This window comes from Babylonia areolata, chromosome 26 (genome assembly GCF_041734735.1).
Source record: "Babylonia areolata isolate BAREFJ2019XMU chromosome 26, ASM4173473v1, whole genome shotgun sequence".
NCBI lineage: Eukaryota > Metazoa > Mollusca > Gastropoda > Neogastropoda > Buccinidae > Babylonia > Babylonia areolata.
The window spans coordinates 16,223,802-16,286,301 of NC_134901.1; the positions used below are offsets into that span (position 1 = coordinate 16,223,802).

The window sequence follows — 62,500 nt, forward strand, 5'->3', positions numbered from 1 at the left end:
GACTGCTACTAACCAGTAGCCTTCCCCGGCACGGCAAAACCGGTTATGGTGGAGCGGTAGCTACGTGGTAAAGATGAGCCAGACAAGAAAGGAAACGAGTGTCCGGCGGGGGTTCAAGTCCCATGTAGGGACCGGGATTTTTACCTACCGCCCCCCAACTCCCCACCCCACCCCCACACACCCACACCCACACCCTGCCCCATCATCATCAGCACGGTTTGAGTGGCATTTCTCCCACGCTGGTCATTCACACACACACACACACACACACACACACACACACACACACACACACACACACACACACACACAGGATACTTCTGCCGCAGTCTCAGCGACTGGCAGTCCACAGGAAACTGTCCATGTTAGGCCGCCAGGAGACCACCCACCAGAGAAGATCATTCACTGCAGCTCACTTAGGTGGGCTCATCAATGCCTGTTCTGAATCCATATACGCATATGTAGACAACAATATGCATGTGTGTGTGTGTGTGTGAGTGTGTGTGTGTGTGTGTGTGTGTGTGTGTGTGTGTGTGTGTGTGTGTGTGTGGACTGGTTTTGTTTGTCTTGGAACTTCCAACTGTTATCAAACATAAGGTACGCACATACGCTCAAACACAGATAATTCATAGTTATCGTCATGTGCTGGTACAGCATTCAAACACGCATGCATACTAACATACAGCATGCTACTGGCACCGAAGTATTAAATACGTAGCCCCACACCCAGAGGAGACCCGCCGTTATTGATGCTGCCGTAACTGGAATGACCGCTACTCGGCCACTGATGTGAAAAGGATCATTTTCACAGACGAGAAAGACTTTACGCTAGAGATAGCTAATAATCGTCAAAACGATCGCGTTTATGGGAAACGGAAACGAGAAATTCAGCCATCCCGCCTCTGTCATGAGAAATTCAGCCATCCCGCCTCTGTCATGAGACTTCTAGATTTTCAAAAAAGATAATGGTTTCAGCTGGAGTATTCTGGAAAGGAAAAACAAACATTCATTTCGTTGACACTGATAGAGCCAAGGTTAATAGCGAAAGCAACATTCAGTTATTGGATGACAATCTTCTTCCGGATTGTAGGCGTCATTATCCCAGAAACAATTACGTGTTTCAGCAAGATGGGGCTCCTTCCCACACAAGTAGGGTAACCCAGGCCCATCTGGAGGAGGCTACACCAGAATTCATCAAGGATGAATGGCCTCCACAAAGTCCTGACTGCCGGTAACCTAATGGATTATGCCATATGGGACTCTCTGAAGAAGACGGTTTACCGAGGAGTGAGAGACAAATTGACCGAGCAGGCGTTAAAGGACAGGATAATTATGTCATGGGAGGAGATATCGGTGGAAGAAATATGTAAAAGCATTTCTGCTTAGAAGAAACGGCTTCGTTTCGTCGTTGAGGAAGATAAAGGCCACACTGAGCATAAACTGAAATAAGTGACTTTTCCTCTGATATTGGATTTTTTTACATGCCGTTTTGAATTTGACAATAATCGCATAATCACATAATTTGATATTTTAGATATTTTGTAGACTTGTTGATGATACCCTAAGGTTACTGTCTGAAAATTTTCAGTGAATTCGGTTTCTCTATCACTGTGACAATACTTGTCAAAAAGCGGTTCACTTTTTTGCGGGGACACCCGATCTCTCTCTCTCTCTCTCTCTCTCTCTCTCTCTGTATGTATATATATATATATACGAGGGTCATTCAATAAATAAGGTGAATTTTTCGGTATAAGGACTTCTAATACAGATAGAAGCTTACTTTTTTTTCTTCTTTTTTTCTTTTACTTCTTTTTCACATGGATTTAATTTGTTTTGCAGATTAAAAAAAAACTTTGAGAGTTTTGGCGATTAACAAAGATGGCCGACCAAGAAGCATGCTCCAGGATTGAACAGCGGTCAGTTATCAAGTTTTTGGTTGCTGAAGGGTGTAAACCAGTTGAAATTCATAGGAGAATGTCAACTGTGTACGGTGCCACATGTTTCAGCCGAAAAAAATGTCTACAAGTGGGCTAAATTGTTTAAAGAAGGACGGAGCAGTGTTGAGGATGAAGACAGCCCTGGAAGGCCTACAGAAGTGAGGTCTCCTGAGGTGATCGAATCAGTCAATGACCTCATTCAGTCTGACAGAAGGGTGACAGTGGATGACATTGCAAGGACTTTGAGCTTATCTGTTGGGACAGCACACAAAATTGTCCATGATGACCTTGGCTACTCGAAGGCTACGATGAAGTCAAAAGTGTTGTGAGCGACTGGCTGAGACATCAGTCCAAAGATTTTTACGCTGAGGGAATACGGAAGCTTGTGCACAGATGGGAAAAGTGTGTGACAGTGCTGGGAGACTACGTTGAAAAATGAAAAAAAAAGTAAGCTTCTATCTGTATTAGAAGTCCTTATACCGAAAAATTCACCTTATTTATTGAATGACCCTCGTATATATATATATCTGTGTGTGTGTGTGTGTGTGTGTGTGTGTGTGTGTGTGTGTGTGTGTGTGTGTGTGTGTACATAGTCTTGCTAACTCTCTCTCTCTCTCTCTCTCTCTCTCTCTCTCTCTCTCTCTTACCCTATCCCTTCCTCCCTCTTTTTCTCCTCTCTCTCTCTCTCTCTCCCAAATCCCTCAGTTCTCCTTTGCACTATTACCGTCTTGTATGGCTAAAAGTGCTGTCTGCATCAATCTCTCCCTCCAGTCATCACAGGAGACACTGTAAACGATACATCACTACACAACTAAGTGCTTTTGGCTGTAGGTCGCTAGGTCAATTCGATTGCATTCAATTTAACCCTTTTATAACGCTGTTGTCGATGGGACCCGAGGCGCCCATAAACTGGCTTACTGCAAGCCGTGTCGAAACGGAGATCAGGTTGTCAATGTTGGACCGTAACCTTTCGGGAGGTTAGGAGGGAGAGGGAGAGGATGTGTGTGTGTGTATGTGTGTGTGTGTGTGTATGTGTGTGTGTGTGTGTGTGTGTATGTGTGTGTGTGTGTGTGTGTTTGTGTTTGTGTTTGTGTGTGTGTGTGTGTGTGTGTGTGTGTGTGTGTGTGTGTGTGTGTGTGTGTGTGTGTGTGTGTGTGTGTGTGTGTGTGTGTGTGTGTGTGTGTGTGTGTGTGTGTGTGTGTGTGTGTGTGCTCTCATAAATGTGCTCTTCAGTGACTGTGTGTTTCTTTTTTTGTATTGTTTTGTTTGTTTGTTTTCTTTCTCTATCTCTATTTCTGTAAGTCGGAAGAGACATGGGGTGGAATGTACAGTGGGTAGGTAGTAGCAGGCATTTGATGCACACAAATCTCCTCCACTCAAAATCCAGTCATGAGAGAGAGAGAGAGAGAGAGAGAGAGAGAGAGAGAGAGAGAGCTGAGACAGACGGAAGTGACATCATCACTTCATCTTCCACTTCTGGCCCTCTCTCTTACCCCTCCTCCGCCTCAGACCCCCTCCCCCCCCCCCCCCCTCACCCCACCCCCTTTTTTTTCTTTTTTCTTTTTTCTTTGATTGATTGATATGGATATTTATATAGCGCCTATCTTCGGTCGGAGAACAAGCTCTAAGCACTTTACACACACGGAGTCATTTACACAACAGGCTGCCAACCTGGGTAGAGCTGGCTGACGGCTGCCATTCCCCAGCACAAATTGCTAATGTGTCTGCCACAGTAAAAATAGTATAAGATAAATCTCTCTCTCTCTCTCTCTCTCTCTCTCTCTCGTTAGGAGGAGAAAAATATAACATTTTGAATGTCAAGAAATAATGTTATCATGCTGTTGCCTATTATGATTTTTTCGCTTCACTGTAACTATGGTTTGATGTTCCCTTGCTCATGGTGAAAGACATCGTATTGTGATAAGATTACCATAGTGTTATTTGCCATTTGACAGCTTTGAGTCCATCTTATTGTTTTACGTATTGTCCAATGTATAACTATACATGTCAACGCCTCAAAATGCAGTGTGCGTGTGACGAATGTCTGTTTTTGACCCCTTACCGATTCAGTCCTTTTGTATTGTGACCCAAGGCCGGTGTACATTCAAACATTTCTGAGTTCTGAGTTCTCTCTGTGCTACCTTGCATCTAATAACGCTTTGGACCTACTTTGGGCATCTTTCATTTTGTTTTCCCTATTCTTCTAAACTGATAAGGAAACCAAGCTCGTGGGTATATATTCCCGTGTGTTTGTGGGACACAAAGAAAGTGGCAGTGAATGTTGAATGAGGACTGAGAGACAGACAGACAGACAGACAGACAGACAGATTTCATAGAATCTTGCTGTCCGGGTTTTTAGCACGATTTCACGACTAACTGGAGACGATCAATCACCTCATTTTTCTTCTTCTTCTTTTTCTTTTTTTTTTTCCACCTTGACTCAAACTTTCAGACAATATAAGGCAGAGACAGAGAGAAGACAATGTGAGAGAGAGACAGAGAGAAGATAGAGAGACACAGAGAATTCTTTAAAAATGGATTCATTTCTCCTGAATTCCTCCTAAAAAACGTTGATGAATCTTAAAAACAGAAAAAAAGCAACAACAACAACAACAACAAAAAAGTTGATGAAATTTGAAGCCCCCTTGTCAACCTCGATTCGATTTTAAGTCGCCTATCATCTGCTCGTATGACAACGGTTCTTGTTTTTGTTGTTGTTGGTGGTGGTGGTGGTGGTGGTGTTTTTTGTTGTTGTTGTTGTTTTTTTTGGGGGGGTGTCTTTTTTTTGTTTTTGTTTTTTTGTTCTTGTTTGTTTCTTTTTTTGTTTGTTTGTTTTTGGGGGGTGGGTGTGGGGGTTGCCAGATGTCTCATCTGATATGGACACGCGTTAGACTAATTGGCTGATAATTATCAAACCACTTGAAATTGAACACAATGCTCGTTAAAAGCGTCTTAAGTGTTGCTTAATTTTTTTATTTTTTTTAAGACGACATATTGCTTCCCTGCAGCGGTTTATCTGAACTGAAGCGAAACCAAAAAGCCTGGGCAGCTTTCCGAACTCATTAATCCACAAGCAATATTCCGAGTCCATTCTTGTCCAGGTTTCTCTTCAGGCTTTGCATTGCAGACACTGTGTCCTCTCAGTGAGCGATCTGGTGTCACGGCATTAGAAGTGTTGTCAGGCTGTCCCACTCACAGTTCTGTGGATAATGATAGAGAACTGGACAGGAGTAAGAAATGAGGGAAAAGAACAGAAACTGTATTGTATTGTGTTGTTTTCTTTGGGGTTGTTGGGTTGTTGTTGCTTTTGGTTGGTTGTTTTTCTGTGGGGGTTTTTTGTTTGTTTTTTTGGTGGTTTTTGTTGTTGTTGTTGTTGTTGTTTTGTTGTTGTTGTGTTTTTTGTTGGTTTTGTTGTTGTTGTTGTTGTTTTTGATTTTTTGTGGGTTTTTTTTTTTTTTTTGGGGGGGGGGGTTGTTTGTTTTGGGGGTTTTTTGTGTGTTTTGTTTTGTTTTCTTGTTGTTGTTTTTTGCAGAAGGAATGGGACAGAGTGGTTAAGACGCTTATCTGCCAATACAGTGTCCGAAGACCTGGGTTCAACGACTAGGAAATTGTAAATGAGCATCTAATCATTCGTATGAGACGTTGAACCGACGTTCTATGTGAAGCACTTACCTGGCGCACGGCGTTTCAAGACACGATATACATGACTTCAAAGAGCACGTGAATAGAACTGAGCCTTTTCAGCGGTGCACTTACTCACTGCTTCTGAAATCGTTCGATTTTGTTGGGTTTTTTGGGTTTTTTTTCGTTCTGTGTGTGTGTGGGGGGGGGGGTCAGTTTGTGTGTGTGTGTGTGTGTGTGTGTACGTGTACGCGGTGTACGTGTGTGTGTGTCAGTGTATGTTCACGGTTGCACAGTGATACTATGTACATAATCGTGTGTGTGTGTGTGTGTGTGTGTGTGTGTGTGTGTGTGATTCTAGGATTGCTGAATGTTAAATCCAACACCGACTGACGTCAGTTTGGAACTCAGTTAACAGCGGTAAGCGACAGAAGAACAACGGCAGCAGACGATGAAGTCAACATGGCGGCGGTCGGACGGGAAACGCCACCAGTAGTCACGTGGACAGTGAACTGAACCAGATGCCCGGATACACTCAGGTGCCCGGCTTTGCTTTCCGCCGCTGCACGCGCAGACAACTTGCAAGGCGGTAAGGTGCGGGCGTACCATGCTGTGTGGCCCATCTTTTGAATGAATTCCCAAATTTGTTCGCTACATGTCCGGCTCTCTCTCATCTCCTGAGAGGTGTAGTGTGTGGATTTCTGACTGATTACTACAGGGGAGTGAACCCAGTTATCATCCTGTCCGCCCGGTCCCCCCCCCCCAACCCCCACCCCCACCCCCCATACCCCTCTCCGTCCCCAGCCACACCTGGGGGCAACGTGACGTGGCCCAAGGTCAGCATCATTATGCCTTCAGCCGTCTGTCATGGCTGTCACCCACTCCCTCTCCCACCGACTCCTTTCCGGGTGCTGCTAATTACCTCCCATGAGAGTTTGCTTTTGCGTGTCTTTTCCTCGGCACCTCTCTCTCTGCCTCTGTCTCTGTCTCTGTCTGTGTGTGTGTGCTCGCGCGCGCGCCTCTGTTTCGCTCTGTGTGTGTGTGTGTGTGTGTGTGTGTCGCGCACCCCCTCCCCTCGCCCCTCGCGCGCGTGCGCACACACACACACACACACACATATATATATAACCATCACCACCCACCTGGCACTTTGAGTCACTCCATAAATCACACGTGCACATAAACATCTTGTATGCACTGCATGTACCCTTGCACATATACAAGCACACGGACAACACACACACACACACACACACACACACACACACAGTCCAGTTGTGATTTTTGTTTGTTTGTTTGCTCTTATGAACCTGCACAACCAGCGTCTGTCAATGTAAATTTCTTTTTTTCTTTTTTTCTTATTTCCATGTCTGGCAAAATAGTTTTGCATAAGTACACAAACGAAGGGGAAAGGGCACAATAAACAAGATTTTTAGAAATGCATAAACGACGTTTGAATTAATGAGAATAAAAACACGGAAAAGGAAAAAAAAATTTTAAAAAGAGCCAAAGTAACTAACAAAATGAAAAATACGCAATGAATGAGTCATCAAATTTGAGAGGAAACACGTACCATTCACCGAAAATATGCATGCAGCTGTATATATTTTAGCGTGCTTTTTTTTTTTTTAAATATCTGTTTATTTTATTTTACTTTACTTTCTCACCTTATGTTGTACTTTACTGATTTTTCTGCGGGTATCAAACATTTAATTCCTTTAGTTTGGTACATGCCAAACATTGAATTTCTGTCCTTGTGAAGGAACAATAATTATGATATTCTTGATCCAGTTGAATTATACATGTTATTTCACACAAACTGTTACATCAGTCTTGAGATTTATGGTCAATGATTATAGTAGTTTTTATTTTCAACCTTAACTTGCACATACGTTGTGTCCACGTAGAGGTAAATATGCTAACCATTTATGTCTTAAAACTGTACAGTGTTTTACATGCAGTCATTGAATTGTATTATTCAATTTTATGTCTCCAGACGATATACTTCTCAAATGAGTGAATATTTGTAAAGCATTGTGATCTAATTTGCAGTTATTAGTACATCAAGAACTGAGTCAGAAGAAGAAGAAGAAACTTCAAACTTCAAAAAAATATGAATGAATAAAACATCAAACGAAAGACCAAAATGAAGGAAAGAACTAAAGACGGACAAAAGTATTAAAAAAAAAAATTTTTTTAAAGTGAATGAAAGAAAGATGGAAAGGAAACATGGTGTGTGTGTGTGTGTGTGTGTGTGTGTGTGTGTGTGTGTGTGTGTGTACGTATATGTGTGTGTGTGTGTGTGTGTGTGTACGTATATGTGTGTGTGTGTGTGTGTGGGTGTGTGTGTGTGTGTGTGTGTGTGTGTGTTTAAGGCGTCATACTACACGTTTCAAACATCTATGTAATTTTTAAATTGTGTGTGTGTACACAAAAATAAATGAAAATAAAACAAAACGAAAAAGAAAAACAAAAATTTACAAACAAAGAATAAATAACGAAATTCAATAAACCCGAAACATCGATCTGAAACCTCAGTGGAAAGGAAGCCCAAGAAAGCATTATGCCTTCTTACTTTGTCAGTCCAGTCCGCAGCGGTTAACAATGACGCGGTCAAAAATGAAAAAGAAAATCCGAACAGTTAATAAAACAAAATTATCTTCTTTAAAAAAAAAAAAAAAAAAAAAAAAAACAATAAATTAAAAACAAAAAAGAAAAAAATTAATTTGGAACAAGCAAAAGAAAATCTGAGGAAGAAAGAATTTCTTCTCTTTTTTTTTTCCTTTTTTTTTTCTTCTTTTTTTTTTTTTTTTTTTTTTTTTTTAATATACCTTACGTTCGCCGAATAATTATTGCCCTGACCCTCCTGTTGAAAACTTTACAACTGGTGTCCGCAGTTTACACCTCGTTAGTGGGGACACGTATGTATGTGTGTGTGTGTGTGTGTGTGTGTGTGTTGTGCCGGCGTGTGTGTGTTTGTGTGTCAGTGTGTGTGTGTGCGCGCGTGTGTTTATAGCGTGAGCGTGCCGTCAGTGTGTGCGCGCGAGTATCTGTGAATGTGAGTTTGTATGTGTAAGAGCGTGTGCCAGTGCATGTGTTTGTGCGCGCGCGCCGCGTGTGAAGGCAGTATGTTTGTGTATGTGTGTGTCAGTGCTGAAAATGACTGGCGCTGGGGCTGATATGATATACTGATAAATGTCTGAACACAGAGAGCGTGAGATGATGGACAGGCAGGCAAACCCGCGGCCACAGAGCAGAGAGAACTGTCATGGCTTTTTCATTGTTGTTCTTAGTGAGTAGCACACACTGATAAGCACGCCGTACTGACGCGCGCGCGCTCGCATGCAGTTATGCATAATTCATTGTGGTCTATCTTCTCAGTTCCAGGCTTGTGTTTTCTCAGTTGTGTTTTCATCTCTTCCATGCCCCCTTATTCCCTCTTATCATGTTTTTCTCGCAAGCTTTATTTTTCGTTTACAATTTCTTCTCTTGCTTTTACTAAGTCCATCTGTCTGTCCGGGCGAGGCCCGGCTGCATGTTAAAAGAAAGACACTGAACAGAAGAAGACAAAATAAGCAATTTGAATATATATATATATATATATATATATATATATATATATATATATATATATATATATATATATATATATATACCTTACTGTCTATTGCCCTCGTTGATAAAGAATTTGTCTTGCCAAGTTTTGTGATGAGTAATTAACATGTTGATTGTGGGCGGGTGTCATTTTGGCTGAACTAAACGAAATCATTGACATCAGGCGACTACAGTCCACGGGAGACCACTCTTGCTGACACCCATTCGTCAACGTCACCCTCGTCTCCATCTCCCAGGACGGTCGCAAAACCTTTTATTGTTGGGGGTGGGGGGATTTGCGGGTGGGGGTGGGTTGAGTGTGGGGGGGGGTGTCTTCATTGGTGCTTAGTTGTGATATTTATCTTTATTCTGTCTTTCTCTGCCCACATCGAAAACTTCACTGCACATACTACCATATTAGGTAGAGTCTGGTGCCAAATCAGTGAAATCACCTTTGTCTACAAGGAAAGTACTCAGCGTAGGAGGTATGGAAGTGGCCATTATTGCTATTGACAGCGTCTCCTTCCATCTAACAAAATTCACCTGTGACAGTCTCACTCTTTCCGAGTGCAGGAAAACCCGAGGCTGAACCTTTTTCTTCCCCCCCCCCCCCCCCCCACCCCCCCACTCCCCCCCGCCCCCGGTATCTGACGGACTGGTGACTGATTATTGTGAGGCGGGGTTTGGGTGAACAGGCCCGCTTCTGTTTACTTGTCGGTTAAAAATCCTACTGTCTGGACGGGCACTGAAGACAGGCGTTGATGAGTGATTCCGTGGTGTCTGGCGTTGGGTTTACTCATCCCTTTGCAACACGTTGATCGCTGGTGAAATTGTAAGCCGATTCCAAGATGATGATTTGTCAGCCGTGTTTTGTCAGTACTTTGTCGCCGAGTGAAATTATCATTGTGTCAGCGCCGGGACCGACTTTATTGGCACGCCTCCATCTTCGAGGTTGTGTACTGATTTCTATCGGCCTTTTTTTTTTTTTTCTTTCTTTCTTTTTTTTTTTTTGTTGTCAGCCACACACAATAGACACCATTAATCTTTTTTTTAATCATATGATTGAATATACATGAATACTGATAAGATGAGCAACATTATTCATCAAAATACCCACATTACCCAAAATAAAGTGGATATATGCTTCAGTGTGCCAAAATAAAGAGACAGCTATCTTAAAATAATAATAATAATAACTAAATACATGAACCGTAACAAAGAGCATTCAATGGGGACGAAAGAAAGAAAAGCCAAGTGTACAGAAGTGATTTTCCATCCCTCAACAATCTGGTATAATCCCCAAGCCACTCTCAGTCACCAGGTTGCGGGCGGGCGGGGTATGGGGGTAGTATAACTTTACTCTACCCGTTCTTCTTTCAGATCGTTTAAATCATCGTTCAACATACAGTTACAATATTTTATTCATTCGAGGTAACAGCAACAAAGAGAGTGCAGATATAAAACTATCTAATGATACACAAGTTTTTAATAATGCCGCGAAAGAGCCACCTGGGAGAAAGAGAGAACGAACGAACGGGATTTGTATATACAAATATATAATAATGCCGAAAAGTCTCTTGGGAGAGAGAGAGAGAGAGAGAGAGAGAGAGAATCACAGCGTGAAGAGTAGTGAGTTATTTTCATTTCCTGTGTTCACAGTGTGTGGTTCGTCCGTCGGGATCGACGAGGACCATCTAGTCATCCTGGGGGTGGGTGGGTTGGGCTCTGTGGGTGCGCAGATGACTGGTCAGGCCAATCCGCGCCCGGAAGGTTCTGACGCAGTGTGGACAGGGGGTGGTGGCGGTTGCCGGGGACTTGCTGGCACTGCTTTTCCTGGCCTGTCTGCGTTGCTCTGCTGCAGCGATTCTGTTGGCCTCACAGGATTTGGCGCCTTTATGGACAGCTGAACGCCACTTTGGTCTGTCCATTGCATTCAGCTCCCATGTGTCGTGGCTGATGCTGAAGGCCTTCTGAGAAGCTTTCAGAGTGTCTTTGAAGCGCTTCTTTTGGCCTCCATGGGAGCGCTTGCCATGTTGGAGTTCGCCGTACAGCAGTTTCTTGGGGAGCCGGTGGTCTGGCATGCGAACTACATGGCCTGCCCAGCGCAGCTGGGCCTGCATCAAGATGGTGTAGATGCTGGGCAAGTTTGCACGAGTGAGCACCTCTGTGTCAGGGATCTTCTCTTGCCACTTTATGCAGTGAGAAGTTTTCTGAGGCTGGTGGTGTGGGAGTGGTTCAGCTTTTTGGCATGGCATTTGTAGACCGTCCATGATTCACATCCTTAGAGTAGAGCAGTGTGGTGAGAACTATGGCCTTGTATACTTTGAGCTTCGTCTCCAGGATGATGCCTCTCCTGTTCCAAACGTTCTTATGGAGTCTGCCGAAGGCAGCGCTGGCTTTGGTGAGTCTGGCATTCACCTCGTCGTCGATGACAACTGTGCGAGAGAGTGTACTGCCCAGGTGTGTGAACTTGTCCACCGCATTCAGTCGTTGCCCGTCGATGAAGATGTTTGGTTCAACGTAAGGCTTTCCTGGAGCTGGCTGGTGCATCACCTCAGTCTTCTTTGTGCTGATTGTGAGGCCAAAGTTGTCACAGGCAGCAGAGAACTTGTCGACACTGTGTTGCATGTCAGCTTCGGAGGCAGCATTGAGAGTGCAGTCATCAGCAAACAGGAAGTCGTTGACGGTGTCTGTCCTCACCTTGGTTTTTGCTTGAAGCCTCCTGAGGTTGAAGAGTGAGCCATCTGTGCGGTACCTGATGCCAATGCCTACGTCAGCGTCTCTGAAGGCATCTGTCAGCATGGCTGAAAACATGAGACTGAACAGGGTGGGGGCAAGAACACACCCTTGCTTGACTCCGTTGGAGACAGGGAATGGTTCTGAAGTCTCTCCGTTGTCTTGGACTCGGACCAGCATCCCATCGTGTAGTTGCCGTATGATGGTGATGAACTTTCTGGGACATCCGTACTTCGCCATGATTCTCCAAAGGCCATCTCTGCTAACAGTACCAAAGGCCTTGGTCAGATCAACATAGGTGGAGTAAAGGTCGGCGTTCTGTTCCTAACACTTCTCCTGGAGCTGCCTGGCAGCAAACACCATGTCGATAGTCCCCGTTCTTTCCGGAAGCCACACAGGCTCTCTGGTAGGAGACCTTGCTCAAGGTGCGCTATGAGACGGTTGAGTAGCACTCTGGCTAGAGTCTTGACTGCGACGGACAGCAGGGATATTCCACGATGGTTGTCACAAGCCTGACGATTTCCTTTGCGCTTGTACAGGTGTATGATAGAAGCGTCTTTGAAGTCCTGTGGAACTGCCTCATGCTGCCAGATGAGCTGGTACAGCTGATGAAGCTTCTCAGTCAGCGCCATACCACCTTCTTTGTAGACCTCAGCTGTTCACAGTACAGCCCAGCTGATTGCCAGAGGTGCCTTTGGGCTAATTTTGTAGTCGTGCGTCTTGCCTGGACATTCAAGTCAACATTCACGTGATCTGAATGTCCATCGAATCTACTGGACACGTGCTGTGGATTTGCGTGTATTTGTATTTCTCTTTTCATCACAACAGATTTCTCTGTGTGAAATTCGGGCTGCTCTCCCAAGGGAGAGCGCGTCGTTATACTACTGACAGCGCCACCCTTTTTTTTTTCTTTTTTTCCTGCGTGCAGTTTTTTGTTTTTCCTGTCGATGTGGATTTTTCTACAGAATTTTGCAACCCTTTTGTTGCCGTGGGTTCTTTTACGTGCGCTAAGTGCATGCTGCACACGGGACCTCGGTTTATCGTTTCATCCGAATGAATAGCGTCCAGACCACCACTCAAGGTCTAGTGGAGGGGGAGAAAATACTGTATCGGCGGCTGAGCCGTGATCCGAACCAGCGCGCTCAAATTCTCTCGCTTCCTGGGCGGACGCGTTACCCTCTAGGCCATCACTCCACTGTGTATGTGGTGCATGAGTGCATTAAAGTTGTTGCCTCTTTACATTGAGATGTGACCGGTTACAGGAAAGGTGACTGGAACTGATTGGTTCTTCACGTTTGCAGTACTGTGACGTGTTCTGGCATTAGACTGTCGTTTATTTGCAGGCTTAAAGGTCATCACTCTGCCTTCAAGGTCTGTATGTTTCTCGGTGGCAGTACAGCGCCGTTTCCAAAACGCCACTTGGTTTATTCTCATCTCGAAAGCAGTTGTTTGTTGTTGTTATTTTTGTAGTCAACCATAAAATCTGTGAAGCGTGCTTGATGGCCAGCATGTCGATGACATCAAGTACCTGTAACTGTTTCAATATATTCTGTGTCTTAATTTGAAGCTTAATACTTTTGGGGGACACAAGTTTGAAGATATGTGTGTGTGTGTGTGTGTGAAGGGAGGGTCGGTGTCAGGATCGTTTCAAAACCAGCGTATATTTTCTTTCAACTGTACACACACACACACACACACACACACGCGCGCGCACGCGCGCACATCAACCAACAACAAAAGACGGGAGGCTGTTATGATTTAAAATTCACTTTAATAATACAACAAAGAATAAACAAACGTTCTGCAAACTGACTTGAGAAGAGGGAAAACAGAACCACCATGAACCACATGATACAGTGATCTCACTCAATCTATTCAGAAATAACAAACAGTATAAGCTTTCAATTTATCTTCAAGCTCTCGTTATCAACAAGGTAGGGTTTGTTTGTCTTTTAAATCAAGCTTTAATTTCAGCCCTCAAAGGTAACTGAATAAGACTGTGTCTGCTGTCCACATATTTTGAGTTCACAGTCTTTCTGTGCCCAATCTGTTTACTGTGTGAACTGATGATCCATCATTTTGATACTTTCAATTTGTTTCTTTAATCAAATAGGGCTTGCAGACCGTCATCTTTGCCTTCAATTGGAGCGGATGATATCCTCCAGAAAAGGAAAAGTAATACGGAAGAAAGCACTCTCTCTCTCTGTCTCTCTTCACACACACACACACACATAATACTGTGATCCTGACATTTGATTTCACTAACACAGTCATCCAGTTTTTTTTCTTTTTCTTCTTAATAGGGATTACAATGTTTTGGAACAGTCTGGGAACGAAAAAAAAAAACTTTTATGAATCGAAATTCAATACCAGGGCAAGAACTCTGCTAAACTGGTATCTTTCCAAATATCCCCTGCAAGAAAAAAAAACAAACCCATGGAATTTATTTTTCCTGTGTTTACTATGCATAACTATCTAAAACAAAACATTTGCAATGTTATCATTTCGACAGATAACGTCCAACGCAATACAATGAAATAAACATTCAATGTACATCTTCATTCTGGTTTCAGATGAACACATCACATCATTGTTTACAATGCATTCTCTCCCTTGTCGCCCCCAAAACTTATCCACATGCCTGAGAAAGGAATGGGAAGCATCTATAGGAAGTTGACCACAACAGTGACATTAATAACATTCAACACATTGCATAACACTCACAACACAACCAAGCTTTTTCATTTCCTTCACCCTTCATGTACAAAGTTACATGTGTTTCACATTTCAATTATCAAGATGCACATCAAACACCAATGTTACATCTTGACTTATCATGAAAACCACTCAAGATGTAAATTCTGACCACTGTGGGGTGGGGGTGGGGTGTGGGGGTGGAGCTGAGGATATGGGGGCGAGATGTGAGGGTGGAAGGGGGACTGCAAACAGTCTGAGTTACTAACATAATAACTCCAAGAACAGAAGTGGTGAGCGAGTTAGGAAAGCAAGGGCTGATGCAAGATATATCGTATATTATGACTATGATGTACAAAGCATTGCAAAAATGCAAACAGTGGCAGATGAAAGCATTCAGCTCACTGAATGCCTGTTCTCAATCCCAGTGGACTTAAATGCACTATGAATGGGTTCAGTTAACCGGCACACACTGACAGAACTAGGAAGGCCAACAACACAAGTCCCTTGTCAGTGCCTCACTTCCCCTTTCTGAGTCATTTTACTGACCAGGTCTCGATTTGCCTGAGTGAAAACTTTTTTTTTTTTTTGTACATTACATGAACACACATATCAAAGAATGCTGCTTCTTCCCTTGTTGATGCCATGCACAGATGTTTGCATTTCCAGACTTGTGACACAAATCCATTTTTACACACACACACACACAATAACTTTAACTGTGATAGCTGTGACATATTCAGTGACATAAAAATATATTGCTATCCCAAATTCTGCACAACAGTCAATACACAAGTGTGAAAAAGATATTTAAAAAAAAAGAAGAAAAAAAGCTACCACTGATTTAGGCTTCAAAGCTGTCAGGAATGGGATCCTCTAACAATTTTACAATTCTGCTTTGTGAAAATGTGAAATGTAAAAATATACTAATATTAAATAATATACATACGTGATGTATACTTTTGCAAGCAGAAGGTCTGATTTATTTATTATTTCTGTTATATTTGTCAGAATGTGGCTCCAGGCTGGGAGAAGAAAAATTTTCCGCAACCCTGTTCAGTTTAACATGTTGAAGATCCCATAGCTTTTGATGGCTCTTGGGGCAGTGAATTCATATTCACTGTGTATAGCGCTCGGCACAAGAAGGCAGAACCCAATCCTCTCCTTCTGCCGCTTTTAACCTCACCCAAACAAAGTCAGGTACCCATTCATACCTGGTTAGAGTGAGGAGAAATTTGAGTAAAGTGCCTTTCCCAAGCAGAAAACACCATACAAAAACAGGACCTTGAACTCTGATCATTGGTGAAGACTGGATCAGAATTCCAATGCCTGATTTTGCCATGGTGTCCCCCCCCCCCCCCCTCCCCCACCCCCCTCTTCTTAGTTTATAACCTGTTAATTTTTGTTTTTTTAAAGCAGGAGGAAACAAACAAGAAGACAGAGCCGAGAGGAAAGTAAGAAATTACCTGACAATGAAAAAGAATAGGACAAAAGCAAGAATGTGGAGAGAAAAAAAAAAGAAAAAAGATCATCTGACAAGTCTATCCGAATATCTAGATCTAGAAAGTAACAGTATCTCACTTTTTAGAAAGATTTGACTGTGAATGCAAGTATGAAGGAAAACAAAAAGTCTCTAATCACACTATATAGTTACAACTAAAAAATAAAAAAAATAAAAAGAAAGAAAAACAACAATTAGAGGATGGTCCTAAATTTTTGAGAGAGAAAAAATCCAAGCCTTCACTTTGATCATTCTCTGACAAATGGATAGGCCATCCCCTTCCAACCATCCCCAAAGTCATTTTTGATCTCCTCCCTCTCACCTGTTTATCAAATACATACAAAAATAAAACCATGTGCCTTACAACTTTAGACAAAATAACAATCCTGCAGTTAAAAGTGCATGTAACTACTTTACAATGTATGTTACACATGTGTATGCTGGTCATTCATATATACTGCTAACACAAAGAAGACAGCTCTGCAATTGACAGTCAGTTGTATTTGTTAGGTAAACACACATGGTCAGAGTTTTCAAACTGAGATTTCCATGCATACAGCAGATGCAACCAAATATTTTGTGTGCAACAGTCAGTTGATGCTAATGGCGCTGTTTGTGGCAGTCCTGGTGTTTGAGTCTTGTGGAGTGTGAAGTCCACCCTTTGCTTCAGTCTTGTTAAGTGGGAAGTCACCACCATCTTGTTAACCAGCAGTCTCTTGTATAGGTGCTGTTTGTTTTGTAAAGCCTCAGTATGGTATCTGCCAGCCGTGAGAGATGGTGCTGACATCAAAGCCGATGAAGACATCAACAAACTGCAATTAAAAAAAAATATCATGATATCGATGCATGTATATATGGCGCCTATCCTCAGTCAGAGACCAAGCTCAAAGAACTTTAAAATCTACAAACACAGGGTCAGTTGCACAACAGGCTGCCTACCTGGGTAGAGCTGCCTTAGGGCACTCATCATTCATGTTCTGTGGCATTCAGCCAGGTTACATTCATACACACACACTCACAGACTTGTAACATGTTTGTATGACCATTCCTTTATCATCCCTCCATGTAGGCAGCCATACTCCCTTATGGGTGTGTGCATGCTAGGTATATTCTTCTTTCCATAATCCATGGAACACTGATAATCCATGGAACACATGGATTGCAGGATCTTTTATGCTTGGGCGAAAATCCAGTGCTCTTACCATTTGACTACTGCACCCATAATGAAGATGAGCATAATGCTACTTTTGTCAACAATCTGAAATATAATAATAATATTAATAACAATAATAATAATAATAAAAACAATAATGATAATAATGGTGATGTCACTATTGTCACCAATCTGAAATATGATCATGAGCATGAGGATGAAGGCACTTTTGTCACCAATCTGAAATATACTTAATAATGATCATGAAGACGAAGATGTGGACGCCTGGGAGAAATGGATTGAAGCTGCTTGTGCTGGTTTACATGCATCATCTGCATCTCTTTCAGTTTCACACACACTCATACACACAAACGAAGACTACTGTCTACATAGAGACACTGACACAACAAAATAATGAAATGCACAAGAAACAGAGAGAGAGAGAGAAGAGAGAGAGAAATGATCTACATCTTCCAGGATAAGCTAATCCAGGAAATGGATGATAATTCAAAAAGAAGAAAAGCAGAAGGCTTGCCAGTCATCCCACAAGTTTTCTTTCATCAAATGTTTTGTCTTATCTGACATCCTCAGGGTTGTGACAAGGGAGAGACCAACCATTTACTATTCAAACAAGCTTACAAAAAAAAAAAGTCAAACATAAACTTGTTGGATGGCAAGCTTTATGTTTTTCTTCTTATATACAGCAACATTTTAAAATCAAAATGGCATATGACCAGGTGCTGCCATACACCTTTCATGGGGAGCAAATCATGTGGTCAGTAGCATTCTGCCTTGAATAATCCCCCTTGGTCCATCACTTGGAAATTCTCAAAATAACGTGTGTGCAAGTGTGTACACACATGAATTAACCAACTCGCTTGTAACATGCATTCATTTTTGTACAGAATACAAAAATGCCCCCATAACTTTATGCAAAAAGAAAAATATAAGTAACAATGAGTGTGTCTGCCAAGCTTGGATTTCTCATTGCAAAGAAACTGCACCCAAGGCCTGACTAAGTGCATTTGGTTACGCTGCTGGTCAGGCATCTGCTTGGCAGATGTGGTGTAGCGTATATGGATTTGTCCGAACGCAGTGACTCCTTGAGCTACTGATACTGAAACTGCACCCAAATGACTTCCACTCAAGACATAACAGAGAAGGGGAGAAAACAGCCTTCCTAATATTACAGTGTTCAAACTTTCTTTTTTTGCTTATAGCTCAGCATTGTGAGGCAGTTTTGGGCCATTTTTAGTTTTGCATGACTGTTAATGTGTGTGTGTGTGTGTGTGTGTGTGTGTGTGTGTATGAAAGAAGTCTACGGTCCCACCACCTCCGGATCTGCTCCACTCCTCAGTGCTGATGGTTCTACCCTAATCACTGACAAGGACGGGATCCTTGAGAGATGGGCTGAACACTTTGACAGCGTACTGAACCGCCACCATCAATGATGAAGCCATCAACCGACTCCCCCAGTTGCCAGTCAGTGAGTCGTTGGATGCCGTTCCAACTTTGGAGGAGACCGAGAAAGCTATCCGTCTGCTATCCAATGGCAAAGCCCCTGGCTCAGACTCCATTCCAGCTGAGGTCTACAAAGAAGGTGGTATGGCGCTGACTGAGAAGCTTCATCAGCTGTTCCAGCTCATCTGGCAGCATAAGGCAGTTCCAAAGGACTTCAAAGACGCTTCCATCATACACCTGTACAAGCGCAAAGGAAATCGTCAGGCCTGTGACAACCATCGTGGAATATCCCTGCTGTCCATCGCAGGCAAGACTCTGGCCAGAGTGCTACTCAACCGTCTCATAGTGCACCTTGAGCAAGGTCTCCTACCAGAGAGCCAGTGTGGCTTCCGGAAAGAATGCGGGGCTATCGACATGGTGTTTGCTGCTAGGCAGCTCCAGGAGAAGTGTCAGGAATAGAACACCAATCTTTACTCTACCTATGTCGATCTGACCAAGGCCTTCGATACTGTTAGCAGAGATGGCCTTTGGAGAATCATGGCAAAGTACGGATGTCCCAGAAAGTTCATCACCATCATACGGCAACTACACGATGGGATGCTGGCCCGAGTCCAAGACAACGGAGAGACTTCAGAACCATTCCCTGTCTCCAACGGAGTCAAGCAAGAGTGTGTTCTTGCCCCCACCCTGTTCAGTCTCATGTTTTCAGCCATGCTGACAGGTACCTTCAGAGAGGCATTGACATCAGGTACCGCACAGATGGCTCACTCTTCAACCTCAGGAGGCTTCAAGCAAAAACCAAGGTGAGGACAGACACTGTCAACGACTTCCTGTTTGCTGATGACTGCACTCTCAATGCTGCCTCCGAAGCTGACATGCAACACAGCGTCGACAAGTTCTCTGCTGCCTGTGACAACTTTGGCCTCACAATCAGCACAAAGAAGACTGAGGTGATGCACCAGCCAGCTCCAGGAAAGCCTTACGTTGAACCAAACATCTTCATCGACGGGCAACGACTGAATGCGGTGGACAAGTTCACACACCTGGGCAGTACACTCTCTCGCACAGTTGTCATCGACGACGAGGTGAATGCCAGACTCACCAAAGCCAGCGCTGCCTTCGGCAGACTCCATAAGAACGTTTGGAACAGGAGAGGCATCACCCTGGAGACGAAGGTCAAAGTATACAAGGCCATAGTTCTCACCACACTGCTCTACTCTAAGGATGTGAATGGTCTACAAATGCCATGCCAAAAAGCTGAACCACTTCCACACCACCAGCCTCAGAAAACTTCTCAGCATAAAGTGGCAAGAGAAGATCGCTGACACAGAGGTGCTCACTCGTGCAAACTTGCCCAGCATCTACACCATCTTGATGCAGGCCCAGCTGCGCTGGGCAGGCCATGTAGTTCGCATGCCAGACCACCGGCTCCCCAAGAAACTGCTGTACGGCGAACTCCCACATGGCAAGCACTCCCATGGAGGCCAAAAGAAGCGCTTCAAAGACACTCTGAAAGCTTCTCTGAAGGCCTTCAACATCAGCCATGACTCATGGGAGCTGAATGCAATGGACAGACCAAAGTGGCGTTCAGCTGTCCACAAAGGCACCAAATCCTGTGAGGCCAACAGAATCGCTGCAGCAGAACAACACAGACAGGCCAGACAGGCCAGGAAAAGCAGTGCCAGTAAGTCCCCGACAGCCGCCACCATCCCCTGTCCACACTACGTCAGAACTTTCCAGGTGCGGATTGGCCTGACCAGTCATCTGCACATCCACAGAGCCCAACCCACCCACCCCCAGGATGACTAGATGGCCCTCGTCGATCCTGGACAAACCACACATGTGTGTGTGTGTGTGTGTGTGTGTGTGTGTGTTTGTGTGTCATGTATAATCATTTTTATGTTCGGGTTAGTGGCATAACATTTGAACTGAACCTTGGTGCAATAATGGTGACATCATCACAGCATAAAAACTGAACCTTGGTGTGATGTGGTGACATGACATCATTAGAACTGAATTTTGGTGCAACATAAATTGTAGTACTTAAAAGGAGCATTAGGAACCATTATTCAAAACACTTAATCAAACATATAGTTAAAAAAAACAACAAAACAGAGCACTAGCAACCATTCTTCAAAACACTCACCAGAACTGAAAAAAGATGCTCAAACAGCAGGCATGAGCGTGACATTACACTGTCGACATCGTTTGCCATTCATCTCCTGCAGGGCTCGGTTGGCCTCCTCCATTTTGTGGAAGCCAACCACAGCATTGCCAGTGGGGCTGCCATCGGAAGCGTAGTGAAGGCGGATTGACTCTGGAATCGGATTGTACTTCTCGAAGAAGGTCATGATCTCCGTGATGCTGACGGCTGGAGGGAAGTTTTCGCAGCTAAGGTAACACCACTGTCGGTTCAGGACCCCAGGTGGGATGGGTTTCATGGGTGTCTGATTGGGGTTGTTCAGGTTGGGATTAGGGCTGGGTTTGGGCTCTGGTATGTGAGGAGGAATGTTGGGCTGGCCTGGGGGTCCTTGACCGGGAGGCAAACCCACAAAACGAGCGTTGCGCAAACGTTCAAGCATGTCAGCTTTGGCCACCGATTTCACAGCCAGGATATGCCGGCCCATGGATGTTTTGTCTCTCTTCAAGGCTTTCTCCTTGTCCTCTTGAGAGGCAAACTCCACAAAGCCTTCTCCCATTGGTTTGCCCTGACCATCATGCACAATCTGAATACCTCGGTTGTTGACAACTTTCAAATCGGCAAAAAACTCCCGAATCTCTTTGTAGGTGGCCAACATGGGCAGCCCCTGGATGTGGACACAGTGACTAGGACCTTGATCCCCTGGGGGACTGTCCCCTTGCAGCTGCTGGGGTGGTGGCGGCTGCTGCTGTTGCGGCTGTTGTTGCTGCTGCTGCTGCTGCTGACGCTGAATGGCAAGGCTAGGGTCAAAGGCTGGGCCATTTCTGGGGGGGATTACAGGCATATTCATGGGGTTTAGGTTCACAGGGCCTTGAGGACCTGGTCTTCCTGGCACTTGGCCCATCAAACCAGGCCGAGGTCCCATGGGGCCAGGTCCCATGGGGCCAGGACCTAAGGGTGGTCGTCCAGGCACTGGGGGATCTGCCATTCGGATGGCCTGACGCTGGAACATCTCTTGCTGTTTCTTGATGCACAGTTCCATATCTTCACGTCGCCCAGCAGACACCTTTAGAGGCCTAGCCCCATACAAACGCCCATCATGACCCATAGCCGTCTTGAAATCCTGCACTGATGCTGTCTCTATATAGGCCACCCCAGTAGCTTGGTTTCGACTGTCATATTCAATGAACACTGCATCACCATTGTCAGCAATCGTAACTGTGGAAAAAAAATTAATCAAGTCTTCCCGTTTAATGCTAAACGGCAGTGACTGGATCATTATTATCAGATTGTTCTTTTCCTGGTTTTTCTTGACAACGGGCACTGGTCCTGCTGGTTTCTCCAATTCACTCGTAACAGGTGTCTGTGAATCCACTTGACTCTCAAACACTTTGCTGGTGGTGAATGCTAGGACCACTGGCTTACCAAAGATAGTTTCTCCATTCTTTCTAAAGGCTCGTTTACCAGTGTCTTCATTGACAAATTTCAAGTAGACCTCCCCAGTCCTTTGTCCCTGAAGATCATTGATGATCTTGATACCATCATATGGTAACTCACATCCAAAGAAAAACCGACGGATTTCTCTGTAGTTGTAGGTGACTGGAAATCCCTTTGCATGAATGTATTTCTCTTCAACTGACGGGCTGTCTCTGGACTCTGTCTTCTTTTTATCATCTGGTTTCTGTTCACTCTTTTGATTATCCTTTTCATTTTCTTTCTTCACATTAGGTGAGTCTTTAGAAATTCCTTCTTTAGAATTCATGTCTTTAGAAGCTGAATCTCTGGAGTTTGAATCTCTGGAACGTGAATCCCGATCCCTATTGTGAGATGAACGATCCCGGTCTCGGTCTCGGTCACGGTCTCTACGATCTCGATCTCTGTCACTTCTGCGTGAGTACCGGTCTCTGTCAGGACTCCTCTCACGACTTTTTTCCCGACTTCGATCACGGCTTCTTCTCCTTTCAAAACGCCTTCCAAATCGGTCCTCTCGTCCCCTATCTCTGTCCTCTCGATCTCGACGATCTGAATAACTTCTTCTGTCCCTGTCTCTTGGGGAGTCAATGTCTCTCTGATATAAATTTCTAGAGTCTCTATCCTCTTCTTGCTTTGCTGAAGGATCGTGCATAAGACCTGTGGGTGCATCACCCAGAAGTCCCTTCCCTGTACCTCTAACTTCATCACTATCCCAATCTCTGTATCTAGAACGTATGTCCACATCTTCTCGATTTGGTCTTCTGTCAGAGTCAAAATCACGACCTGGGCCAACATCAAAACGACCACGCCCTCTGTCTATTCTTCCACGAGGACCACGTTCTACATCGCTTCTGCCACGTCCAAAGTCTCGTCTGGAATCAAAATCTTGGTCACCAAACTCATCAGGAAATCTGCGCATATCTCTACGCTCTGGGTCATCAAATGGCTGATTTTCAAACTGTTCCATTGGGTATCTTGGATATCCTTCATCTCTGGGATGGCCATAGGGTGGGAAACCTCGATCCATTCCATAACCTCGTCCCCTGTTCAACCCACCCCGGCCTCTTGGACCTGCACCTCTGCCACCACGCCTTTCCATGCCCCTGTCCTGATCTTCAAGACCTTGTGGACCTGGAAATCCTCTTTCTTGTGAGCTACTGTCTCCTTGCCCTTCATAATCTTGTGAGTCAATGTCCATGTCCATATGATCGTAAGATTCAAGCTGAGGAAATCTGACATCAGATGGCCCATCCAATCTTCCTCCAGGTGCACTAAATCTGGAACGATTTGGAGGACCCTGGAATCTGGAACGGTCACGTTGGCCATCAAATCTTCCTCCCGGACCATCAAGTCTTGCTGGATCGTAGAGTTCGTCTCCTTCAAATCTTGGCCCAAAGTTACCAAATGGATGCCCCTCTTCTTCTCCTCCAAAGGGGCGTCTTTCATGGCCACGGTCAAGCAGTCTTCCATCAGGACCTCTACCATGAGATCTGTCAAAGAACCTCCCATCAGTGTCCTCCTGTGGACCACTCTCAAATGATTTCATATCTTGGCCTCTGTCAAATGGCCTCCCGTCAGGTTCTCTCTCTAATGGCCTCCCATCAGCACCTCTCTCTGACAGCCTCTTGTCAGGGCCTCTCTCCGGGCCCCTCTCCATAGATCTATCCTGAACACCGTCAAAGGGTCTTCCCATGGGACCTTGACCCTGAGGTCTTCCATCTGGCCCCATTCCCTGCATTCTTGAATCAGGATCCCTAAATGAAGGTCTTCCACCAGGACCCCTGTCCATTGGCCTGTCTGGACCTACATCAAATCTCCCCCTTGGACCATCCATGGGTCTTCCCCCCTCTGGGCCTTCAAAAGCTGGACCACCCAAATCCCCTCTTCCTTGCCCTGCACCCCGTAAATCTGAATCTCCCCCTGGAAATCGACCTGGTCCTCCCACTGGTTCCTGGCTTCTAAAGTCTGGGTCTTGTGCCATTTCCCTGGCGGAGCTTTCACTTCTATTCATAGATCCTTCTCCATCATAACCTGGCCACTGGCCATGCTCCATAGCATCTACATCACCAAAAGGCTCTTTGCTGAAACCTCCCTGTTGACCTTGGGCTGGCATACTGGGGGTAGGGAGGATACCACGACCTCGAAAACCACCAGGTAGTTCACCTTGTTGCATGCCGCCTCTGGAACCTCCAGTTAAGTCTCCCTGCTGCAGGTTCCCTCTGGGGCCGTCAGACATGTCCCCTTGCTGTATGCCCATTCTAGAACCCCCAGGCAAGTCACTTTGCTGCATACCTCCTCTGGGTCCTCCTTGAAAGTCACCTTGCTGCATACCACCTCTGGGGCCTCCAGGAAACTCCCCCTGCTGCATGCCTCCTCTAGGGCCACCTGGAAAGTCACCTTGTTGCATACCCATTCTGGGGCCTCCTGGAAAGTCACCTTGTTGCATACCCATTCTGGGGCCTCCTGGAAAGTCACCCTGCTGCATACCCCCTCTGGGACCTCCAGGAAATTCACCCTGCTGCATACCCCCTCTGGGGCCTCCAGGAAATTCACCCTGCTGTATACTACCTCTCGAACCTCCAGGAAAATCACTCTGTTGCATACCCCCTCTCGAACTTCCAGGAAAGTCACCTTGTTGCATACCACCTCTGGGCCCTCCAGGGAAGTCACCTTGTTGCATACCACCTCTGGGGCCTCCAGGAAAGTCACCTTGTTGCATACCACCTCTTGATCCTCCGGGGAAGTCACCTTGTTGCATGCCACCCCTGGGTGGGAAGCGATCTCCTCTTCTGGGAGTAAATCCCTCTCCTTCCTGTCCTTGTGGTGTGTATCCCTCTTCTGAAGACCCACCAGATTTCTTCTGGTCCTGGCCCTTCTGCATACTAGGCCACTGTTCAACAGGAGGCTGGGAATCAGAGCGGCCTGAAGCCGGGGAACGCAGATGGCTGTCAGGTGTTCCTCTTGAATCTGATCTAGGACGCTGAGGCATTTGTCCTGGGGTGTCCGGCAACCTGCCTGCTCCCTGCTCTTGGCCTGGCATCGGTGGATGTGGAAGGATGCCTCCTCTGCTCATCCCAGGTGGACCAGGTCTTCCACTTTGATTTGGAAAATGACCACCACTGTCAGAACCTTGCTGCATACCTTCCTGTCTGAAGCCATCTTGCTGACTGAAGCTAAAATTTTCAGGTTTTTGCATCGTTTCTCCTGTCTGGCTAGGAAAATGTTGCTGTTGCTGTTGCTGCTGTGGTAAAAATTGTCTGTCCTGTCCCGGTGTATTCTGTCCATACTGATCAAACTGCTGACCACTCCGCTGGTTAGGAAATCGGCCCTGAGGTGTGTTCTCACCACCATAGAATTGTTGGCTGGCACCAGAGTCTTGACCCTGTCCTGGCCCTGTGTTTTGCCATTGATTGTAGTTGTTGCCACCATAGTTCCCATCCATCCCATAGCCATACCCACTACCATACTGATTCTGCTGGCCATAGTTGCCATTGTTGCCCTGATTGTTTCCTGTAAATCCCTGCTGATTGTTCATGCCACCTTGGCCAGGAGGGCCTCCCTGACTGGGCTGCTGCTGGCCTTGTGGAAAGTTTTGCTGATTACCAGGTTGAAAGTTCTGATTCATTCCCTGATTGCTGTCACTCTGGTTGCCAAACTGGTTGTCTCTGCTTTGCTGTCCTGGCATCTGCTGTCCAGACATCTGGCCTTGCATCTGATTAGGTCCTTGCCCCGTGAAATTCTGACCCATGGGGAGCTGGCCCTGGTTCATGTCTCGACCCATCTGGAAACTGCTTTGTGAAGGAAACCGCTGGTTATTCATCCCCGGACCACCAGCGTATCCCTGCTGGCCTTGAAACCCTTGCACCATACCTGTGAAAGCAAACAGAATCTTTGATACTTCTCTATTTTGTGAACAGTGGTGTTATTGATAATAATCATTTTGAGCACAAATCAATAATCACTTAAACAACATAGGTGGGCTGTAAATCATTAGTCTTTCGATATAATTTATGTTCAACTGAACATTCATCAGTGAAGACAAAACGAAATTGCAATCAGTAAGCTCTTTGTTTAGTTTCTGGTATCAACATGACGAATCACTATCCGAAGTTTGATGAAGATGAGAAGCATGAGTCAAAGACCTTATCTCTCTTGTACTGATCAACAAATTGAAGGTACACACAAGACTTCACTATCATGTCATCTTTCACGTTACGACCTTGATCTTTGATCTATGACCTTGACTTTTCACAGCGATGATGATCATATTGTCACCACAGCTAGATATACACCAAATCAGATGGAAACGTAAGGGCTTTGGGTCTGTCTATTCTGCCAAGGATGACTTCGCTTTTGACATCTCAAACTGCTCAACACATCATAAAAGAGATTTTTTTTTCATAAGGACAAATCTTACTTCTTTCTCTAACAGCTACCATTGTACCATGTTTGGTGTTTACATCACTTGGGGCTGCCAAGAAAAAGCCAATATCCAATAACAATAGTTTCACACACACACACACACACATCCTATGCGTACGTGTGTGCGCGAGCAACCGAAACCGGCCGATTACATGCTCAATACAAAAAAAGGAGCGAATACAAGTAGATATATGTATGAGTGAAATATATATCATGACAACCTTAAGCAAGTGGCTCCTCATTCTTATTCTTTTTTTCTTCAGGGAAGGGTATCTGTAAAGTGTGCATTTATGACTGGGAACAGATATTAGCTATTAATGTCATACTTTCATAAAATCATCTTTTTCTTTTCTCACAATACTATATCCTCTTACCAAGAATATAATATCTAACCCCCCACATTTGGCGGCACTAATTCACATGAATTTATATACTACACGTTTTCACATTCTATCCAACCCTGCTGGCAAATTTACACACACACACACACACACACACACACACACACGTGCTGTCAAGTTTGTACACGAATCTTGTAACAGAAGCCTACCCTAGCTATTCTTCTTAACAACCACCTCCCATTCCCCACCCCCATCGCTTCGAAACGCTACCAAGTTTCCTACACACCAAGACGGTTTCACTGTATGGCCCATAAACACAAACCACATACCGCGCACATCACTGTCTGGATTCGTACATGCCTTTATAGGTTGAAATTAACAGTGAATATAGTGCATGTTGATGAGCACAGACTTAGTGGGAGGGAAGGGGTGAGGAGGGGAAAGACGGAACCACTGAATCCGTGAACACAAGTTGGCAGTGAATGAGGGCTGTGTTCAGGTGGGTTTGAGGGCTGTCAGCGGGTAGAATGGGAGTGTAAGGGAGGAGCGAAGGCTATATCGAGGAAGGTAGTAGAAGTAGCACGTTTCGAGATGCCTTGCAGCATTGCTTCGCTTCGTCTGGGAGACAGAAAAAAAAAAAAAAAACACTTGTCCTGTGGCCAAGACAAAGTTCATGGAAGCAGTACTAATCTTCAGGCAAGGGAACCGTTGCACCAGCCCAGCAGGTGTTAACATCCAACAATGATAACCCACTACTCCCACCGTACACCGAGTTACATACCCTGCTGTACTAGAGAAGAAGCAGTGCAGAATGACTGAGAGCACTGAGGCCAACTTTACCTTGCTGCATGTCGCCCTGCATTCCTCCTGGCTGCTGCATGCCTCCTTGCTGATAGCCTCCCTGCTGCATGCCCCCAGGCTGCTGCTGCATTCCCCCGGGCTGATGCATGCCTCCATGCTGCATGTTGCCTTGCTGCATGCCCATATGTGGCATACCCCCCTGCTGCATGCCTCCTTGTGGCATAGCCCCCTGCTGCATGCCTCCTTGCTGCAAACCACCACCACCCTGCTGTGCCATCATTGGAGTGGCGGTGGCACCCCCCACTGCAGCTGCTGCTTCTGAGGACCTTGCCTCCTCTATAACACTCTGCATCTCCGATTTACTGCTCAAGTACAGGTGGACCGATGATCCATTGATGGGGGCCATGTTTTTCATCATGGCCTGCCGGGCGTCCTCATCGGAACTAAAGGCGATAAAGGCATCGCCACGATCCCCGCCGATGATGTGCACACCCCCAGCGGGAATGGTGAGTCCCTTGAAGAAGTGCCGGATGTCCAGGGCACTGGCGGACCAGGGCAAGCCCTGGAGGCGAATGATGACAGACATTTTCAACAGCTCACTCCTGGAACCAGACGATGGTTTGGAAGTCATCAGTAGGAGCGTATGTGGAAGCACAGTACACAAATCGCGCGGACTAGGCAGAAGAAGACAACTGAGAAGCTAGCATGCAGTGTTTTTAAAGGAAAGTCATTCGTGAACCTCAGTCACTTAGCTGCGACTGACATGTCGTTAGGCAGCCCATTCATCCAAAAAGCGATGTCATGTCCTGTAAGAATGTTAGGAATTAATTGTTGAGATCATAAAAAACAGACTTCAGTTATGTTTAAGAATCGAAAATGTTATGAGAATTTAATTAAATAAAGACAAACAAGTGACTGTTAATTTACTACAACAAAATATAAATAAATGAAATATAAATGTTAGTGTTTCATACATTGATTTCAGTTAAATTTAGTTAGGATAATAACAGAGATATTTAACTCAGTTTATTATTCAAGCGTACAGACTGATTAGAGATTTCGGTTAAAGATATATAAGCAATTGTTAAAGACAAAATGTCAGTTATTCAGTCTGCAAAAACCACGTGCAGTTTTTTAACACTGAGCTACATCAAGTTGCAATATGTCATTCAGCATTACAAAAGAAACTCGGTGAACTGACAGAAAGTGGGAAGCGTTAGCCGAGTCACTGAAAGCGTACATCGTAATAAATCTTAGTGCCTAAGAGAAAATGAAAACAGTAATTGTTTGCATTAAGTCTGTGGGGATCAAACGGAATATAGACCAATAAGAGAGACAAGGCCAAGACTTACGTGTGATACATACTTTTATCCGAGGTTTAAATGATGGAATATAAATTAAAAAATTTTAAGACATTGCAGACTAGATCAACTTCCAATTAGACTTTTCCCCGCCGGCTCCATTTGCTGTGACTTCGACCTCTGATCATAAATTATCTTGACTTGAAAGTGTTTATAAATAAACAAAAATTAATTTTAAAAAATATATACATATTAATTTAAATTTTAAAAAAGGCAAACAAAACAGGTGTGATGGAAAAGTGGGGAAGGTGGGGCCAAACCTGTCATCAGTAATGTTACCCTCATCCCCAGGGCCATTATACCAAGCTGTGACCTGGGAATTGCGATTCTCGATCTCGACTCAGCACTCCGGGTGTTGGGGTCTTGTTCTCAGTCACCAAGATCAATCACAGCATCAGGTTTGATAAAGATGGTGTGCCATACTTTATCTCTCTTGCACCGACATGTTTTTTTTATAACCTTCACCTCATACCTCGAAATTTATCCCCCCCCCCCCCTCCCCCCACAACTACCATTCTACCAAGTCTGGTTCCTGTACCGTTATAACCGGACCTTTGACCTCGACGTTCAATAGGAACCTTCTATGTTCTCTTCAGTTGTGAGTAAGCAATTGTGAGTAAACAAAGTACTTATTTTTACAGACGATGTTTATAGGGCCACACACACACACACACATACACCTAACTTCATTACAGAAAACTGATGCTCCTTGTTGGTAATGTTAAAAAAGAAGTATCGTTTCTCGGTTAAAGTAGCCGCCCGCTCAGGCTAAAAGTACCTGAAGATCGCGACATGATGCAAGGAAGGGGATGTCCGGGAAGGGGAAGGTCACTGTACCGTGACAACTTCCACAGCAGGTAAAATAGTTTATTCACCGCATTGGCACTGGGTGTAATTCAATGTGATGCAATGCCTAAATTCGACTTGATAGCAAAGCCGGTTACCATTTCCTCTTTTCTCACCTCTGCAGAGAGAAAGAATCAACATTTCGCCCACAGCTGAGTTTATATTTTCCCCTTTTCATGGCCACGGTTCCACTGAGTGAAAGACTCATGACATACGTACTAATAAGATTCAGATATTCAAACCACAGACACTTTGTTATTGAACAAATCCTTTGTTCTTTTGCTGCTACTGACTTACTACCCGCTATTCCGAGGCTGCTCAATAGCTATTTGCATTGTTTTTCAGTAGCATTTCACACACACGCGCGCGTACGCGCGCTGAGAGAGAGGCTGATACAGAGAGAGAGTGTGGGTGTGAGTGTGTGTCATTTCACTCACAAGCCACGCAACTCTACGTCTCATTGTGTGTATAGTGGCTTTGGGAGAAATCGCCGGCGGGGAGAGGGAGAGAGAGGGACAGACAGAGAGAGAGGATTAATCAACTTGTTCGTCTGACACGTAGCATACTTCTGCCACAGCTCTTCATAAATTGTTATATGCATCAAGATACTGCAAAGAACCCATCCCTACCACCACAAACACCCAAACCGTCACAATCCCCGACATTGGCAATTAAGTTTGCTTCACTGTACGACTATTCCTCTCGACAGGAAATCCGGCGTTCAACGACTCGTGTGTGTGTGTGTGTCTGTGTTTAGGAGAAACAGACAGATGTACTCGACTGCGAGAGTTTGTACATGTATGTGTGTGTGTGTGTGTGTCATGTGTATGTATGTGTGTGTGCCGTGCGTGTGTGTGTGTCAATGTGTGTGAATGTGTGGTGGTGGTGGTGTGTGTGTGCCGCCAGTGGTGTCATACGAGACAGAGAAAGATGAGAAAGATGTGTGCATTGGAGTGCCATGGCGTGCGCGCGCTTCTGAGAGTCAACTGAAGCGCGTGGCGTACGAATGTGACACGTGTCCGTGCGTGCGTGCGTGTCACTGTTTAGGGCATGCGTGAATACCGTTCATCACCTCCATGATTGACATTCAAAACAATAAACACTTAATTAAAATGCCCAGCGGGCTACACCGATGACTAGTACACCCCTAACTACCGCCCGACCCTGCGTCCACAACTGGGCAACTTTGATGTCAGAATTCAGCACAAGATCAACGAAGGGCTCAATAACTGAAAAGGGTGCCTTTCCGGTCTAAAAACGATTAAATGACATGTATGCACATAAGAGATGGAAAAGAGAAATTTTCTGGCCCCGGCAGAAACGCTGTCGATTTTCAAGTTGATTACATCAGTAGATCTGAATGATGCCACTGGGAACTGCCAAAAATGGTCTTCTGCGCTCTCCAGCTGCGTGTACGTGCAAATGCGGCGTATGGGTGTCAGTGTGTATGTGTGCGGGCGCATTTCAGTTGTTTGTTGGAAACGCGTGCGTAGCAAACACTGAAACCCGGGCAAAGGAACTGAAAGAGTTGGGTATGATGTGAGAGAGCAGAGGAGGGAAGAGGAAGGCCGATGAAAGTGTAACACTGAGAAAGATCCAGGTCAAAAGAATGGAGCGGGTGGGGGAAGGGAGGACTATTTCCGACCCATCCACCCCCAAAACTGTACAAAAAAGCAATGACCACACCCACCGTCAAACCATATTATGGTCCCGCCGGGCTGCTGTCTGCTTTTTCCCTGGAAACACCCGTCCTCATCCATAAATTTAAAATCGCTGTGCGGTTTGACAGGTAAAAGTCATGACACAGACGGAAGCATACCAACAACTGATGCTCCAGACCAGGAAGGGGATTAGACAGGGGTATGTGCTTCTGTGAAGACTAGCTTTCCCCTGTGCTTCAGTCTACTTATTTCCCGCAGTTTTCTTTACTGATAAAGAAATAAGACTACTGGGTGATAATTGACTTTATGAAAGATGGAGATAGAGACAGATCTTTCCATTGTAAGAAGCGAAAAATTTTATTTCTTCTGACGGTGTCTCTACCAGCAGAAAAAAACGTCGAGTCCACTTGGAGCAGCGGGGAAAAGGAAAAGATACCAGCACGCAGTTGCTCAGCCCCTCCGTCTCGCAGTAACTTTTGAAGTGCTATCGCCGCGCGCGTACGTTTACGAGTGTATGCTGGTAACTGTGTGTGTGTGTGCGGTGCGTGCTTGCATGCACACTGTAATTCGAACAGACTTGCAACCTTCCTTCCAGCCCTCATTCGGCCCATTGTCTGCTCGCAGCCTCTTTACCGATCGAAATGAACGCAGGCTCGCCGCTGAAACGACTGGGTAGGGGGAGTGTGAGTAGGGAACATTGGGGCAGGAATGGGAGGGAGAGACAAGGGACCGGGTATTCTCGTGTTGTTGGCATTTGCCACTCGAGTGCAGGCAAATCAATGTCATGTGATTTTGCTTAGCATATTACTGACGCGGAAACTGACTGGATTTACAATATATAATTATCAAATCCAGAAAAACAAAAGGTCTGAAAGCTCATCTTTTTCAAGTTTTCTTTCTTTTTTTCAGTTATTTCAATGCAAAATGAGTACACCTTGGATATTGCTTTCGTGTATTTTAGAAATAAATAAATAAATAACTGATGACCCGGAAAAAGCAGAAACGTCTATTGGAGCTCAGGTACCATTTTCATGTACGCATATGTTGTGCACGTTTTGGTTTTTGTTTTCTGGCTTAACAATTGGGATGTGTGTGTGCAACCTCCAATGTAAGAAATGTTTTGTGTTGTCGTAGACGGGTGTTTCGATGGCGTTATTTTCTCTTCGTAAAGCATCATTAGAGGCATAGTAACGTTTTAAACGCGTTTGTTTTGAATTGACATGCTGTGATTATTTTCGATCTCACTCAACATTTCCCACTTACCCGTACCGAACAAATTAGAAATCATCTGTGTGCAGAGGAGTAATCCTTGCTGGACTCTAAACACACACGTCACCATCTTAACCCCATTCACTGCTGACTCTCGGTGACATGAGACGTGCATCTAATGTTAGTAAGTAGTTACTAATAGTAAGTGCACATTTCGAATGTGTAATTTAATCTTCAACTAATGATTGACTGAACAAAACATCAAAAGTTATGCCAATCCACGACGAAGACCTTGAAATATCGAACGGTGACCGAGATCCTGACCACCGAGTAAGCTCCATCACTGTCATGTTAGCGAGCTCAGTGACTGCCCTTTACCAGCGAGTATACCCGTCTCCAACAGCCAAGGGGTCAATCAAAGACCGTGCTGGTGACAATAATGATTTACAACAGTGACTGCCCCTGTGCGGATGTCACTGAGTTCAGTTGCACGATGCCAGACTGCTGGATGCTGTGTCATCACTTGTAATGCAGATATCAAGTGGCAATCGACAGAATGTTGATGCGCATGCGCACTATTCAAGTTATGCAGTCAGTCACTTGTACACTGCGCATGCGTTACCAAAAATGTCCTTTTCCTTATTTGCTAACCATGCTGTGCACTGTAATAAAGTATAACAAGAATTACGTGTCCGGCGCAAAAACATATATATATGTGTGTGTGTGTGTGTGTATGTGTGCGTGAACTTGCCAGCCTCACTAAACCTACTGAAAAGTAAACAGAACTTATTCAACGCTGAATCGACAGATTTCAATATCCGAGTCAGCAGATCCTTGTCATTTGGACAATGAATTCCGACTCACCCATCTGTATTTCAGTGGGACAACCATCATGCGGGTTCATACGCATGTGTGATATTCAAAATGAAGGTCTATCTCTGACCGGCCATGTTTTCGAGAAATTTGTGATTGCGGAGTGGATTCCAGGTGCCAACTGCATTGCTTGGTTCCAATTTTTTGACTCTGGTTATACGTGACTAAATGCCTACGTTAACCGAACTACGCCATTGGTCAGTTCCATACTACACAGTTAGTAGCGGGTTACGACCATACTGGGCTCTTCCGTCCGAGCAATACAACTGGCCCCTGCAGGACTGGAAGTTTACAGGCTGGCCAAGATGGTTGGTTTGCTATGTCGAGGATGGAATGATAGCCTACGCGGTTTACAGTGCAAACATGGAAATGTAGCTGGAGTTCAGTGTTGAAAGATGACTGCGTTAATGAATCAGTTGTGGGCTTGGCAATAAATCCAGGCTGCACACGCTGAAGACGGTCACCGAACGGGTGTGTTTTTGGGGGTGATGTTCTGTGGACGTACGAGTGCTTGTAAGCGTATGCACGCGGGGTGTGAATCAGTGTTGTTTTTATCGAGGATGTGTGCAACAGAATGCTGGAATGTGTATGTATTTGCACGCACGTTTTGTGTAAGGACTGCTGATACGTGGATCCGTCAACAGGATTTTCACTTTTGCTAACTGAAATTACATTTATTACACTTTGCCATGCTGATAGACTGATTTTATACGAGCACAATTCTTTGGGGGTGGGGGTGGGGGGGGGGGGTCATTGGAAATGTCGGCGTCCATGCCGATTCTGTGGAATGTAATACCCAAATCTTAAATCATCCATACACGGCCCAAGCTCTACCTGACACTATCTAAAGATATCAATGAAATCGCTATTGCGCCACACGCCAGGGGAGATCTACACTGCTTGCAGTGTCACTGGTGGTGTAAAGCAGTGTTTGCTCTAAATGAACAAACCCCGCTGTTGACGAAAGCAGTTGTTAGCCTTGTCGCGGTGCTAGACCTTTTTTCAGACATAAAAGAAGGCTTTCTTTTAAATCGATCTTTCAATTTCAACGTTTAAAGTAAGGTACCGAGGGAAGCACATACAAGAGCTATCAGCTGACCGGTTCCTAGAGCGCATTGACAGCCTCAAGCGTCGGGCAACGCAGAAGTGTGACGAGCTTGGCAATCGTCTAAGAGTTAATTGAGAGATGGTAGAAGCTGAAGGGAGAGGTGGGGGATGGGGTTTAGCTGACCGCTGGACTGATGGTTGAATGACTGTAAGGCCGGTGTGAGGTGGCGTGGGGGGTGGGGTGATTTTATTTCGCACTGTCTTCTAGGTTTGGTTTACTGCCTCCAGCCGTGTTTACTAGTATGCCTTGTAAAATGTTAGTCTACGCGCAGCGAATGTGGAGTCCCAACTAAACGCTATATCAGTACGCCATCCCCCACTAACAAAAGGAAAAATAATCCTTAAAAACATAGATCACATTTCCATGTTCGTTATTAAATGACCACTGCTATTGTCGATCCATTTGAAGAGATTGGGTACGAAGTTGTCTTCAGTTTACTCCAATCGGAAGATTAGTAAGGTATTAAGTTTTCGTTCCAGTCCGATGGTAAGTGTGGCAGTTGATTCTTTCTTTCAGTGGAAAGGTTAGTATGGTTAGTACGTCTTTTACTCCAGTCCGCCGTCCAGTCGGGTTCGTCGGTGCACTGCACCGGTCAAACAAGTATAGCCCAGTCACTGAAACGTCGAGCTTGTCAATATTAATCTTTGATTTGTAATTGTAATGAGGTCGTGCCTGCAAAAAATGCATGTGCAATTTCAGTTGAATTCTATTTTCATGACCACGACTAAACACTCGTTTGTTTCGTTCAGTACCTTTATTCATTCATTACATTCGGCACAACTGTAGATTGAGCACGTTTGTTGTTTGTTTGTTGTTTTACCATACTGTCCACTTTTTGTCCCTCTCACAAAAGAAACTGTGAAATCGGCATCGGTGTAATGTCAGCCATCTGTCGCTCCGAGTGCATCCGAGCCCGTCAAGTCATAGCTGGTTCCGTGACCCGTGACCTTGCTTGCCTGCAAATCCTCTCAGCTGTGTTGACACTGCGTGGCAATGGTCGATTCTTTCCGTCATTGAAACACAGGTTTCAAATCAGCTGTGAACGAACTGCAGTCTGGGGTGATATTATGATGAAATGGTATTTCTGTCACGACGAAAATCGAAAGAGAATGAACTGCATGTTGCTCCGACAACGCTATGTTTTTGTTTCGTTCCCGTAACATGGTCCCTCGTCAATAGTTCAGTTGAAACCAGACATTCGCTGGTTAGTAATTTCCAACTGTGTGCAGGTCAAAACCAAAAACATTCATGTCAACAGATCAAGATTTAATCGGGCAAAGATGATACGCCTCAGAAAAAATATATGTGGAAGGAAAGGGTTTGAGCTGGGGTTCCGTCGATGAAGAGGGTTTTCTAAAACTCAAAGTATAACAAAAGTCTTAAACAAGATCAAAAGTGACCCCAAAATGAATCACATTAACACCGGACAGCCCTTCATCGAAAATTTTCGGTAGGCAAAATGAAATTTACATCGTTTTAGCTGCAAATTGCTTCAGAACGAAACACATACATTACTATGGCAAACTGCCAAACAACTTGAGACTAAAGTGCAGAATTGGCAAAATGAAATGAAGAAAACAGTAAAGTTTTAAATCAAAACACTGAGAAGGTCGGTCTGGTCACTAAGTATGCCCGATATGGGGAGCTGCTTATTGTCGCAGTAACAATATTTTTAAGTTTGGTCTGCGGAGGCAGAGACAGACTAGAGACAGACCGGATTGGGCGTGCTGATTTAACCCAGTACATGCATGCACACTTGTAGAAATCTGTAAATGTACAAACTGATCTATTGTGCGACAGGTGACTTTGTTTTGGAGGGGGCCGGGGGGTAGGGTCAATAGTAACCAGAGGAAGAACAATAACCAATCTTTAAATTTTTGTCAGTGGGCAAGTCAGATGATCACAGTGAATCAATGAGGATGACAAAATGAGAAGTATGGCTGAAGGGAAAGGTAGAGCGCCGTAGAGTAAACGCCAGGCACGGCCGACTTGTCCCTGACGACGCGTTTGTGCGTTTGCCGAATCCGCTCACCAACGTGACAAAGTACTTTTGACAATATTGGTTTGTGGGCGAGTGCAGCGCCTGGCAGTCACGGTGGGGTGGGGAGAGGTGTGCAACCCCAAGCAGATCAAGATGCCAGAAGATTAAAAAAAATAAATAAATAAATAATGATAATTATATTTATAACAAAAAATAATTAGACAACATCTGTATGGGTTAGTGAATAGTGGTGTGAAAGAGTCATTTACTTTAGGTTTGTGAATTTGTCATCAGTCTAGTTCAATAACAGTCTGAAAACAAACCTCCGACTGCATTATGTGTGTTATCGTTTAGTAAATAAAGGGGGAGTTGAGGTCTCTATGGAGCTTATAGAGGTTAAAATCAACAATGACATCTCCGTTTGCGCTTTATTCTGGTTCACATTTGTAAGACGACGGTTTATGTGCTCAAATGGTAAACAACTGAAAACTGTGCTTCACACCTGTCCATCTGGGTCCGCATATCACTTGAAACACACAATACAAATAATTCTCTTCATGGCCAGAAAGATGTGCGCTGCTCACCATACTGGTGTCCGGCAACACTGTTTACAAAAACATATACTAAAAACCTGTCTATTCTGGCGATTCAACTAATTGGAACTCTCACATGGGGCTATTCCAATGTACGAAAGCAAACTTAACCAAGTTAACGACTGACGGATCGCGGTTTCAATGGCAACTCATAAACTGGAAAAAGCGAGCGCATCGAGTAAAGACGTGTAAGCATTTCCATTCAGTTATCCCCTGAGACAATTTTCCAAGGCGTTAGTCACAAATCAAACGGACTCAGGACTGACAAATCAGACACGTTTATGTTCAATGCAAGGTTTACGTTCTGACCACATCCTTTGTCGGTACGCGAGAATTGACGGACAGCTTGCAAAATGAAGAGAAACCCAGTCCACGTGGATTGATCCAGGCCATCAAGTCAGTGTGTGTGTGTGTGTGTGCCGTGAGTGTGTGTGCGAGTGCCGTATGTGTGTGTGCGTGTGTGTGTGCGTGTGTGTGAGAGAGTGCCGTGTGTGTGTGTGTGTGTGTGTGTGTGTGTGTGTCAGTGCCGTGTGTGTGTGTGTGTGTGTGTGTGTGCGTGCGTGTCAGTGTGTGCGTGTGTGTGTGCGAGTGACGTGTGTGTGTGTACTGTGTGTGTACTGTGTGTGTCTGTGACTGTGTGTGTGTGTGTGTGTGTGTGTGTGTGTGTGTGTGTGTGTGTGTGTGTGTGTGTGTACCGTGTGTGTGAGTATGTGTGTGTGATCGACAGAAAAAGGTTCACATACGGGTCTACTGATCTAAACATTAGCAAGCTTCGTATGTCCACTTCCGGAATCCGGGAAATAATCAGCCCGAATCATTTTAAAACGAGTGACAAACTGTGTCACATATGGCTCTCCAATACAAAAGAATTGCCGCAATATTGTTAATTTCACAACATTCAGGCACGCACGTATTCCAAACACACCCGTGAAACAGACTGGCAGCGTCAGGTTGTCCTCGTATAGATTTGTGGGTGGAACCGTTTGTCAGATGTCTGTCTTGTCCTGATGTCTGTGTCAGCGTCGTCTTGATAGCAATTCAGTGAATGACATGAGCACGGTTTTCAATACTGCCGTCATGCCAAAGTTCCACAGCTTCAAGTCTCAGTCGCAACCGTGCCTAAATGTGCGCGCACGCGCACACACACACATACACACACTCGCATTCACACGCACACACACACACACACACACACACACACACACACACACGCGGACACTTCGTTGCGCAGTTTCTCTCGCATTCACCTTTTCATACAAGCACGGTCCCTCAACACGTGCATCCACATGCACACTGGCTCTCGCAAGAACCGTCTCCACAAGGCCCATCTCTGCTTCACACACAAACACCACACTATGCTGACCGCTTAAAGATCTCTCGATGCACACATTATTCCATTCTTTTTCAGTTCTCACAAGCAGCTTCCCGAGCCCCTCATTCACGATCATTTGGCAAAATAAAGACGTTAGAAATGACATGAAAATGACTGGTTGGTTGTTCCTGACGCCACACTGTTATATCTTTCGCCATCACAAGTCCCCAAACTGAATAATATGTCTTCGTGATCATGAATACGTTGACAAAGTCAGTGTGCAATCTTGCGTGCGTGCGTGTGTCACAGGTGTGTGTGTGTGTGTGTGTGTATGTGTGTGTAAGTGTGCGATCACGCTGCTGCCGCGTCAATCTGATGGAATTACAAAACCTTATAGGACTGACGTCATCACGTCATCACTTGGTTACCGTCACGGCAACATTCATTTAAAAAAAAAAAATAAAAAAAAAAAATTAATCAGAATATCAAATCTACCAGGTATGTGCGCAAGCATGCACTGACAAAAACATACGCACACACGAACCCCCGGCACACACATTTGACATTATTTTTAAGTGCCTATGGTTTGTGATTTACTGTCGAAGTCAGATGGACATGCCCACCCAAGGGCCGCCTCTGATGCAGCCCGTTTAGTGTTTTAAGTTGCCGATGTTTGCAGGTGTGCGCCTGAGAAAACTGATCAACAGAAGTTTTTCTTCGAGCAAAAGTCTTTGAACACATTCACTTCGGACACCTACGAACAAATGAAAGAAGCATGGAGGGGGACTGGAGCTCATGTCTCAATTTGACGGTTTTTTGTTCTTCAGTTTCTGGTCCTTCTTCCTTGTGGCAGAGTTTATTTGGATCACGAACAGCAGCAGCTGCTGGAAATGTTGCGGACGGTTTTCAGGCTGCCCCCCTCCCCTCCAGACAACAGCACCTTGAACTTACAACTGTTGGTCCTATGGCACCCAGTGATGCTTGCACCAAGTGGCCGGCCGGTTCACACTGCCAATTTTCTGAGGTTTCCCTGCAGCAAATCCCAACAGCCTCTCACTTGGTCAAACGCGTGCTGTATAACTTGATCTGTTATCTTTACAAACAAACCTCAAACAGACCTATATCCTTGCGCGCATGCAGGAATCGCGTCTTCCCAGCACTGGAGTTTTCAGGCATGCGCCGGGAAGGTAGTTCAGCGACGTCGGCCGAAGAGCTGAACAGATCAATAAGCATCTGCTCGTTCTTCAACTTCCTGGCTGAGTTTATTTCACACAGATTGTCATCGCTGCTCTCGCGTCTTTCAAATTATTGATTTGGAAGCAACGAGGAGAGCACATATACTGCTGTTAACTTGTTGCGTTGACGGTTGTTAGCTTTTGTATGACCTTTCGCAGCTTCGAGTCAGTCCTGACTGAAGGTATATATGTCGAGATCGATATGCAGCTCTTGCAAACACGGGTCCAGAACTCTCGGCACCGTCTGTGCAGAGGTCTCACTTGCAGTGTCAACTCACCCTGTTGCTGGCAGAAACAGTCCAATAAAAAAAAAATCTAAATGTTCCACAAGAATCAATAAAGCCTTGTTCTGATGTGCTGAATCACTCGAATGCAGCATCATGTCGGGACTGGGAGAATGAAAGGAAGGAGGGAGGGCATGGTTATAAATCCATGTTACACATTTTTCCCATCTATGTGATATTCACATGCTTTAAGAATAAAGTTTGTGTGTGTGTGTGTGTGTGTGTGTGTGTGTGTGTGTGGAGGGGGTGGGGTGGGGGCGTGGGGGGTGGATTAAGAATTAACACTTTTCAACATTCACATATAGCAATGCTGTAATGTTTTTTTGCATGGATTTTCGTAGAAGCTGAAACAAGAATTTGTTAACAATGCTCACAAATACAAATGTTATATTCACATAGACACACGCGCGCGCATGCGCGAGTCATGTGTTCAAGCTCTCTCCCTCATACACACACACACACACACACCCTACCCCCACAAACCCACAGTGACAAACACATACACTCACAGTCGCACACACACCCGCACGCACACAGCTGGCTGCAATCACTGTACATTTTCTTACCGTAAAAACTAGGTGATCTGCCCTTGCGTTCTCATAAAATTAACGATGAGGCGCATTTGAAGTGTCAACAGAAACTGCCAAAGAGAACAATCCAAACACTCAATCCGTTTGAAGCAAAAACCTGCTTCCAGATGTACCTACATACACACAAAACAAGAGACGAAGTCTTCATGGCTCACGTGTGATTCTGGCTGAATGAAATCGAAAATGCGGGTGGTGGGGTGGTGTGTGTTGTGGGTGGGAGGTGGGGAGGGGACGGTGGGGAGGAGGGGGCGGCTCGCACTACTTACAATTTTACATGTTACATATAAAACATATAATTAAAAATCTTCCGTCAAAATTATGATCAGCTGATCGGACGCACGTTTTCCCACATGGTCATAATATAGATCTGGAAAGAGTTTCTTTTCAAAGTGGCCGGCTTTCTGGCTTCGATAAAGCGTAAGAAATAGTCAAAAAGGATCGTACCCACGTTCTCCCACAGTCATAATATAATTCTAGATCTAAGCTTCTTTATCATCATGTACGGCTTTCAGGTTTTGTTTGAAAGATCGTAGTAAACACAAAAGAAAAAAGAATCTGTAATCCTATACTGTACTAGTAGGAGTAGATGAATGTTTATTCAACATTAACAAATGAATTACTGCAATTAGATGACCCACAAAATTGATCCAAATCATACTCATGCTCACCATCAAAATACGAATTTGTGCAGGGATGTTGAAACGTTGTGTTGCGTCATTTGCCACACAAACTAAGCCGCATCGGATCCGCATTTCAGTAACATCCAAGTAACTCATACGTATACCTTCTTATCTGTTGAACTTTAAAAATATTCCCGTCTTTTCTAAGAATTTACCGCTCAGATCCTACTTCATTACAAAAGTATGTAGGCTAAGACTGACGTATGCGAAAGTGACAGACTTCACAGACAAAATGGCTGCCGTCGAATCGATTTTCATTATGTTCATTCCAGTTTATTCTGTACCCCGTTTCAAATACCCGTGTGCAATAAACACGTCGATTGTTTAGCAAATGTCATTCTGTCGGTGTGTTCTGTCCAGAAATTCTTTTTCCTCTGATTAAACTGCACACAAACAATAGAATAACATGCCGTCTTAAAACACCCAACTGATGTTCCGGCAATAAACTGTAAACAACCCAATAAAACACAGCAGATCTGATGACAACGAAATGTACCTTTCACAATCCTGTAATGTGATGTTTTCAATCTGTCCTGAAGGCTTACAACCAACAACTGGTATGAAAGAAAAGAATCTTTATCTCTCCATGATTAAGAGAAAATTAGTTTTAGTTTACCCACCCCCACCCCCACGTATGGTGATTACACTGACTCACGCTGACGTGTGTATACACTTAAGCTCACACACACACACACCACACACACACACACACACACACACACCACACCACACCACACACACACAATCAACGCCAAATGAGCATTTCAACATCAGCGTAAACAGCCACAAATCAGCAGGTCCACTGCTGTGGGCCACAGCTTTCCAGTTAAAAGCATGCAATAAATATGTTGTTCAGACTGGTGAATTATCTTCGCTTACTATCGATACATCTTCACGAACTTTGCACTAAACAGTGCAACAGTAGTTCGAAAGTCCCCAACACCCACCAATACCACACAGACGTATACACACACATTCAACAGCATTATCTAAATGTTGCCGATGTGCCGGTATGATTCAGTTTCTTCATACATAACCGTGGAAAGCAAGTTCATACTGGCAAAGGTTTTTCTCATTCTGTTACAGATTACACTCACTCAACAAAAAACTTCCATCACTTATGATATGCATACTTAAAATATAATACTTAGATCTTATGACATATCGTACACTCCGCCTTTATAAATACATTTCCTTCAAAGCCAACTCGAACGAAGCGCGAAGAACTGGTGTTTACCACTTGGCCCATTCCCATTCCGCTAGTTAATCCCATCTTGACAGCTCACGCAACTTCTGGAACTTGAGTTGTTTATATGTGTGCGTGCACAACCATGTGTATAAGGGAGGGAGGGAGGGAGGAAGGAGGGGGGATGGGGTGTGGACAGGGGTGACAGAAATGAAGCTGCTGAACTGAGAATTGTACAATATTACGTCTGCTCCGACATGACAAAGGTACACTTGACACCACCGCAGCCGAATTACTCCCCTTGTGTTGCACGGAGGGCAATTCAAATGTCTCCTGTGACTGTGCAGTGACTCCAGGCCTTGTTCCTCTCTACCTACAGCAATGGCTTCAAGCCGAGTGTCTCTATCGTATATTCATACCTTGTACAAAGGAGCAAGAGATGCTTTCATTATCAATGGCTGAAAAGCCCCACCCCACACACTTTTTCATGCATGTTTGTGAGCACATTTGTGAGAGCGGCAAGTGCGTCATGGGCAAAGTCAAAGAACTGAGACCGTAATCCTGTTTGAATCAACTGGTGATATGGGATTGCACAACAGCAGAATCAATGAAAAGGGACATTCCTATTCCTGTCACAGATTTTTTTTTTCTTTTTCTTTTTTCTTTTTTTTTTCCTTTTTTGGGGGGAAGGGGGGGGGTAGGGTTTTGTTTGTTTTTTTAACACATAATTATTTTACAGGTGCAACTAAGCCATATAGTTTATGCCATAGACATAAATTACACTGTTTACAATTGTGACTGACATTATCTAAATATCATAAACATTATGCTAATATTGTCCACAAAAGTACACTGTAAGTAACCAATCCAGTCCTGTTTTGTGGGATGGTGTCCTTGGATAGTGCATGTGGTTCTAGTCATGTGAAACCCAGGATTTTTTTTCTCCCCCTCCACTGTCTAAGACGACGTGAATGCTCGTCTTTCAAATGAGAGAAACATGGCCCCTCATACAGTGTTCATGTTGTACATGTGGAAGAGCCCCAGGCAATAAGGGTGTTGTTACTTCACTTGACAAGTCCACTTTGGTGGTAAAAAAAAGTATACATGTAGCACAAGGTAAACAGGAAAGTGGGAGCAGAAAATGACTGGCACTTATTTTGCTGATGGCTACATCAGACATGCACTCTCCAGAGAGAGCTGCCTGAATTTCATATTCAAGAGAATTTTTTTTTTTTAAATGTTATAACTGCAGAGTTAAACAATAAAAGCTGACAAAATTAAGGCAACTATTTGACAATAGAACATATATTGCCTTTCCTGGCAAAAACATTACTTTTTGCACACAAACACCAGTGACCATCTATGATCGCTAATCCACCTATTTCAACCAAATAGATATTACATTATTTTGCCTTTACACAGATCCATTAAAGTGTTATCACTAAATGTCAATTCCTCTTCCCTCCCTTTTTGAGTTTTCCCATCAACACACTGTGTCAATCACTTCACATTCACCGGAACTACTTTAGTTAAGTTCTGATACATTTGAAATAAACATGTTCTTGTTTGTTGTATCTTTTTAACTTTTGCAGTTTACTCTTTCGCGTCTGCCTGGAGCAAGTCATTCTTTGTGTTCACCCGAAAGAAAAGCTATCTTTGTGGACATAAAATTCAGTGCTCTTTCTGTTGTTGTACATTAAACATACGAGGATGCCGGCATTCAATCATGCAGATATGAATGGCAATTTGAACAGACACATATCTGCCACAGACACATATCTGCCACTGATTATGCAGAAAATCTGGTGCCCCTTTAACCCACATAATTCTATGCTATCATCATTATGTCACTTCAGTCATGTCACTTCCTTCAGCTAGTAATTGTCAACATATGTAAACAAAGCAATGAGCTATGATATGAGTCGGTCTTCAGATGAACCTTTCAATGAAGTAAGTACTACTACTATTAAGTACTGGGTCAAGGTTGCTTGCTTTCATCAGTTTCAAAAAGCACTTGCATTTATCAGTTTCATCAAGCACTCTCACATGCAGACAAACTGCAACTTGCTGACAATTCACTCGTGCAAAGGTAAAACAAGCACTTTTTTTTTTAAACATGTTTCTCTGTCACCCTTAACCCCTTGCTGGTTATCTTGACAATGAAATTTGTATGTCCCAAAATACTAGTTTTCACAGCAGAAGATGTTACAAAAACATTACTCTTTCTTAAGCTGAACTTCACACTCAATCACAGGACCAATGTAGGCAATGTGATTCTTGTCAGAATTTCTGTCAAGGCACTCATTCCACACTACAGCAATACTATTTACTATTACTGATATTAAGTAGTTGCAACAGATGCGTTTCAAATCGCTTTCAGAGTGTATCTGAATATTTCAACCATTGCCATAATGTTTAGCTACATTACTTTTGTAAACATTTTACACATTGTCACTTTTAAGAAATTACACTGAAGCTGCATGCCTAAGTATATACACACACATATATAAACAAACATGCACAAAAAAACATTCACAACAAACATGCACAAAAAAACATTCACACAAATGAAACAAGGCCATTACCACACCTAAATTCTACGGCCAGCCTCACACACACAAATTCTCTCACAATCTCACACACATACAGTTGCACATAGTCATGCAGTCATACATTCACATGTATAAGGACACACACACACACACTCACAGAGACAGAGAGAGAGGGAGTGGTCAGTCACATTACATCTGTGTGAAAAACCATAGTGGTAGTCATATGGAATGCAGATGTAAAAAATCTAACTTTGAAACTTTTAAGAAGTGGATCTCAAGTGATTGAAAATATCTGATCCATGGATCAATTTTTAAGTTCTGATAGCCTTGTCAGAACCTTTCAAATGTCAACTGTCAATGTTGCCATATCAACTCGGAGGGGCGGGGGGTAAGGGGGAGGGGGGGGGGTGGGGGGGGGGGCGGCGTCTGGGGGTGTGGGTGTGGGGGGGGGGGTGTGGGGGGGGGGCAGGGGCAGGAATTGGGAGATTAGGATGGGGATAATATAATTATAATATAAATCCTGAATATTTTCCACACAAGCTCCTTGTCTCATGAACTGAAGCTCCATTTTGTCTAGTACAAAGTGTTAAAAAACAACTTTTACTCATGTCATTAAGAGGGGAGGGAGATGGGAAATGGGCAGACACATAAATATTGTGAGTGAAGGGTGTTTGCACATGTATATGTTGTGCTCAATAGCTGTAATCTGCCCATTACCCGTAAAGTTCAACATTGCCGATTACTGACAGAAAGCAAAGTAGCTTGTGCATTACCTGAAGTCAGCGCATAGTGAGCAAGAGATAGTTGACAAAATTCACGGTTTCAGACAGACTTCCCATCATGTTTCCTTTGGCACAGACATCATGGATCGACATGACATCTCAGTTTAGCATTTAGCACAAAAGAAATTTCAAATAATGAAATAGTATTTTCAAAATTGTGTACCTTATGAATGGAGAGAGTTACCACTCTTTACTATTTGTTAATCATTACATCTCCTGGCCTCACTGTTAATTTCCAGTTGAAAAACCACCGATGCAACCATGTCTTTGTTCTGTATTGTCCATGTGTTCCGTGTGGTTTGTTCAGGATTAAAGAGGCTATGCCAGTCTTGAATAAAAGCTAATTTATGTTTTCACATTTCTTCGGTCTTTGCTGCTGTGTGCACATGTCAAATGATCAGTATGAAGACAGGCCCGGCGCTTCCTTTTTGAGGAAGTGTCTGGGTTTGTTCCGATGTACCTTTCATTTACCTGTGTGCTAGTTGAATCGGTAGCGTAAGCAGCACTGACTTGAAGTTGTGTACCTTGTGAATGGAGAGAGTTACCACTCTTTAATTTTTTGTTGTTGCTGTTGTTAATCATTACATCTCCTTGCCTCATTGTTTGTTATTTTCCAAACAGTCTGTGGATAATATGCATTTAACAGTCTGTAGCTCTGGCACTATTTGCCTGACTTTAAAATTATTGGTTTTCTGTGTAAAAAAAAAAAAAGGGGGGGGGGGAGAGTACTGTTTAAACAAGTGGCATCATGAAAATTAAAATACTTATCCAGTGGTGGCATGATTATAATACTCATTTCATGGTAAAGGGTCACATTATACAAGAGAAAAAAGAAAGTTTCAAGTACCAAGTAGATCTTAAAAAAAAAAAATAAAAAAAAAACCCCATAAAATTGAGGATAAATAAATTGATTATGAACATTATGGTACATGTTTCTGTATCATTTCTCTTTTGAAATGTCATGAATGATAGCCTTTTACAAATTTAGTTTTATTCACTTGTGAATATGTGGATATTTTCCTTTGCTTCTCAGCAGACCTCTCTGAACATGAAATCAGCCAACAAATTCCTTCTCAGTATTGTTTCGGCATTAGTTAGAGTAGATTAGCATGGCCAACATGAGAGTGAAGAAGCAATTGTGCAACAATTCATAATGATCACTATAGACCTTTGGATCAAAATGGAGTTAATTACCAAAGACCCATGTGTTTATGCCTAGCCCTTTAGCCCTTGGTGTAAAAACTGTCAACCAAACAAAAAAAAAAAGTTTTATACAAAAGGAACGAAGGTGTTGTTACTAAACCCCTAGGCTACAACCAAAAATATACCAGAAATGTAACTGTGAAGCTGACCAACACTGACTGCTGTGCAACTGACTGCCACTCATAAGACTCGCATTGCAAAATCCATGACCAGTGATGATGAAGAAAAAGAGATAATCACACACAAACACAGACAAAAAGAGAAAGTGAAGACTTGTTTTTAACGAACATTGCTCACTTCCTGCCTGTAACCACCAGTATTGCACACACGCTGCCTTGCCTATTACCAGTAATGCACAATATCATTGCTCATTACTGTTAATATGCAATGATTCTGTGAATTACAGAAAATGGGCAATACCATTTTTGAGCATGACATATATACAGGTTAACTCTAAAGTATCAAAAATTTTCTGATTCTGAGAAAGTAACCGAGAACACTTGAAACTGTGTGACAGTCGCTTACACTGGTTACAGTAGCATTATTGTCTACAAGTACAAATTCATTCAACTTTCAAGAATCAACTGGACAATACCTCAAATTTCTCAACCATTTTAGAAGTTTTGACAAATACCTTGGATAATTGGGTGTGGAACCTTGGCCAAATTCTACCAACCCAAACAAGAGAGGCAAGGCCTTCAAGACTCACTTGGGATACACTTGAAAAAAAAAATCCAAGCTTTTTATGTACTGAGTATAATTTCAAAATGTAATGTTTAAGATGTGAAAGATCAGTTTAAAGCAAATTAAGTCCCCTAGCATTAATTACAGAGTAATTTCCCTTTTTTACTATCTGCACCAAAACTTTGCAAAATAAATAAAACTTCCATGCTTTGCAAAAGAAGTTCCTGTTTGAACAAAAAATGATAATAATGATTGCTCTTGTTGTTGTGTCAGAATAAGAGGTCAAAGTGCCAAGTTTAGAGAATACAAAAAATATAAATATAACAGTAAATGCAGTTTGCATATATGATATAATAGGCTTCATTTTTGACTCACTTGTGTAACCACAGTCTATGTTTTAACCCGGTGTTCAGTTGTCTGTGTGTGTGTGTGTGTGTCCGTGGTAAACTTTAACATTGACATTTTCTCTGCAAATACTTTGTCAGTTGACACCAAATTAGGCATAAAAATAGGAAAAATTCAGTTCTTTCCAGTCATCTTGTTTAAAACAATACTGCACCTCTGGGATGGGCACAAAAATTTTTTTAAAAAAGAAGCCTAATTATATGCAAACTGCATTTACTGTTATATTTATATTTTTTGTATTCTCTAAACTTGGCACTTTGACCTCTTATTCTGACACAACAAGAGGAGTCATTATTATCATTTTTTGTTCAAACAGGAACTTCTTTTGCTAAGCATGGAATTTTTTTTTTTTTTTTTTTTTTTGCAAACGTTTTGGTGCAGATAGTAAAAAAGGGAAATTACTCTGTAATTAATGCTAGGGGACTTAATTTATCACAAGTGAGTCTTGCAGGCCTTGCCTCTCTTGTTTATTTTTTTGTGCCCATCCCAGAGGTGCAATATTGTTTTAAACAAGATGACTGGAAAGAACTGAATTTTTCCTATTTTTATGCCTAATTTGGTGTCAGCTGACAAAAGTATTTGCAGAGAAAATGTCAATGTTAAAGTTTACCATGGACACACAGACACACACACACACACACAGACAACCGAACACCAGGTTAAAACATAGACTCACTTTGTTTACACAAGTGAGTCAATAATTAAAAATGAAAGGACTGTGTAAAAGCTTCGCATCTTGTTTTGTCCCTTTTCTACTACAACTTGCCCATAACAAAGGGTTTCAGCCTCTTCCTAGAACTGAGTGTGCTATCAGCTAAAATGGCAAGAGCAGGACCATGCTGTGTGGTGGTTCTGCCAAGTCTGGCCAATTCATACAGCACTGTCACAAACCAAATCTGATTTCCCCACTCTTTTTATCCCCCGGTCTTTCTTTCTTCTAAATTTGTCAGAGAACGAAAAATCTAGAATAACCTAATTCCAATAAAAATTCCAGAATCTGGTGTTGTACATGTTGTATATGATGTCATACTTTTTTCATGGATACGTCAACTAAATGACAACAGATTTTATTAACATTAAACTAAAGCCTGTAAATACCATCAGAATATACTGGCCATGTTATAGCATTATCTTAAAGAACAATAACCAGAGTACCAATATCCATGTTTTTACAATTTGGATATTTTGTCAGTTTACCTTTGCCGTACATCATGAGTATTAAATGACCCACAGCCTTAATTTTTACTTGATAACTGAGTTAGTTTTTAAGCTGCCTACACAAAATTTTATGACTTTGTCAATGAAGCATGATCCCACATGTATACCAAATATTGTTTGTTTTTGTCAATTAACAGAGAAGTAAACAAAAAATATGAATCACAGTGCACTGTGGATCTGAGCAGACTCTAAAAGAAGAAACCTCAAGCACCGTACACCATGGGTCTGGCCAGACCCCATACATTCTGTAGACGAAGATTCTGAACCTTATCAAAGCGAACTGTCTCCCGTGATGCTTCACTTTCACAAACATCCAAGTGTTGCGCACACGCATGTGGCTGTACATCTTGAGCGTGGAATCACCTCCATTGCAATTTCAATGGTCACTTCATCCATGTGTGTGTGTGTGTGTGTGTGTGTGTGTGTGTTCCCAGCTTTGAATGAACAAACTAATCTGTCTCTCAGGAAGGCAATCACTGCATACGCAAGAGAAGCTGTGCTGTCAGAAAACAGGCCTTATTTCCCCCCATTACTTACTGAAAGGCCTTTACATGCATGTATTACTAACAGTATGTTTAGTGTGAATCACTCAATGGAGGCTTGGTCACATACACCTTGTCACACGCTCCCTCTCTAAATGACAACTGCGTGCTCACACTTCTGAGGCGCACCAAACACACCAATGATGCTCATCCTCTCTCTCATACATATGGATATAATTATGCATGCCCACATACACACATGAAACTGAAAGCGTGTGCACTGCACACACATGAACACACACATGTGGACACCGGCACACATGTACACAAGCACACACACACAAAGCAACACACACATGCACCCTCATGCATACATGCATTCACACACACACACACACACTGACACACATACAGACACACACACACAACAATTTCAACAACAAGAACACACACACACACACACACACACACACACACACAAACTATGTGAGCGCATTTACACCATATGACAAAAAGTCGGTGGCACACATCACAGCTAGTTGGAGTACCATAGCTGGTGACATGATGCTCGAAGACAGATCTGTGTGTGGGTAAATAAGTGCAGGCACACGCACACATGGTCACCCATACGGATGGGCTATTCACATGACCATACATGCTGAAACAAAGAAGCAAGTTGAATCACTTGCATAAAAGCTTATTATATTCACTGTCATTTGAAAACTCCAACAAACATAAAAAAAGGAGCCAGTCTATTCTACGCTTCAAAATTGATCACAAATTTCCTTGGTCAGTACACATACCCACAATGTACAGCAAGGTTCAATTCCTCCAGAAATATAAGCATGGGTCCCTGCAGACCAACAACATATGGCAAGGCTTTATTCCTTCACAAAAAGCATGGGTCACTAGAGACCCACAACGCGCAAAGTTTAAGGCAACGTACAGTGAAAGTCGAAACAGCACTCCTGGGAATTATTAATTTCACACCTAAATGACATAAAGCCAAAAGCTGAAAATAACAGTCTAATTAATTAATTAATTTGTGTGTAAGCGTCACTGGAAAATTCACACAAAAACTGAAAATCAGAGTTGAGCTGAAGGGCAGGAGAGTGGGTAGGGTGTGGGCTGCTACAAGGGAGAGCTTTTATCAACGGAGCGGAGAATGCATCAGGGTTCAATTTTGTAACAGTTACATAAATAGCACTTTCAGTTGAAAAATCAGAAATGTGTGTTGTTATGATATGTGTGTTGTTATAATATATGTGTCATGATCTTTGTCGCCACACTCCATCATTTATGGTTGGTGTACACAACTGATCTTTGTGAATGTGCTGATATATGATGTAGTCACAGCACAAACTTTATTTCTGTGGTGTTGATTGAGATGAGTCCTTGAAGTACAACACAGACTGATCTGACGACAAGCACAACCAATGCTGAAAGCAGTGACTTGTCAGGGTGAGCTTCACATGTTAAATGAATACCTGCCCGTGCATAACTGTAAATTAAGGGAAATAACCTCTCTTGAGTGCATCCAGGCAACTACATGAAAATATGGAAGCACATACACAAGTACACTCGCACACATAAACACACACAAACTCATGCGCATACACATACAAAAATACTCTAGCATTTGTATATATAGAATTAGAAGCACATACACATTTAGGGCAGATGATATTTCTAAGTTCTACAGTTTACAGAGCTGAACCCTGATGCATTTAGACATAAGTGATTTTGCATGTGCACGCAGTGTGCACATGTTGTCTGCATGAATTAGTGACTGTAACTTGTTTAAGGATGGGAGAAGAGAGCCTCAGACGTTAGACAAGAGGGGCTTCTTAAAATGTTTAAATGTTTTAACTGTCATTTATACTTATTCCTGGAATTTTTTTTTTTTTCAAACTATGCTACTTTCAAGCTTTTTTTTTTTTTTATCTAAGCAAGTATAAAATCATACAAATCCCATACTGATTATGATAATGGCGTTAGTGAGAGTTAGTGAGAGAGAGAGAGAGACAGAGACAGATAGAGAGAGAGACTCAAGAGAGAGAAAGAGACAGACTCCGAGAGAGAGAGAAAGGGAGAGAGAGAGAGAGTGTGTGTGTGTGTGTGTGTGTGAGAAAGAGTGTGTTTGTGTGTGCCTGTGTTTGTGTGTCTGTGTGTGTGTTTACCACTCTGCGGGTTAATCTTTGGTTGTTTCATATGTCTTCTCACTTGTGAGTCATGATAACTATGCAAAATAAAATAAAACACAAAAATATTACTTGTACAGTTGAAGATGAACAAGCAATATCACAACACAGAACTTTTTTCAGCATCAGCCTCCCCTCTGGTCAAATCCAAGTGTTCATCCAGTGCAATTTTTGTTGTTTTATCAGTCCAAAGCAAAAAAAAATTGTGTGCTTTGCATTCCACCATCCAAGTCCTGCTTGGAACACACACAGCTGGCTCTAACACTTTTCATGTGATGTTTAAGTTGCATGTTTCTATCCCATGTGCAACTAGACCCAAGACACCCATTTGATAAGTGACAGGTGGTTAGAAAAACCTTCTTTTTTATGTTTTTAGGGTTGCCAACCCTTGGAACAAGAAAGAAAAATTGTTTTTAATTATTTTCTTTCATCACAAAATTATACTAGTTAATGACATATACTTAAGCAAGCAGCTGTTTTTTAATCATTAAGATTTTAATTTTTTTTTCAACATGAAACGTGAAAATGCCCTGATGAGATGTGTCATGCAAAGACTCTTCTTCACTAATTTAAAGAGTAAGACAAATGATCATGTTAAATGATCATGTTTACTCTCATTCCAATAGTGCCTTGTGCAGTACATGCATTTTAGTTACAAACTACTAGTCATTCACACCTTGCTTAGTGGGTGCAAAAGGGAGAGCGAGTGAATGAATGTGTGTATATGTTTGTGTGTATGTATGTGCATGCATGTGAATGTGGTAACTCATGGTTAAGAAGACATTTTTATATACGCTGAAGACTCACACAGTGAATATTGTCACTATCAAATTTCTTTGGACATACTCTGTTACATTTTTCAAGAATATCTAAGGTCATTTTAAATTCATATTTTAATAAGATAATGGGGTACAGTAAGATACCACAAGGCAAAGAAGTTCTCTCTGTGTCAGTGTGTGTGCGCATATCTGTGCGCGTGTGTGCGTGTGCATGTGTTGTGTGTGTGTGTGTGCGCGCGCGCGTGTGTGATCGTTTATGAGCATGTTTTACTGTGTATGTGTGATGATCAAAAGCATCAATCTCTTCTTTGATATAATTTGCCCATCTCTTGTATCTGTCATCTTCCTCCATGTCTCAGCTGATATTTCTTCAATTTCAACCCTTACCAGCAAGCAGCTAAAGTTTCTGGCTTCACATTGTACTGTATTGTAATTTTTTTTGTGTTCTATTGTATTACTCTTTTGTCACAACATATTTCTCTGCGTGAAATTTGGGCTACTCTCCTCAGGGAGCACAAAATGCTACATTGAGAGCACCATCCACTTTTTTTGCATTTTTTCCTGCCTGCAATTTTATTTGTTTTCCTATAAAAGTGGATTTTTCTATAGAATTTTGCCAGGTACAACCATTTTTTTGCTGTAGGTTCTTTTACATGCGCAACATTGGACCTCTGTTTAATGTCTCATCAGAACAACTAGCATCAAGACCATCATTCAATGTCAAGGAGAAAATGCTAGCGACAGTGGGATTTGAACCAGTCCACTCAGATTCTCTCACTTCCTAGGCGCACACATTACCAGTAGGTCAACACTCCACATCTATAAATATATATATCTCTCTCGTCTCAGTCTGTCTTTGGTTTTACTGTTTGGTCAGTTTGTCTCCACGGACTTGCTTCAGTCGTATTCACTCTGTCTCTGCATCTCTCTCTTATACTCTCTGCAACTCTCTCTCTCTCTCTACAAGTACAACATCAATAAATCATTTTTTGTCTGCAATGATAGTGCTCTTAGTATTTGCTCCATAAATCTGTCCATGTCTGTTGTTTTGTTTCTGTCTTGTTTTCAATCAGACTTGTCATTAAATGCTATGTTCTCTCTCTCACCCCTTGATCCCTTCACACACACACACACACACACACACACACACACACTTGAAGGAGTGATACATACTGATAAAGACAGGCTCACAGAGGAGACAGACATAGCCAAGAAGAGACAGAATGGGAAATGAACAGACATGAGGGACATAAAATAAACAGACATGAGGGACTTAAAATAAACAGACATGTGGGGCATAATCACAGACTTAAATTTCAAACAGAATAAACTTAATATGAGGACATAAAATCAAGAGATAGTTGAGTTTATCATTATGAGAAATCAAAATGCACAACGAAATAATCAGAAAGGTTGAATACAAATCACAATGAGATACCGACAGGCAGACAGAAATTTGAGAAAGGCAGAAAGCAACAAAGAAACAAACTACATCAAATATTATATATTGTCATGCATGCACACACAGAAGCACACACTCACATACATCCTCAAAATGAGTGATTCTCCTTCCTAAATCAGATGTAATGAATTGGTCCCAGTATTTCTTTGTTGTTTTTAGTTTCTCTGTTAGTGTTAACTTGTGACTGGAAGATACTGGGAAAATCCTGAAATCAAAATATTATTTAACATCTCTCTCTCTCTCTCTCTCTCTCTCTCTCACACACACACACACACACACACACACACACACACAACTTTTCACTTTTAAGTTTAACCTTTGTCGTTACATGTTAGAATTCACTGTCAGCTGAAAGACTGTGGTGTGAGTGATGAGCCTTTGAATACATAAGCAAGCTCCAATTGGAATAATAAAGATGATGCATCATATTGCTTTGTATTGTAATGTATTGTACTGACTGTGGTGGTTACACAGTCTCACTTTATTTGAATTCCTTCAGTTTTTACATTTTCATTTTCACAAAAAATCTAAATTGCATTTTTTCCTTACTCTCCATCCTCTGTTGCTATGTCAGGATAACCATAACTAACTGTTTCAAGTTTTATGATTGTTTGTTTCTTAGTATTCACCTTTTCTTCTTTTTTTCAGTATGTGTGTGTGTGTGTGTGTGTGTGTGTGTGTGTGTGTGTGTATTTGCCAAAATCAACTCGCTGTTTTAGGTGATCAAATCTTGATCTCATGTGCTTTTTTGTTCATCTCATCACCTTACTTTCATGCATGCACATGCAAACACGTACACACACACACACACACACATAGTGACAAACACAAACACACACATTTCAAAGTGTCATACAATCCACTCTGAACAATCACACACACACATGATTTCTGAACTGTAAACATGAACCAAAAAGAAGAAGGGTAGCATGTCTGTTCCACTTTCATGCCTGTTGCCAAAGACCACATTTTGTTTGAAGTTTACGCATGTAAAATGAATGAATCATTTACTCCTCACATGCTACTTAGATTTGTGGTTAAAAATCAGAATTTTGAATCTCAAAAGTAATAACAATAAGAACTTTCTAACTTTACTGATATGAGCATCTACAACTTGATAACTGACACTTATCTAAACCAATAAACTAAGATAATCCAATCAGATTATCCAATCAATATTTTGTACTATTGATTTCTCAAAACTATAACTAGTAGTAGTATAACCAATAGATGTTTTTAAAGTTAAAAAACACCTCTACTGATACAAACCTATTCCAATAGTTTTGAGAATATACACTTTCTTCCCTTTTTTTTTATAAATTGCAGGGTAAAATGATATTCTGAATAAAGTAACTGCCCACACACAAGCAAATATAAAAGATAATAAATGCAATTGATGTCAGTTTTGTCAATGTTCTCTTCTTAAATCACAATTTACTGTCCATTTCATTTTCATTTTAGCTGGTTGATAAAAAGATCAAGATGACTGGTTGCATGTCTCTCCACTTATCTACACTGCAATATAGAAAGTACAGCTGGTTGATAAAAAGATAAAGTTGACTCGCTGCATGTCTCTCCGAGAACTTACCTACATTCCAATACACAAAGTACATGTAACATATATGCTTGCACATCTAAAAATCACACACTGACACAAACACACTATCTCTTGCGCACGCACGCACGCGCATGTACCTATCCACACACACGCACCCATCCACACACACACACACGCAAACGCATGTAGGCACACGCAAATGCACGCACAAAGGCACACGCAAACGAACACACGCAGGCACACGCTGGCACACACTCCGGTATGCACACAAACACATACTCACTGTTGCCCTGGATTCTATGTGTGTGTGTATGTATGTATGTGAATGTTTGTTGGTGTGTCTGTGGGTGTGTGTGAAAAGTTAAATTGCTTTTGTCTCTTACCTTTTGTACACATCAAGTAATTTTATGTTTAACCCTGTCAACATTACCTCTATCATTAACTACTTCGTTAGCCTCAATAGTCATAAAAGAAATATAAAAAAAACAATGGCAGGAAATGGAAATATGATGGCGTTCTGTTAACGCGGCCGGTCTTCGTTGACCGATCTGAAAACGTGATCCACACCGAAGAAAAAATTATGGTCACGTGATCCGTAACAAATGCCTCAAGGTGGCAGCACATGCAATCAATAGTGAATGCTCACACATTTGTTGTTGTATCCTGAATGCGCCCAATTCCTAATTCGTAACGGTGGTAACTAATTAAATAAGAAACAATACTCATTAACATACAATTCTTAAATTAACGTGCATTTTATTTTTAGGATGTTTTTAGCCGAATTTGATGCCCCCACACAGTCGCCATCTTTTGCTCGATTCTTTCAGGTTCTGTTAAAGTCGAGGTTTACATTGTAAATTTGCCAATAATACATTTGACACAACTCTAAACAAAACACTTAATATGTTAAGATACCTTCAGTGTCAATCCACATTTGCTTCTTTGGACAAATGTCATCAAACTTCTTCAAAAACGTTGTCTTCTTTGTTGGCGTTCTCTGCCCACCGGTCGATCGTCTGTGTGACGTAAACAAATACGCGTCTTTTCATACAAAACTGCGGAAAACAAAGTCTCATGTGTCTCCTGTATCTGTATCGTGTACGTCAGCAAGAACTAATTCTGGCATGAAAGTATCGACGGGAAGATTTGTTTTCTTTTTAATGAGTGAATAAAACCACGTGTGCCAGTAATCTTTTTTTATACCCAAAATTTCTTTTCTCTTCTTGTGGTGATATATAAGTCACTGAGCCGTACAGTATTGCACGGTATTAAAAAACGCCGGCGACTTTTTGACAACTGACGCCGTCCACAGGCCAATAACAACAGGCCATGACCAGACCCAACTACAAACAGATCTCCAACAACTAGAGAAATGGGAGGAAAGATAGGATATATCATTCCCACCCCGGGAAATGTATCACCCTCCCGGTTATCAGTCCCACTGACTGAGAGAAAGAAGAAGCTGCTCACGCCGGGTGACACCACTGACTCAGTGAGCCGCCGCACAACTTGACCAGCCTCTCAGTCCGGCAGTTCAGTTGCCAATGTCACGATCGCACAAGACCTGGATTGGGATCTCCATGTTCATAACATCACGAACAAAGCTAACAAAACGTTAGTGTTTTTGCGTCAGTCGAAACTTTAGACTCAGTCACGGACCGTGTCAGCCGTTAGTAACATCAGACTCAGTCAAAAATACAGCCCGGCGTATAAGGCTACACTGAGTACTGTACTGGTGCGGCCTGTTCTGGAATATGCAAGTACTGTGTGGGACCTGTACAAAGAAGGACAGATCACAAAAACTGAGGCCGTGCAACGAAGATCAGCATATTTCAGTCGTCAGTTTCAAATCGTTACAGTACAAACTGAAAAACCGCCAGCGTCACCGACCCGGACATAGTACACCACCTCCGATGGACATCCCTACTAGTACAACTGAAGCCGACGTAAGATCGCAAGGCTCACCATGATGTATAAAATCATTAACAACATGGTCCAGGTAGATTTTGGCAAATTTCGTAAATCCCAGGAACCAAAGTTGAGAGCACCCCTAAGACGGAAGAGGGACAGAACTTGAGAGCACATTCAAGGCAGCTCAGTGAGACTTCAGTGTCTACGGTACTACCGGCGGATTTACTCAGTCGTTAAGTTCCTCCCGCGAACCATCTCTGACTGAGTGGAACGATTCATTGACCGAAGCTGTGGTTGGAGCCGCGTCTTCTGGCGTCAGTGTTTACGTCGGGAGATCGATCGTAAACTCCACCAGTAGTGTTTTGTTTTGTTGTTGTTTTTGCCCCCCCCCCCCCCCCCCCCGCCCCCCCGCGCGCCCCAACTCCCCCTCCATCAGAATAATCAGCTTGACTATGATTGTGGACACTCTTCGGATGATGATGATGATGAGGTAGGGTTCAGTTGTACTCAGTGACTCAGACTTTGTCAAACGCTTTGGCAAAGTCTAGCACGAGTACATCTGTTCGCCGCCGTCCAGAAGCCATGTCTGAGGTGAGTTCTTCCACTAGCTCGATGAGCTCAGTGTGTTTCACAGGACCTCTGCTGTAGTCTGAAGCCATGTTGCTGGGGACACAGGATTTTATTCTGTTCCAGGTGTGTCATGGTGGCGTGTACTATGATGTGTTCGAACACTTTGCAAGCTATGCAGGTCAATGAGACTGGGCGGTAGTTTGCAAGGTCATAATGTTCACCTTTTTTTAAAGATAGGTGTCACCAGAGCAGTCCGTTCCAATCTGTGGGCATGCATCCGGAGTCTAGAGAGGATCTGTAGATGGTGGTGAGGATAGGGGCAATTTCCGAGGACAGCTCTTTCAGAAGCCTAGCACTGATGTTGTCAGGCCCACTCGCTTTCGCAGGATCTAGTTTCGCAAGCAATCGCCTTACGCCTTCTTCCGTAATGTTCACAGCCGGCCGGAGTACGCACGTTGTTTATTTGTTGTAGCAGTTCTCTCTCTCTCTCTCTCTCTCTCTCTCTCTCTCTCTCTCTCTCAGTTACACACACACACACACACACACACACACACACACACACACACACACACACACACACCGGCACACTGACATACTACTAGGCACTGACACACCCTCATCCGGCACACACACACACACACACACTCTCTCTCTCTCTCTCTCTGTCACACACACACACACACACACACATACACTGACACACACACACACACACTGACACGGCACACACACGGCACACTAACACACCGTCACACACACACGCGAACGCACTGCCATCGCCGGCCCGGGGTGACACACACACACTCTTTTTTCTAATGCACAAGCAACATCAAAGTCTTTGCTCCCTAAACCGATAATGCCGGAGGATGCCAATCAAATCGGAAGCGTCAAAATTCTGTCACGTTCACATCGTACTCACAAGTGACTGAGCAACTGAAGATAAAGAAGCAAAAATAAAAAAAATAAAAAATGAAAAGTACGCATACACACACTGAACACACACACACACACACACACTGAACACACACACATACACACACACACACACACACACACACACACCGTGACACACACACACACTGACACCATGCACACGCCACTGAGGCGTGCGTTACGCACATTAGTCAGTACAGCACACACGAAAACCGCCACGGTGGCAACACAGCAACAAGTACACTAAAAGTTTAAGCGTCAGTTTCTCCCACGGTATGCGCACGAAAGTTTATTTTTCAGTTTGTCATTGTTGTTTTTTCGGTTTTTGTTCTTCTTTTTTTTCAGTCTTTTCTCGGTTGTTTTCAAGGACTAATGCCTTCTTCATTGGGGTTTCCCCCTTCATGTTGTCACGGTAAAATCAGTGGTGTTATTCAGTGGTGTGTGAGTGTGTGCCGTCAGTGTGAGTGTGTGTGTGTGTGTGTGTGTGTGTGTGTGTGTGTGTGTGTGTGTGTGTGTGTGTGTGTGTGTGTGTGTGTGTGTTTGTGTGATTGTGCGTGTCTCAGTGTAATCAGTCTGATCAGTGAACTTGATGACATAGGAATTTCGTGCCCCGGAATGAGCCCCCGGGCAGTGGCAGCCGTCAGTCCAGTCGGCTCTACCCAGGTACTAGGCAGCCAGTTGTGGAAAAGACACCGTGTTTCAAGTGTAAAGCGCTTCCCAGTCAGTAGAGCTTGGTCTCCGAATGAGGATAGGCGCCAGTACTATGGCATCCATATCCAGTCAATCACTGAAACTGAAAAAACAAAAACAAACAAACAAAAAAACTAAACTAAAAAATAAATAAAAAAACTGACGCGCGCCCGAGCTTATGCCTGGAAGAGAAATGGAAAATCAACTCAGTTGTGCTGGCGATCGTGGTCAATACTGATGAAATGCATGTGGGGGATACCGGGAGGTTATCCGACACCCGAAAAAGACTTCTTATGCAATAGTATAGTCCTTTCTATCGACAGTGGTCCAATTTTCGGATGGATATGTATTGAGTCACGGTTCTCACAGTTGATATCGTTTAGTAATGTACATGATAAAGATAATTTTGACTGTTTGAAAATGCACTGATCTTTTATCGAGCACTCCCAGAATAGAACGCCTCAGCACACACTCCCAGGCACGCGCACATACTATACTGAGTAAACACTGACGGATCCACCCGCTCCGAACGCTACACAGACGATCTCGCCACTGATGTCTTCCTTTGAATTTTTATTTATTTATTCTTTTTTTTAACATTTTGTCCAGTCATGTTTCAGTTTCTGCGCAATATTTTTCGTTTTCTTCTCAGTGTTAGTCATCCGAGTCAGTGTTTTAACGCATCGCGTTTGAGTTCACTGACGAATTCTGCCGGAGCAGCCCAGCGGAGTTCATCAGTGATGGTCTTTTTTTATGATTATTTCAGTTGTTTTGCGGGTTGCTTCATTCAGGTTGGTGGGTGGCGGATTACATAAGAGCGGCGAGTTACTGAGCTGTCAGACCGGGGCTCGCCGGACTTGGGTTGTGAGTTGCGAATCCCGGCGGCTGCCGAACAGAACGTTAAAAAACAACACGTGACAAACAACAACAACAACAACAAAACAAAAACAAACAAACAACAACAACAACAAACAAAAAAACCCAAATAAACAAACAAAAACGGTTATCGGTCGTTTCAGTTTGCCCCCAACCAGTTAGCCCCCGAGCCAGGCAGTTCGCCCCCAAACCACAGGTCGCGGCAGTCGTCACGTGTTTCTCCCCATTCACGGCGGCCGGCGCGGTCTTTTCGCCCCCGGGCCAACCAGTTCACAAGAATAAACGTTTGATTGTGCCGGTATTGTTTTCTTTGAATTCGCGGATGGCGAGTGGTAGTAATGATTATAGCGTAAACAGAGGTTGCCGGGCTAGACTCGAATGAATTTCCTCAATTCAACGGCACTCCTCTCCATTCATTAATCCATTAACTGAAACAGAAGTCCATGAAATCCTGAAAGAAATGACAATAAAATCCTGTGAGCTCGATCCTATACCAGTCTCTGTGTTTTCCCAGTGTGCCTCACAGCTTCTCCGCACAACTATCATCAATATTGTCAACTCATCCCTTCTCACTGGAACGTTTCCATCCACTTTCAAACTGATTGGTATCAATCAGTCGTGCATGCGATATCACAATCTGTTAGCGATATAGAACTATCTGTCTGAACCAGACGGCAAAGGGGGCGAACTGGCAACTTGAATGGCCGGGCGAACTGGCTGGGGGCGAACTGACAATGGGGCGAAACGACCGGTTACATTCAATTCACACACACACACACACACACACACAAAGTAAACCAACAACAACAACAAAAAACCCACCCCAAACAATACTGACAACAACAGCAACAACAACAATTCACACTCACACACACACACACACACGCACGCGCGTTGGGTTACGCTGCTGGTCAGGCATCTGCTTGGCAGATGTGGTGTAGCGTATATGGTTTGTCCGAACGCAGGGACGCCTCCTTGAGCAACTGAAACTGAAACACACGCACACACGTCAAAGGATGGGTTTGTTTTGTTTCATTTCTTGAAAAAAATGGTAAATAGATTATATGGTTTCCGACCTTTGCTAACTGCATTATTTATTTCTTGCATATCAGTACGTTTAAAATTCATTGAAACAAATAATTTAAACTACGTTTTATTATCCTGATTTTATATTTGGCCATATTTATTGGTTTATTTATTTTTATTCGAAAGAGACAGCAGAGTTTGTTGAGAACACGGATCCAGAAGAGTGGACCATTCTATTTTTAGATCAGTGGCTGAGCAGCCTCAATATTTACTCCGTACCATAGTTTACGGCAACCAAAATGGCAGCGCGCGCACTGGTCCTGATTGCGCTTCTGTTGCCTTTTGTTTTGGGACAGCAGGGAGATCCCTCCATTA

General features: G+C 43.2%; 2 protein-coding genes across 3 annotated transcripts in view; one reads left to right on the forward strand and one right to left on the reverse strand.

Moving 5' to 3' along the window:
• Nucleotides 1–13,639: 13,639 nt before the first annotated feature.
• Nucleotides 13,640–57,145, reverse strand: LOC143300759 (uncharacterized). 2 transcript variants are annotated; one of them, XM_076614674.1, is made up of 5 exons: nt 57,035–57,145; nt 27,914–28,476; nt 25,059–26,180; nt 20,844–25,019; nt 13,640–16,895 (listed from the first exon to the last, which is right to left on the reverse strand). In XM_076614674.1, exons 2-4 carry the CDS (start codon nt 28,458–28,460, stop codon nt 20,863–20,865), a joined length of 5,826 nt encoding a protein of 1,941 aa, XP_076470789.1. In that variant the 5' UTR covers nt 28,461–28,476; nt 57,035–57,145; the 3' UTR covers nt 13,640–16,895; nt 20,844–20,862. The 2 variants fall into 2 exon arrangements, with proteins under 2 accessions (XP_076470789.1, XP_076470788.1); XM_076614673.1 differs by having other exon boundaries at nt 20,844–26,180.
• Nucleotides 57,146–62,429: 5,284 nt separating this feature from the next.
• Nucleotides 62,430–62,500, forward strand: part of LOC143300721 (meckelin-like) — a 46,264-nt gene continuing 46,193 nt past the window's right edge. Inside the window, 1 exon segment of the mRNA XM_076614600.1 lies at nt 62,430–62,500. This exon segment is cut by the window's right edge and continues 135 nt beyond it. The gene's annotated coding sequence lies outside the window, so the exon portion shown is untranslated.

Bases quoted from the DNA above. Each gene is read 5' to 3' on its own strand.
- LOC143300759 (XM_076614673.1), bottom strand. From the start codon at position 28,460: ATGTCTGTCATCATTCGCCTCCAGGGCTTGCCCTGGTCCGCCAGTGCC. The intron at 26,181-27,913 runs GTAAAGTTGGCC...TTGCTTTCACAG, and splicing joins GCAGGGCGACATGCAGCAAG to GTATGGTGCAAGGGTTTCAA.